The 62593-nt window shown below is 49.0% G+C and overlaps 1 protein-coding gene across 2 annotated transcripts; it reads left to right on the top strand.

Annotated features, from left to right (window-relative positions):
- The first annotated feature begins 37837 nt into the window (after window positions 1-37837).
- LOC119963556 (SPARC-like protein 1) lies at window positions 37838-61987 on the top strand. 2 transcript variants are annotated; one of them, XM_038792862.1, is made up of 11 exons: window positions 37838-37982; window positions 43834-43908; window positions 45165-45200; window positions 47491-48342; window positions 50230-50644; window positions 51595-51716; window positions 55438-55558; window positions 57237-57373; window positions 59402-59550; window positions 60586-60734; window positions 61353-61987. In XM_038792862.1, the coding sequence occupies exons 2-11, from the start codon at window positions 43855-43857 to the stop codon at window positions 61379-61381; spliced, it is 2064 nt and encodes a 687-aa protein (XP_038648790.1). In that variant the 5' UTR covers window positions 37838-37982; window positions 43834-43854; the 3' UTR covers window positions 61382-61987. The 2 variants fall into 2 exon arrangements, with proteins under 2 accessions (XP_038648790.1, XP_038648789.1); XM_038792861.1 differs by having other exon boundaries at window positions 37838-37987.
- Window positions 61988-62593: the final 606 nt, after the last annotated feature.

The raw sequence follows: 62593 nt of genomic DNA, 5'->3' as shown, positions 1-62593 counted from the left end.
CCGACACCCCAACTATGGCCTCCCGGGAGCCCGGGTCCAGTTTACGTGCACCATTTTAGAAATTACCCACAAAACCTCCCTCCAGTAATCCTCCAGCTTTGGACAGGACCAAAACATATGATTATGATTAGCGGGGGCCCCCCTCCCCCCGCAACGTTCACACACATCTTCTACTCCTTCAAAGAATCGGCTCATCCTCACCCTCGTGAGGTATGCTCTGTACACCACCTTCAGCTGTATCAGCCCCAACCTCGCACACGAGGTGGAGGCATTCACTCTCCGGAGCACCTCACACCAGAACCCCTCCTGCATTCCCTCTCCCAACTCTTCCTCCCACTTTGCTTTGATCCCTTCCAGTGGTGCCTTCTCCTCCTCCAAAATAGTCCCGTAAACCGCCGACACTACCCCCCCTTCTCCAGTCCCCCTGTCGTCAGCACCTCCTCCAGCAATGTGGAGGCCGGTTCCTCCGGGAAGCTCTGTGTCTCCTTCCTGACAAAGTCTCAAACCTGCATGTATCTAAACATTTCCCCCTGCTCCAGCCCATACTTCGCTTCCAGCTCCTTCAATCCTGCAAACCGACCCCTAAGAAACAAATATTTTATTGCCTTAATCCCCTTCTCTTCCCATTTCCGAAAGCTTCCATCCCACTTCCCTGGCTCAAATCTGTGGCTCCCCCGAATCGGCATTTCCCTTGACCCTGCCCCAACCCGAAGTGTTGGTGAAACTGCCTCCAAATTTTCAATGAAGCTATTATTACCGGACTCCCTGAGTATTTCCCCAGAGCTATCGGGAGCGGCACTGTTGCTAGTGCTTTCAGTCCCCACCCCCTGCACAAACTCTCCTCCATTCTGACCCACTGGGAATCAACCCCTCTGACCCAGCTCCGCACCTTCTCCACATTCGCCGCCCAGTAATAATACATCAGGTTCGGGAGACCCAAACCCCCTGCCTGCCTTCCCCTCTGTAGCAGCACCTTCCTCACTCTGGCCACCTTCCCTCCCCATATAAAGGAGGTAACCCTTCCCTCAATCTCCCTGAAAAATGCCTTTGGCAGGAAAATCGGCAGGCATTGGAAAATAAATAGAAATTGCGGCAACACATTCATTTTAACCGTCTGTACCCGACCCGCCAGTGACAGAGGGAGACCATCCCACCTTGCCAGGTCGGCTTTCACTCTCCCCACCAAACTAGTGATGTTGTATCTGCGAAGCCCCCCCCCCCCCCCCCCCCCTCACTCCCGGGCAACCTGCACCCCGGGTACCTAAAGTGAGTCCCTGCCCTACGGAATGGCAGCCCCCCCCCCACCCCTGCCCCCACCGAGACACCACAAAATACTCACTCTTGTCCAGATTTAGTTTGTACTCCGAGAAAGACCCAGACACTCGAAGCAGCTCCAAAATTCCCCCTATTGACACACTCGGTTCCGACACGTAAAATAATAAGTCATCTGCATATAATGACACCCTAAGCTCTATACGCCCCCCCCCCCCCCCCCCCCCCCCCGCGCACTATTCCTTTCCATACCCCTGAACCTCTTAATGCGACGGCCAATGGCTCAATCGCGAGTGCAAACAGCAGGGGGGACATGGGACATCCCTGTCTAGTCCCACGGTGGAGAGAAAAGTATCTCGAGCTGATGTTGTTTGTGCGGACACTCACCCTCTGCCTCCTTATATAGTAGCTTTACCCAGTTCACAAATCTTGGTCCAATCCCAAACCGCTCCAGAACTGCCATCAAGTACCCCCTATTCTTCCCGGTTTAAAAGCCAGCTCTTTAGCCCTGTGCTAAACCAGCCCCTATCATCTATTACCCTCTGCCGCTCCAACCTCTCCTCTTTGTCCACCCTGGCCTTAATCGAGATCACCTCACCCCTCACCACCTCCCAGACAACTGCCTTCGACCCCTCACCCGTACAGTTAAAACCTACATATTCCTCAATTACCTTTTCACAGAACCCTTGGTCCCCCAAAACTCCCACATCTAATTTCCACCCCGGCCTCTGCGTTACCCCCTTCTCCAGTACCATATCCACCCATTGAGGAGCATGATCTGACACTGCAATTGCCGAGTATTCCGACCCCTTAACCCCAGCCAGCAGCACCTTCCCCACCATGAACAAGTCGATCCGAGAGTATACCCTATGGACTGCTGAGAAAAACGAGTACTCCCGTTCCCCTGGGTGCAGGAACATCCAAGGGTCCACCCCTCCCATTTCCACCATTAGCCCAGCCAGCGCCTTCGCGCCCCCCCCCCCCCCCCCAATGGGACCAGCGAGCACGGCCGTGACCTGTCCAACCTTGGTTCCTGCACCAAGTCCCAGTCCCCCCCCCCCCCCCCCCCCCCCCACCATCAGTTTGTGAGAGTCCAAGTCGGGGTTGGCTCCAAACACCTTCTTTACGAATCCCACATCGTCCCAGTTGGGACCGTATACACTTACCAGCGCCACTAACCTCCCCTCCAGCGCCCCTGTCACAATCACATATCTGCCCCCCTGATCTGCCACCACCTTCTCCATCTGGAAGCGTACCCTTTTGCTGACCAATACCGCTACCCCTCGAGCCCTTCCATCAAATCCAGAGTGAATCAGCTGACTAACCCAACCCTTTTTAAGTCTCACCTGGCCCTTCACCCTCAGGTGAGTCTCCTGCAGCATTGCCACATCGGCTTTCAAACTTTTAAGATGCGCAAGCACCCTTGACCTCTTGACCGGACCTCCTAACCCCCTCACGTTCCATATGACTATCCTAACTGGGGGTCTCTCACACCCCCCCCACCCTTCTTATCCACCACCACCATACCACCGGGCTCTGCGCAATGAGCCTGATCCACCAGATCCATTATTAACATCGAACCCCTTCCCCCCCCCCCCCTCCCCCCCCTCCCAAGACCCCCCCCCCCCCCCCCCCTACATTTCCTCTTCAAAAAACATCTCCCAGCTACCTGGCTGATTCTAATTGTAGTTATCTAGCTGCCATTTGGAGATGGTTGACAGTTTCAAATTCCTAGGTGTGCACATCACCAACAATCTGTCCTGGTCCACCCACATCAATGCTATGACCAAGAAAGCACAACAGAGCCTATACTTCCTCAGGAAACTAAGGAAATTCGGCATGTCCACATTAACCCTTACCAACATTTACAGATGCACTATAGAGAGCATCCTAATGGGCTGCATCACAGCCTGGTATGGCAACTGCTCGGCCCAGGACCGCAAGAAACTTCAGAGAGTCGTGAATACCGCCCAGTCCATCACACAAACCTGCCTCCCATCCATGGACTCCATCTACACCTCCCGCTGCCGGGGGAAAGCGGGCAGCATAATCAAGACCCCTCCCACCCGGCTTACTCACTCTTCCAACTTCTTCCATCGGGCAGGAGATACAGAAGTCTGAGAACACGCACGAACAGTCTCAAAAACAACTTCTTCCCCACTGTCACCTAAATGACCCTCTTATGGACTGACCTGATTAATACTACACCCTGTATGCTTCACCCGATGCCGGTGTCTATATGGTTACATTGTATACCTTGTGTTGCCCTATTATGTATTTATTTTAATGTACGAAATGATCTGTTGAGCTGCTCGCAGAACAATACTGTTCGCTGTACGTCAGTACACGTGACAATAAACAAATCCAATCCTATTTCATTTTCACCTGAGCTGAGGTGAGCAGTTAAATCTAACACAAACTCAAAACAATAAACAGCTCCCAGTAAACTTGGACAGTTGAATACATTTAAAGAGTTTATTTTACAATTGGAGTAGTTTACACCTCCCAGCAGTCTTGTGTTCTTTTCTAACAGAGGCAAAGCAATCTTTAAAAGGTGTGTTTCAGCTCCTACTCTCAGAAACGACCTGTTACGCTGTCTCCAATCTGTGATCGATAGACATTTGTCAACTGAAGGTCTGGTGGAATGCGGGCAATTTGGGGTTAGGATGCAGGAAGATCATTAAATGATCATAATGCACAACTCTTGCGAATTCCTCATCTGGTGCCACAATTATGGAAATTTTATATTGATAGGAATGGGTCACTGTCTGTGTGGAGTCTGCACGTCCTCCCCGTGTCTGCGTGGGTTTCCTCCGGGTGCTCCGGTTTCCTCCCACAGTCCAAAGATGTGCGGGTTAGGTGGATTGGCCATGCTAAATTGCCCGTAGTGTCCTAAAAAGTAAGGTTAAGGGGGGGTTGTTGGGTTACGGGTATAGGGTGGATACGTGGTTTGAGTAAGGGTGATCATTGCTCGGCACAACATCGAGGGCCGAAGGGCCTGTTCTGTGCTGTACTTGTTCTATGTTCTATGAATGATTTTCCGAATTTACCCCTGTGATCACTGCTTAGTGATCCCACCCCCTGCCAACCTCGTCACCGGATACAATTTTTCCTTATTTATTCCAACATAACTCACCCACATTTTAAACATAGAACATAGAATATACAGTGTGGAAGGAGGCCATTCGGCCCATCGAGTCCGCACCGACCCACTTAAGCCCTCACTTCCACCCTATCCCTGTAACCCAATAACCCCTCTTAACCTTTTTTTTTGGTCACTAAGGGCAATTTAGCATGGCCAATCCACCTAACCTGCACATCTTTGGACTGTGGGAGGAAACCGGAGCACCCGGAGGAAACTCACACAGACACGGGGAGAACATGCAGACTCCCCACAGTGACCCAGCCGGGAATCGAACCTGGGACCTGGCGATGTGAAGCCACAGTGCTAACCACTTGTGCTACCGTGCTGCCCAAACACATCTGTTAAATCTCTGTTTTGTATCCTCTCCCCCCCCCCCCTCCAAGGGGAACAATCCCAGTTTATTCAGTGTCTGGGGGAGACAGTGGCATTGTGGTATAGTCACTGAACCTATAATCCAGGGAGTTACCCTTGGCGATCCTGGTTCAAATCCCAACATGGCACATGATGAAATTGGAGTTCAACAAAAGTCTAAAGGTGACCATGAAACCATTGGCGATTGTCGTAAAAGATCAGCCATGATCTGATTGAATGGCGGAGCAGGCTCGAAGGGCATTGCTGACCCCTGCTCCTAATTCCCAGGTGAATGACGGAAGGAGCAGTTCTCCGAAAGCTAGTGTTTGAAACAAACATGTTGGACTTTAACCAGGTGTCAGATTTCTTACTGTGCTCACCCCAGTCCAACACCGGCATCTCCACATCATGAAATAAATTATGGAACAGTTGAGTTTCTTCTCCTGAGGACCGGGCATTGTCATTGCTAGTCCTTCCCTCAAGGGGGCAGTGTGCAATAGGAAATCATTTGGTGTCAAAACACATTAAAGCAAATCTCTTGATTCTGGATCGATCTTATGTTTCTTTACTTATCTCTTTGTCATCTCCTTTTGCTTTGCACCACAATCCCTTTCACTCTCTCCCGCCTTCCATTTTCTCTATCCCCCTCTTCCCTCCCCCTTTGTAAGCAAAATTTGAGCTTATTGAATACATGGGGAGCAGCAACATGGATAGGGAACTGGCTGAGTGACAGGAATCAGAGATCATGGCTTTCGGGCTGGAGCAAGGTTTGTCGTCCAGATCCCCAGGGGACGGGATTGGGACCTTTGCTTTTCCTGAAACATGTTAGCGCTCCAGCTCTCCGTGTGCAGGGGACAACGTCAAAGTTTGTGGATGTTGCAAAACTTGGAAGTGTTGTGAGGAGGACAGTGTGGAAATTCTAAAAACAGGGACAAGTTGGTGGAGCGGGAGGAGAGGTGGCAGATGACGTTCAATGCGGGGACGTGTGAAATGATGCATTTTGACAGGACAAACACACAGAGAGAGACAATGGGCGGGATTTACTCCCCATCCTGTCACGCGGTTTCCAGCGGCGGAGGGTGCCCGCTAGCAGGAACTACCCGTCCCACCGCCCGGTAACTGCAACCCATGTACCGGCGACGGACCGGAATATTCCGCCGGCGTGAACAGCCGGCAAATCCCGCCCGATATAAAATAACGGGTGAAATTCTTAAAGGGTTCAGGAGCAGAGGAATCTCGGTATATCTGTGCATCGATCATTGATCAATGGCAGGATAGGTGGATAGAGTAGGTACAAAAACAGATAGTGTTCTGGGCTTTATTAATAAGGGCAGAGAGAACACGATTAAGGACATGGTTGAACTTGTACAAAACACTAGTTCTCCGGCCATATCAGCAGCTAGAGCCGGCTGCTCTACACCGCGTGCCTGCTCACCCCCGGTCAAACGGAGAATCGGTGCCCGTTTTGCACCATTTTCTGCAGTCATAGACCTTCCCACGCCGGCTTGGGGCCATAGTTTCCAAATCGGAGAGAGCAGCCCGATAGATGACAGAGAAACCAAACGGGCCCCCACTTGATGACACAAAGAAGCAGTAGCTTGGCCCCAGACACTGGTTCTGTTATTTTGCCCACACCATGTGGGTCTTGCTCTTCCAGCTGGGAATGGACACAAGATTCCTCCTCATCTTCGGAGGCCTAAATGGTGAAGAGCTGGAAGTAGCAGGAGGTTAGTGAGATCCGAGGGGCCCAGACACACAAATCATTCAGGTGCCAAGAAGAGGTAAAGAAAATACTCAAAAGGCTCATGGCATTGCCGATCTTTCCCTCTTAGAATCCGAGGGATAGAAGTCAGGATTGAGCCAAAGCCCTGATTAGACCAGATCTGGAGTTGCTGACAACACATCCAGACATCAAAGCACAGCAACATTGCTTTGGTCTTGTGGCAGCTGTACAAATAGATTTATCACAAAAATACCTGGACACCCAGGATTACATTAGAGATTACAGAAACTAGTTTTGTAGTTTATATAATTCAAAAGGTTCATTGGTGATTTGATCAAACCTTTCAAGATATTGTGGGGAATGCAGAGGATGGACAGAGGGAATCCATTCCTACTGGCGAGACAGGCCAGAGGCTGGAATCCTGCGGTGAGTAACTCATCACCTGACTTCCCAAAGCCTGTCCACCATCTACAAGGCACAAGTCAGGAGTGTAATGGAATACTCTCCACTTGCCTGGATGAGTGCATCTCCAACAACGCTCGAGAAGCTCCACACCATCCAGCACAAAGCAGCCCCGCTTGATTAGCACTTCATCCACCACCTTAAAACATCCACTCCCTCCACCACCGCGCACAGTGGCAGCCGTGTGTACCATCGACAAGATGCACTGCAGCCACTCACTAAGGCTCCTTAGACAACACCTTCCAGGTCCATGATCGCTCCCATTTGCAAGGACAAGGGCAGCAGATACCTGGGAACCCCACCATCTGGAGGTTCCCCTTCAAGTCACTCACCACCCTGACTTGGAAATATATCGGTCGTTCCTTCACTATCGCTGGGTCAAAAGCCAGGAACTTCCTGGGTGTACCTACACCACATGGACTGCAGTGAATTCAAGAAGGCAGCTCACCAGCACCTTCTTGAGGGCAATTGGGGATGGGCAATAAAAACTGGCCTAACTAGAGATGTTCACACTGCGAATTAAACAAAATATTGACTTGAGTGGCTGAATGATCGCATCCTGTTCCATTTTGGACAAAATTAATGTTAGTATCTAAAAGGTCCTGTTGGCGGATGTCAAATAGCTTAAGGAATTAAGGTGAACAGGTATTGGGTATGGATTAGACAATTATACTCAGATGTATATGTAAACAAAAGTGAGTCAGCACTGGGAAGAAGTGTGTTAAAGTTAGGAAGTAAGATTTATGGCAAGCAATAAACCCTGTCTGTACCAAAGCATGGTAATCTCAGTGTCTTCTTCACAATCAGCCTCTAGAGCTTTCCTGGTAATAAAAACAGGGGACTTCCTGTAACCAAATACCTCAATCTGGTTACCACAAAATTATCTTCATATTTCACATTTTGCATTTCTCGTTCAGTAGAAAGTTGTTGTGTTATGTACGAAAATAAAATGTTTGATTGGAAAATAGAATTCTAAATATATTTCCTGCACTATACTTGCTGAAGAGAAATACTTACTGAATAAGCACTGCATTTTTACTTTTCTAATCACTTTATTTCCAAGTTGCTGGTTTTAAGATTGGCCTTGACGACATTCTTCAGTGAACTGCACAGATATCGGAGAACCTTGGGGAAGAGGAACAACTCATGCAAGGTCTTTGTGCCCTTCTGTTGGGCATCTGTATCTACTACATCGAGAACACGCTGGAGAACTACACTAAGTAAGTGATTCCACAGTCCTTGAGTGCAGAACAAGTCCAAGGAATATGACCCAACGTGGAACAGGTTTCTTTTAAAAGAATTGGATCACAAAGTTACCATCAGCTAGTTGGTCATTGTATTACCCTTTGGATCAGGTTGGGGGTGTGAGAGTACAGGCCAAATGCTACGGAAAGCACCGGGAGGGAAATCCAACATCTTCCTGCGCTAAAGTGATATTCCCAGAAGCGGGATTGGCACCGGCATGGCAATCAATTTAATTAAGTAACCACTTAACGGCCAGTTTCCATGCTGCTGCCAGTGGGACTTGCCAGGGAGGTTGAGGCATTCTCCTGGCAGGTTACCAGGGTTGTTGGGATGGTGGTCAGCCTGTGAAACATGGAAAGGCCCCCAACCCCATGGCAATGGTGCCTTCACAGCTGTACTGCAGCCAATTGGGCATTGAGTGGGCGGCACGGTAGCACAGTGGTTAGCCCTGTTGCTTCACAGCGCCAGGGTCCCAGGTTCGATTCCTGGCTTGGGTCACTGACTGTGCGGAGTCTGCACGTTCTCCCCGTGTCTACGTGGGTTTCCTCCGGGTGCTCCGGTTTCCTCCCACAGGCCCTGAAAGATGTGCTTGTTGGGTGAATTGGACATTCTGAATTCTCCCTCAGTGTACCCGAACAGGCGCCAGAATGTAGCGACTAGGGCATTTTCTCAGTAACATCATTGCAGGGTTAATGTAAGCCTACTTGTGACAATAAAGATTATTAAAAGTATAAAGCGCTGTAATTTCTGGGGCCTTCCCCACCTGGGCAGGGCACTGTGTAAAACAATTCTCAGCTGTCATTCACAGGTACGTCAGCCTTGAGCCATCTTCCTCTTTCTGTCGCCTCAGGAGTGGCCACCTTGGAGAGACAGGCCCCTCTTTGATTGGACAGTGGTCCTAAAGCAGCCACTTGATTGGCGGCTGTCGGGAAACCCCTCAGGCACCTTCAGTGCCTCCCCTAGGGGTCCCAGCAGTGGGGTTACCTGACTTTGGGACAATCCCGCCTGTCTTGACTTGGGGGAGGTTACAAATGTAATTCACGTTCAAAAAGTCTTTGTCATTTCTTTTGTTTGTTGCGATTTATTTAATCAGATAAGTGGAGTGAGCTGGATACGTTACCAAGAGGAATGTGACGAAAGCCCTGGATTGTCTAGTTCCATTCTCCAAAGCCACATTCTCTTGTTTTCCAGAACTTACCGCCCCCCTAGCCAAGCTGTCCCAGTACAGCCACAACACTGGCATCTTCCTGGCAATGTGAATACATTGCTCAGCTATGTGCTGCACACAAGAAAGAGGACAAATGCAACCCAGCCAATCAGTCATCAGTCCACTCTCGAACATCAATAAAGTGATGGAAGGGGTCATCAACAGTGCTATCAAGCGGCACTTACTCAGCAATAACCTGCTCACGGACTCTCAGTTTGGGTTCCGCCGGGGTCAGTTCCTGACCCCATTACATCTTGGTACAAACATGGACAAAAGAGCTGAACTCCAGAGGTGAGGTGAGAGTGACTGTCCTTGACATCAAGGTAGCATGTGACCGAGTAAGAGTGACACCACATGGACTGCAGCGGTTCAAGAAGGCAGCTCACCACCACCGCCTCTTTTTTAAAAATATTTTTACTAAGGTATTTGAAAATATTTACAAAAACAACAATAGCAATGACATAAACATGGTATAATAAACATTCCCCCCCCCCCATCCCAATCTTCACACAACCCTGATGGAACCATCAATTCACCAGAAACGTGTTTCCGATATGAATCTAGGCTTGAATCGACTTACTTCAGAGCCAGCCTGTTACCCGTTGATGAACTCGTAGTGAACTCAGGCTGACTCTGGACAAGGGTATTTATGCAGCAGCACTAGGGGGAGGAGTCATGGGCGGAACCAAGGGTGGAGCCCAGTACAAGTTCCTGAGTACTCCCAGAGCTACTCCCCCTAGTGGTTGGATAACGCTACTGCGCTTACAAAGACAGTGTGAATTATCATATCATCTATATTACATTCACCACAACCCCAACCATAAAACAACAATCTGGAACCCCCCCCCCCCCGGAATACTGCATCTGCTGACATTTTAATTTTCCCTGAGAAAGTCGACGAATGGCTGCCACCTCTGGGTGAACCCTAACATTGACCCAAAGGTGAACTTTATTTACACGAGACTGAGAAACCCAGCCATGTCACTAACCCAGGTCTCTACACTCGGGGGCTTTAAGTCCCTCCACATTAACAAGATCCGTCTCCGGGCTGCCAGGGAGGCAAAGGCCAGGACGTCGGCCTCTTTCGCCCCCTGAACTACTGTCTCTTCCGACACTCCAAAGATCGCTACCTCCGGGCTCGGCACCACCCATGTTTTTAGCACCGTGGACATTGCCTTAGCGAAACCCTGCCAAAACCCTCTAAGCTTCGGGCATGCCCAAAACATGTGGACATGATTTGCTGGGCTTCCCGCGCACCTCGCACACCTATCCTCTACCCCGAAAAACTTGCTCATCCTAGCCACCGTCATGTGTGCCCAGTTGACTTTCTTGAATTGTATCAGGCTAAGCCTGGCACATGATGAGGATGTATTAACCCTGCTTAGGGCATCCGCCCATAGACCCGCCTCTATCTCTCCTCCTAGCTCGCCCTCCCACTTACCCGTAACCTCCTCCACCGGGGTTTCCTCTGCCTCCCAAAGCTCCTGGTAAATATCTGAAACCTCACCACCACCTTGTCAAGGGCAATTAGGGATGGGCAATAAATGCTGGCCTAGCCAGCGTCTCACACACATCACATGAATTAATTTATAAAAAGATACATGTTCTCTCCAGCCTCACCTCTGGGTCTGTAGAATATTTTGCAAAATGGCTAACGCTGAGATTTCCATTTCATTAATCTTGCCTCTCCATTAACGGTGAACAGGGGTCTGTAATTCAGTCTTTGATGGTGTGAGATTAGACAATAAGATGTCGGAGCACAAGTTGGCCACTCGGCCCATCAGGTCTGCGCTGCCATAGGGCAGCACGGTGGCCTAGTGGTTAGCACAACCGCCTCACGGCGCTGAGGTCCCAGGTTCGATCCCGGCTCTGGGTCACTGTCCGTGTGGAGTTTGCACATTCTCCCCGTGTCTGCATGGGTTTCGCCCCCACAACCCAAAAATGTGCAGAGTAGGTGGATTGGCCACGCTAAACTGCCCCTTAATTGGAAAAAATAATTGGGTAATCTAAATTTTAAAAAAAAGTCTGCTCTGCCATTCAATGAGATCCTGACTGATCTGATATAATCCTCAACTCAACTTTCCCGCCTTATCCCCATAACCCTCGATTCCCTCACTGATTAAAACTGTCTGTCTCGGCCTTGAACATACTTAATGACCCGGCCTCTACAGCTCTCTGCGGTAAAGAATTCCACAGATTCACTCCCGTCTGAGAGAAGAAATCCCTCCTCATCTCTGCCTGAAATGGCGACCCCTTACTCTGAGATTATACCCTCTGGTCCTAGACTCCCCCACAAGGGGAAACAACCTCTCAGCATCGACCCTGTCAAACCCCCTGACAATCCGACATGTCTCAATAAGGTCACCTCTCATTCTCCTAAACTCCAGGCCCAACTTACTCAACCTCTCCTCATATGGAAATCCCTCCATTCCTGAGATCAACCCAGTGAACCTTCTCTGGACGGCCTCCAACGCCGGTATATCTCTCCTTGGGTAAGGGACCAACACTGCTCACAGTATTCCAGGTGTGGTCTAGCCAGTGCCTTGTCTCATTTTGCACTTGAAGACAAAATAGCAGACCTGTTGATTGAAGTTGAGCTTGTGTAATATGTAGCACACCTAGGAACAGGAGTGGGCCATTCAGCCCCTCGCGTATGTCCCGCCATTTAATATGATCGTGGCTGATCTGTGACCTAACTCCATATGTAGGATGTGACTAGGTTGGCAAAGGCATCCAGGAGGTAGGGTTACAGGAGCCTCAGCCCTTGGCCTTGTCCAACAGGTTCAAGATTCTTGCTCCCTGTGTGGGTGGGAATGGGGACTGCAGGGAGGATGAGCAAACTGACCACAGCACCGTGGCACAGGGTTCAACTGGAAGGAGAGAAAAGAAATGTACTTGTAATCGGGGATAGTATATTTCAGGACATTGACACTGTTCTCTGTGACCAGGATCGAGAATCCCTAAGGTTGTGTTGCCCACCTGGTGGTCGGATTCAGGATAACTCATCTGGGCTTCAGAGGAACGTGGAGTGGGAGGTTAAAGATCCAGTTGCCGTGGTCCACGTCGGGAGTGATGTGTTGGGTAAGCTGGGTCTGCGAGGATTGCGTTTACTGCAGCAGTGAGAGAGACAGGCTTCCAACACTTGGAGAAATGCAACTCGATTTTATTGAACTCTTAACTATTAAACATACTTTAACTGTGGGTTGACACTATGCTGACTTGACTGGAGACCTGAGGCTAACCTGGCCAGACTATCTTACTACCACATGGTGGGTGTTCTGGTTGCTGCTCACGGGCTCTGGCTGTCTCAGAGGCTGCATCCCGAGAGAGCGGGAAAACTAGTGCCCTCTGGCTTTATAGTGGTTGTGTCCTGTCTGGTGATTGGCTGTTGTGTTCTGTGTGTTCATTGGTCATCCTGAGTGTCAATCAATGTCCGTCTGTGCACCATCATATACTTGTGTGTATATTATGACAGGTACCAATGACATAGGTGGAACAAGGATTGAGGTTCTGCTGAAGGAATATGAGCTAAATGCTAAATTAAAAAGCAGAATCAAAAAGGGAATAATCTCCGGATTACTACCAGGTTCATGTGGAGGGCTAGAATACAAGAGCAGGGAAGTACTTCTGAGGCTGTATAAGGCTCTGGTCGGACCCCATTTGGAGTATTGTGAGCAGTTTTGGGCCCCGTATCTAAGGAAGGATGTGCTGGGCTTGGAAAGGGTGCAGAGGAGGTTCACAAGAATTACCTTTTTAATGAACAGCTTGTCGTATGAGGAACGGTTGGGGACTCTGGGTCTGTACTTATTGGAGTTTAAATGGATGAGGGGTGATCTTATTGAAACTTACAGGATACTGCGAGGCCTGGATAGAGTGGACGTGGAGAGGATGTTTCCACTTGTAGGATAAACTAGAACCAGAGGATTCACCATCCCAGACTAAAGGGACGATCGTTTAAAACAGAGATGAGGAGGAATTTCTTCAGCCAGAGGGTGGTGAGTCTGTGGAACTCTTTGCCGCAGAAGGCTGTGGAGGCCAAATCACTGGGTGTCTTTAAGACAGAGATAGATAGGTTCTTGATTAATAAGGGGATCAGGGTTTATGGGGAGAAGGCAGGAGAATGGGGATGAGAAAAATATCAGCCATGATTGAATGGCGGAGCAGACTCGATGGGCCGAGTGGCCTCATTCTGTTCCTGTATCTTATGGTCTTATTAAGTATTCCATGGGGACCTGAAACTAGAATATTTTTCTGGCCAACTATGCTAAACTTAAATAAGGGTAATTATTAAGGAACGAGGGCAGAGGTGGCTGGAGGGGATTGGGAACAGAGTTCAGCAGGAAAGACGGTTGGTCAGAATGGCGTTTTCAAAGGCTCACAACAAAGAAATATCCCAGTGAGGAAGAAGGATTCTAGGGAGGGGATAAATCGACCGTGGTTAACCAAGAAAGTGAAATCAATTAAACTGAAAGAAAAATCTACAATGTGGCAAAAATTAGTGGAAATCCAGAGGATTGGGGAACTTTTAAAAATCAACAAAAGATGACCAAAAATAATAATAAAGTGGGAGACAATAGACTGAGGGTAAACTAGCAAGTAATATAAAAATGGACAGTAAGAGGTTCTTTAAATATATGAAAAGGACGAAAGAGGTCAAAGTGAACAAAGGTCCCTTGGAGAATAAGACTGGGGTAATAATCATTGGGGAACCAGGAAATGGAGGAGGAGTTAAATAAATACTTTGCTTCGGTCTTGATGGTGGTAAAAAATTTTCAGAAATACTAAATAATCAAGGGACAGAAGGGGTGAGGAAATAAATCCATTAACTATCACCAGAGAAAAAGTACCAGGGTCCTGGACCTGATGGGTTACATAGAACATACAGTGCAGAAGGAGGCCATTCGGCCCATTGAGTCTGCACCGACCCTGCAGAGTCAGCATGGCTTCATGAAGGGGAAACCATGCCCAACAAATTTATTTGACTTCTTTAAAGTGGCAATGGGAAGGATAGATGAAGGGGAACCAATAGATGTAATGTATTTGGATTTCCAAAAAAGCATTTGAAAAGATACCGGGGGTGTAGGCAGGTAAAAAGGGAGGTTGGGGGGGTTTGAAGGGTGGGGGTCCTGGAACTGGGGGGCCTGTAAAGAGGTGTTGAGGGTCCTGAAGAGAGGGGACCCCAGATCGGGGTGTTATCACTTGGGGGGGGGAGGTGTGGGGTAATGCATGTGGGGGGGGGGGTGACATTGCCCATGAATGGAGGTGTGGGGGACCCACAAGCTCACTAAGAGATTGGGACACCCTCTGAGGAGCCAGTCTAGCCAGCGGTTCAGCTCCCCAGTGATGAAAGACTAAACCAGTGAGAAAAGCCCCAGGGCCCAAAAATGTCACTAAGATCGCAATTCTCCGGATAGATTTCTCAGTGTGGTAGCGAGCGGGAACTGCCGCGAGCTTGCCGGCGCTCTGCCCAGCGAGGCCGGCAACGCTATTCAACATGAATTGGTCCACTGAACGAGGTCCCAGAGGCTTCATGCCACAAATGGAGGCTCACCAGCTGATTCGCCGGCACAGTGCTCACCAGCCCCCTGCTAACAAGGTCGAGTAGCAGTTAAGTAGCACTTGGTCAGCCAACCCCAGCCAGCTGGCAACAATGGCGCTGAGGAGACCGGCTCCAAGATTCGGGGATGCTGACCTGGGGAGGCTCCTAGACACGGTGTGTGGTGATACCATGGTTGTGTTGTAATTCACCGACTGACCACTAGGGGTCTCATTGGTATATAAGTGAATGTTAGAGTCAGGTGACTTCAGACTGACTGGAGAGCAGGAAGAGAGAGGTTGCTTGTGCATGTTTATACTGTTATTCCTCTGTAGTTTTGTGTCTAGTTGACCCACAGTTAATGTTAATAAATCATTTATAGCTTTAGCTACGTGTGTTCTTGCAACATAAACCAAGCCATCCGATGAGAACTTTACACAGTGGAGGCCAGGAGGGATGTCCTGTTCCTCCGAGGGTATTGGAGGGTCAGCCACAGGGCTGCCTGGGATGAGGTGGTGGCAGCAGCCAACTCGGGGAGTGTGACCAGGGAGACTGGCCTTCAATGCCGGAAGACGTTCAACGACCTACACCGGGCAGCGTGAGTGCGTGTACACCAGCGCCCCCCACCCCCCCACTCCGACCTTTCCACCCCCACGAGAGCATCCACTCCCCTCAACTCTCCATGCGATCCCCAACCCTCCCTTCACCACCCCCCCTCCAGCCCTTCCTTCACACACACACCCTCCCACCGCAGTGAACCACGTGTGTGGCTGACAATGTCCTCACCCTCTCGACTCAGGAAAAGCTCTCCCACAATTGCTGGGGGAGGACCCAGACTGGCGTTGGGGTGCCAGACTTCAGAATCCTCACCTCCTTCGAGGTGCGGGCCCTGGAGGTGACCGGTGTGGCCGAGGTCAGGGCAGTCACCCACACGGAGGGTGGCGGATGTCGGAACCACCGGGCTCCACCTGAGTTGTTATTGCCTTACTGACCCACCCATCCCTCCCACTGACCACATGGCCTATCTCCTGTGGGTCCTCCAGCCGACAGCGCCGGCCCATCCCGGGCGGCCCCCTCCCCTGACTCCCAGGAGACCACCTCGGAGGAGAGCTCCGAGGAAGACACGATCGAGGTGTCACAGCCGTCCCCACCCTCCACCAGCGCTGAGACACACACCTCGGTGGGACATGTTCGTGGTCAGGTTTCTGGAGCACATTCCGGTGAGCACCACACGGCTGCTGATGTCCATCAGGTGGAGGCAGGAACCCCCGGGCGAGACAGCAGTCCGGAGAGCTGCTGGATCCGAGGACCCAGCTGGGTCCCAGCCTGAGGCTGAGCCTCTGGACCAGGGTTACCCGGAGCTGATGGAGACGATAGGGAGAAGCCGGGACATTCAGAGGGAGATGTCAGCGACACTCCGGCAGATCCACAGCCGATTGGAGGAGTCCCAGAGGCTAAGAGCAGAGGAGATGGCGCTGGCAATGAGTGGCACTGAGGCCAACACAGCCAGGGTGGCGACCGCAGTGGAGAGCCTGGTGCACGACGTCAGCGCCATGAGTGGAGGTGTCCAACGCGTTGCGCAGTCAGCGACGGCCATGGCTGAGGGTCTCGGCAGGATGTCCGACTCACTGGGGGATGTGACCCAGTACCAGGCCGACCTTGATGATGTTTCTGTGGGACATGGCTGAGGCGCATGTCCCAGTCACTGAGGAGCATCGCCGAGGGCGTCGACACCATGGTGCGGACCATGGGCAGAGCTGGCAGAGCTGGCAGAGCTGGCAGAGCTGGCAGAGCCAGGTGATGCAGGGGAGCCGGGGCTCCAACCAGCTGCCCCTCCGTCCCAGACCCGGAATCGTGGCCACCCAGCTCCCCTGAGTTCCACACCCGCAGAAGACGCCCACCAGGGGCATCGAAGGCCATGGGACGAGGTAAGCTGCCTTCACCTCAGATGTGCATCCTGGGCCCACACCTAGACGTAGCCGTAGAGTTAGGAAGGCAAAACACATCGAAGATCATTGAGGACACCGGGGAAGAGGGGAGGGAGGTAGGTAAGGGGTGGGGGAGGAGGGGCAAGACTATCGGGACAGTGGGGAATTGTAAAAAACAATAAACACCCTTGACCACATTCAGTTTGACGCTTCTGTCACTTTTTTCCGCAATGCGGCCCGACCTCCGAACTCTTGGCCCATCTCTCCAGGCATCCCCCCCCCCCACAGCCACGTGGGGCTCACTCACCCTCCGGCCGTGTCCGTGTCCCCGAGGCTGTGTCCCATCCCCACCACCCAGCTGGGTGTTGGGATGTTGGTTGCTGTGTGTGTGGTGTTGCCTCCCGCAGTGTCCAGGCTGAAACTATACAAGGCAGTAGTTAGACCACACTTAGCTGTCACAGCGACGAGAAACACAACGCTAGAAAACAACATTCACGTTAGATACGGGGTTTCAGTGGGGAATGTACGGCCGAGGGCCCACACTGCCCCGCTTTGTGCATTGAGGAGATCCGCTCGCCTGAACTCCGCAGTGTAGCGAGAGATCATTTAAAAATGGCATCCTGATCTGGAGCCCTGAAGCGATACACGATCCCTCCTCGCACCCCCCCCCCCCACCCCACCCGCAAGACCCAACACTCTAAGGAAAGGTCACCCCCCCCCCCCCCCCCGCCCCCACCCCCCAACACCCACACAGGGTAGTAGAGCGAGACCACTTGTCTCACTTTATTATGCAGATTTACCAAAAAGTGAACCCGACTCCAATAGGCGGGATTTACATCGCAACATCTCACGATATCGAGTTAGCTCTCCGTGGCTTTGTGAGCCGGGAAGATGCTGGAAATGGGATCTCCCAGCTACTATTGGCCACGCTGTGCTGTGCTGCGGTGAGATGGTCTTCGGGCACAGCGTGACCATACAATAGCCCCCTATATATCAGTCAATAATTCATTGGTTTGTGTTGGGGGGAGGGGGGAGTGTGGGTACAGGTGTGTGTGGGGGGTACAGGTGCGTGTGTGGTGCAGGCATGTGTGGGAGGTACAAGTGTGTGTGTGGGGTACAGGTGTGTGGGAGATACAAGTGTGTGGGGGGGGGGGTACAGGTTTGTGTGTGGGAGGTACAGGTGTGTGTGGGTGGTGCAGGTGTGTGTGGGAGGTACAGGTGTGTGTGGGGGTATAGGTGTGTGTGTGGGGTACAGATGTGTGTGGGAGGTACAGGTCTGTGTGGGTGGTGCAGGTGTGTGTGGGTGGTGCAGGTGTGTGTGGGAGGTACAGGTGTGTGTGGGTACAGGTGTGTGGGAGGTACAGGTGTGTGAGGGGATACAGGTGTGTGTGGGAGGTACAGGTGTGTGTGGGGGTACAGGTGTGTGTGGGAGGTACAGGTGTGTGTGGGGGTAGGTGTGTGTGGGGTATAGATGTGTGTGGGAGGTACAGGTCTGTGTGGGTGGTGCAGGTGTGTGTGGGTGGTGCAGGTGTGTGTGGGAGGTACAGGTGTGTGTGGGTACAGGTGTGTGGGAGGTACAGGTGTGTGAGGGGATACAGGTGTGTGTGGGAGGTACAGGTGTGTGGGAGGTACAGGTGTGTGAGGGGGTACAGGTGAGTGGGGGTACAGGTGAGTGGGGGTATAGGTGTGTGGGATGTAGGTGTGTGGTGGGGGTATAGGTGTGTGGGGTGTACAGGTGTAGATGTGTGCGGAGTACAGGAGTGGGGTGTACAGGTGTGAGGGGTACCGGTGTGTGAGGGATAGGTGTGTGGGGGTGTAGGTGTGTGGGGTGTACAGGTGTGTGGGGGTGTAGGTGTGGGGTGTACAGGTGTGGGGGGGTATAGGCATGTGGGGGTGTAGGTGTGTGGGGGGTATAGGTGTGGGGGGGTATAGGTGTGGGGGTGTAGGTGTGTGGGGTATAGGTGTGTGGGGGTGTAGGTGTGTGGGGGGTACAGGTGTGGGGGTATAGGTGTGTGGGGTGGAGGTGTGTGGGGTGTACAGGGTGGGGGGTTTAGGTGGGGGGTATAGGTGTGTGGGGTGTAGGTGTGGGGGGTATAGGTGTGGGGGTGTAGTGTGTGTGGGTGTACAGGTGTGGGGGGTATAGGTGTGTGGGGTGTACAGGTGTGGGGGGTATAGGTGTGGGGGGTGTAGGTGTGTGGGGTGTACAGGTGTGGGGGGGGTATAGGTGTGTGGGGGTGTAGGTCTGTGAGGGGTATAGGTGTGTGGGGGGTGTAGGTCTGTGGGGGGTATAGGTGTGTGGGGGTATAGGTGTGTGGGGGTGTAGGTGTGTGGGGGTGTACAGGTGTGGGGGGTATAGGTGTGTGGGGGTGTAGGTGTGGGGGGTATAGGTGTGTGGGTGTAGGTGTGTGGGGTGTACAGGTGTGGGGGTATAGGTGTGTGGGGGTGTAGGTGTGGGGGGTATAGGTGTGTGGGGTGTAGGTGTGTGGGGTATAGGTGTGTGGGGTGTAGGGTGTGTGGGGTGTACAGGTGTGGGGGTGTATAGGTGTGTGGGGTGTACAAGTGTCTGTAGGGGTACAGGTCTGTGAGTGGGTGGGTGTCTGGTTGTGTGTAGGGGTTTGGTATGTCTGGTTGTGTGTGTGTGTGGGGGGGGGGTGTTGTATAGGGATTTGTGTGTCTGTGTGTGTGTGGGAGTGGTGGTGTATAGGGGTGTGTTTGTCTGGTTATATGTGTGGGGGGGGGGGGTCTGTGTCAGGACATGTACTTGAGGATTCACTGTGCTGGGTTATGGGGGAAAGCTGGAGGAGTGAATGGATAAACTGGCAGTGTGTTTGAAGAGCTGGCAGTGATGTGAGGGGCTGAACGGCCTCGTGATGGGCTGTATTCTGTGGTCCGTGTGTTGTAGTGATGGGCAGTACCTCATCCGCAGGCACTGCCTGCTGCGGCTGGCATCCAGTGCCACCCTGATCCTTACACCAGGCCTGGTGATTCTCACTCAGTATCAGCACCGTGTCTGCCACTTCCTGTTTCTCACAGTTTGCTAACCCATGTATCCGGGTTGGATCAGTCAATCCTAAATATCAGGGTTTAGATCCTGATCAACTCCAGACGCTTCACACTGGAGGCAGAAAACATCAAAAAGACATGTCTGAGATCCACCCCCTCCTCCCCTACAGACCCCACCCCCCACCCCTCCTCCCCTACAGACCCCACCAACCCCCCCCCACCCCCTCCTCCCCTACAGACCCCACCAACCCCCACCCACCCCCTCCTCCCCTACAGACCCCACCAACCCCCACCCCCCCACCCCACCCCCTCCTCCCCTACAGACCCCACCAACCCCCCCCCACCACCCCTTCTCCTCTACAGACCCCACCAACCCCCCCCCACCCCCTTCTCCCCTACAGACCCCACCAACCCCCCCCCACCCCCTCCTCCCCTACAGACCCCACCAACCCCCACCCCCCCCCACCCCACCCCCTCCTCCCCTACAGACCCCACCAACCCCCACCACCCCCTCCTCCTCCCTACAGACCGCACCAACCCCCACCCACCCCCTCCTCCCCTACAGACCCCACCAACCCCCTCCCACCCCCCCCCCTCCTCCCCTACAGACCCCACCAACCCCCACCCACCCCCTCCTCTCCTACAGACCCCACCAACCCCCCCACCCCCCCTCCTCCCTACAGACCCCACCAACCCCCACCCACCCCCTCCTCCCCTACAGGCCCTACCAACCCCCACCCACCCACCCCACCCCCTCCTCCCCTACAGACCCCGCCAACCCCCCCACCCCCTCCTCCCCTACAGACCCTACCGACCACCCCACCCCCTCCTCCCCTACAGACCCCACCAACCCCCACCCCCTCACAAAGGGGAATAGCCACTGGCCGTTACAGACCCCCCCCCCCCCCCCCCCCCAGGCAGACACCACATCCGGCCGAATGGCCTCCTTCTACACTGCAGGGATTCGGTGGTTCTGTTATCCTAAAACTATCACCGATTGTTGTAAAAACTCGTGTCCTTATGGCAAGGAGATCTGACGCCCTTACCCAGTCTGGCCTATATGTGACTCCAGACCCACAGTAATGTGGCTGGCTCTGAATTGCCTCTCAGGAAAGACCGAGCAGGGGCCGCACGGTGACACAGTGGTTAGCCCTGCTGCCTCACAGCGCCGAGGTCCCAGGTTCGATCCCGGCTCTGGGTCACTGTCCGTGTGGAGTTTGCACATTCTCCCCGTGTCTGCGTGGGTTTCACCCCCACAACCCAAAGATGTGCCGGGTAGGTGGATTGGCCAGGATAAATTGCCCCTTCATTGGAATAAATGAATAGGGTATTCTAAATTTATAAAAAATAAGGAACGGCCGAGCGAGACACTCAGTTCAGGGGCAATTCAGGATGAGCAATAAATGGCCGACCCAGCCCAGCGACGCCCAGAGACGCCCAGAGATGGTGGGTACAGAATGCAGCATAAACAAGGTGATAATTAACCTGGGAAACCTGTCAACACTTCCACACTCTGCCCCAGGGGGATAAAGGTTTGCATGAAGATAAATAACAAACAAACAGTCTGAGATGTGCAGCTGACTGTCTCCAGCTCCAAACTGGACAAGGCTACAAAGAACAACAACACTGTTCCCGGACTGCAGCAGTGCTCAACCTGGGGGAGGGGGTCTGTCCCGGGGGAGGGGGGAGGCCCCGGGGGAGGGGGGTCTGTCCCGGGGGAGGGGGTCTGTCCCGGGGGATGGGGGAGGCCCCGGGGGAGGGGGTCTGTCCCGGGGGGGGGGGGAGGCCCCGGGGGAGGCCCCGGGGGGGGGGGGGAGGCCCCGAGGGAGGGGGGAGGCCCCGGGGGAGGGGGTCTGTCCCGGGGAGGGGGTCTGTCCCGGGGAGGGGGAGGCCCCGGGGGAGGGGGTCTGTCCCGGGGGGGGGGGGCCCGGGGGGGGGGGTCTGTCCCGGGGGAGGGGGAGGCCCCGGGGGAGGGGGTCGTCCCGGGGGGGGGGGGAGGCCCCGGGGGAGGGGGGAGGCCCCGGGGGAGGGGGTCTATCCCGAGGGATGCCCCGGGGGAGGGGTTCTGTCCCGGTGGAAGGGGTCTGCCTGGGGGGTTTCTGCCGAGCGGTGTCTGCCTGCAAGAGGAGACTCTGCATTGGGGAGGGGTTTGCCTGGGGGTGGGAGCGGGGTCTACCTGGGGGGGGGGGGGGAGCTGGCTACCTTGGGGATGGTTGTCTGGCTGGGGGTGCCAGCTGTCTGGGATGGGAGGGGGGTGGCTGTTTGAGGTGGGGGGGCTGTCTGGGGTGGGGGGGTGGCTGTTTGAGGTGGAGGGCCTGTCTGGGTGGGGTGGTCTGGGGAGGGGGGCTGTCTGGGGTGAGGCGGGGGTCTGCGGTGGGGGGGTGTCTGGGTTGGGGGGCGGCTGTCTGGGGTGGGGGGGGTTGTCTGGGTGGGGGGGTTGGCTGTCTGGGGTAGGGGGGTTGTCTGGGGAGGGGGAGCTGTCTTGGGTGGAGGGGTTGGCTGTCTGGGGTGGGGGGGTAGTCTGGGGTGGGGGTGCCGGCTGTTTGGGGTGGGGGTGCCGGCTGTTTGGGGTGGGGGGGGCGGCTGTCTGGGGTGGGGGGGGTCTGGGGAGGGGGGGATGTTAGTATCACTAGTTCTGCATTGCAGGAAGTAACAAACTGTATTTCTATAATCCATGCCGTTTCTGTGATGTGCTGGTTCTGAGGTCCTTTAGCCTCTGTCTCTGCTGCTTGGCTCACAGGTAGGCTGCAATGAAGTTACTGTGAAAAGCCCCTAGTCACCACATTCCGGCACCTGTTCAGGGAGGCTGGTACGGGAATTGAACCCGCGCTGCTCGGCCTGCTTCGTCTGCTTTAAAAGCCAACTATTTAGCCCTGTGCTAAACCATGACGTACATGAATTGTTGTTTCCTACAATATGACAGTGTTACACTTTTATAAAAGTGAATTATGTAAAATCATCATTTTGAATGAGCTGAAAATCATGAAAGGCACTATAGAAATGTAATGTTTTCTTATTTTTCTTCATGTGGCGTCACTCACACAACCGACCCCCATCCCGAATTGTCCCAAACTGAACTTTCCGGGAGACAGCTCAGAGTCAAACACATTGCTGTGGGTCTGGAGTCACATGGAGGCCTGGCCGGGTCAGAACGGCAGATTAGTGAATCAGACCTCCTTTTACAACAATCGGTGTTATGGTCACTATTTCGGAGACAAGCTTAATATTCCAGATTTATTAATTGAATTTAAATTCCACCAACTACCCCTGGTGGAATTTGAACTCATTTCACCAGAGGATTAGTCTGGGCCTGGATTACAATACCAGTGACATTACCATGCAGAGACAGCCTGGTCCGCGAGGGACACCCTGTACAGCAGAGACAGCCTGGTCCGCGAGGGACACCCTGTACTGTGGGGACAGCCTGGTCCGCGAGGGACACCCTGTACAGCGGGGACAGCCTGGTCCGCGAGGGACACCCTGTACAGCAGAGACAGCCTGGTCCGCGAGGGACACCCTGTACTGCGGGGACAGCCTGGTCCGCGAGGGACACCCTGTACTGCGGGGACAGCCTGGTCCGCGAGGGACACCCTGTACTGCGGGGACAGCCTGGTCCGCAAGGGACACCCTGTACTGCGGGGACAGCCTGGTCCGCGAGGGACACCCTGTACTGCAGAGACAGCCTGGTCCGCGAGGGAGACCCTGTACTGCAGAGACAGCCTGGTCCGCGAGGGACACCCTGTACAGCAGAGACAGCCTGGTCCGCGAGGGACACCCTGTACTGTGGGGACAGCCTGGTCCGCGAGGGACACCCTGTACAGCGGGGACAGCCTGGTCCGCGAGGGACACCCTGTACTGCAGAGACAGCCTGGTCCGCGAGGGACACCCTGTACTGCGGGGACAGCCTGGTCCGCGAGGGACACCCTGTACTGCGGGGACAGCCTGGTCCGCGAGGGACACCCTGTACAGCAGAGACAGCCTGGTCCGCAAGGGACACCCTGTACTGCGGGGACAGCCTGGTCCGCGAGGGACACCCTGTACTGCAGAGACAGACTGGTCCGCGAGGGACACCCTGTACTGCGGGGACAGCCTGGTCCGCGAGGGACACCCTGTACTGCGGGGACAGCCTGGTCCGCGAGGGACACCCTGTACTGCGGGGACAGCCTGGTCCGCGAGGGACACCCTGTACTGCAGAGACAGCCTGGTCCGCGAGGGACACCCTGTACTGCGGGGACAGCCTGGTCCGCGAGGAACACCCTGTACTGCGGGGACAGCCTGGTCCGCGAGGGACACCCTGTACTGCAGAGACAGCCTGGTCCGCAAGGGACACCCTGTACAGCAGAGACAGCCTGGTCCGCGAGGGACACCCTGTACTGCGGGGACAGCCTGGTCCGCAAGGGACACCCTGTACTGCGGGGACAGCCTGGTCCGCGAGGGACACCCTGTACAGCAGAGACAGCCTGGTCCGCAAGGGACACCCTGTACTGCGGGGACAGCCTGGTCCGCAAGGGACACCCTGTACTGCAGAGACAGCCTGGTCCGCGAGGGAGACCCTGTACTGCGGGGACAGCCTGGTCCGCGAGGGACACCCTGTACTGCAGAGACAGCCTGGTCCGCGAGGGACACCCTGTACTGCGGGGACAGCCTGGTCCGCGAGGGACACCCTGTACTGCAGAGACAGCCTGGTCCGCGAGGGACACCCTGTACTGCGGGGACAGCCTGGTCCGCGAGGGACACCCTGTACTGCGGAGACAGCCTGGTCCGCGAGGGACACCCTGTACTGCGGAGACAGCCTGGTCCGCGAGGGACACCCTGTACTGCAGAGACAGCCTGGTCCGCGAGGGACACCCTGTACTGCGGGGACAGCCTGGTCCGCGAGGGACACCCTGTACTGCGGAGACAGCCTGGTCCGCGAGGGACACCCTGTACTGTGGGGACAGCCTGGTCCGCGAGGGAAACCCTGTACTGTGGGGACAGCCTGGTCCGCGAGGGACACCCCTGTACTGCAGAGACAGCCTGGTCCGCGAGGGACACCTGTACTGCGGGGACAGCCTGGTCCGCGAGGGACACCCTGTACTGCAGAGACAGCCTGGTCCGCGAGGGACACCCTAGTACTGCAGAGACAGCTGGTCCGCGAGGGACACCCTGTACTGCGGGGACAGCCTGGTCCGCGAGGGACACCCTGTACTGCGGGGACAGCCTGGTCCGCGAGGGGACAACCTGTACTGCGGGGACAGCCTGGTCCGCGAGGGACACCCTGTACTGCAGAGACAACGCCTGGTCCGCGAGGGACACCCTGTACTTGCGGGGACAGCCTGGTCCGCGAGGAACACCCTGTACTGCGGGGACAGCCTGGTCCGCGAGGGACACCCTGTACTGCAGAGACACCTGGTCCGCAAGGGAACCTGTACAGCAGAGACAGCCTGGTCCGCGAGGGACACCCTGTACTGCGGGGACAGCCTGGTCCGCAAGGGACACCCTGTACTGCGGGGACAGCCTGGTCCGCGAGGGACACCCTGTACAGCAGGAGACAGCCTGGTCCGCAAGGGACACCCTGTACTGCGGGGACAGCCTGGTCCGCGAGGGACACCCTGTACTGCAGAGACAGCCTGGTCCGCGAGGGAGACCCTGTACTGCGGGGACAGCCTGGTCCGCGAGGGACACCCTGTACTGCAGAGACAGCTGGTCCGCGAGGGACACCCTGTACGGGGACAGCCTGGTCCGCGAGGGACACCCTGTACTGCAGAGACAGCCTGGTCCGCGAGGGACACCCTGTACTGCGGGGACAGCCTGGTCCGCGAGGGACACCCTGTACTGCGGAGACAGCCTGGTCCGCGAGGGACACCCTGTACTGTGGGGACAGCCTGGTCCGCGAGGGACACCCTGTACTGTGGGGACAGCCTGGTCCGCGAGGGACACCCTGTACTGCAGAGACAGCCTGGTCCGCGAGGGACACCCTGTACTGCGGGGACAGCCTGGTCCGCGAGGGACACCCTGTACTGCGGGACAAGCCTGGTCCGCGAGGACACCCCTGTACATGCGGGGACAGCCTGGTCCGCGAGGGACACCCTGTACCTGCGGGGACAGCCTGGTCCGCGAGGGACACCCTGTACTGCGGGGACAGCCTGGTCCGCGAGGGGACACCCTGTACTGCAGGGGACAGCCTGGTCCGCGAGGGACACCCTGTACTGCGGGGACAGCCTGGTCCGCGAGGGACACCCTGTACTGCGGGGGACAGCCTGGTCGCGAGGGACACCCTGTACTGCGGGGACAGCCTGGTCCGCGGAGGGACACCCTGTACTGGGGGGACAGCCTGGTCCGCGAGGGACACCCTGTACTGCGGGGACAGCCTGGTCCGCGAGGGACACCCTGTACTGCGGGGACAGCCTGGTCCGCGAGGGACACCCTGTACTGCGGGGACAGCCTGGTCCGCGAGGGACACCCTGTACTGCGGGGACAGCCTGGTCCGCGAGGGACACCCTGTACTGCGGAGACAGCCTGGTCCGCGAGGGACACCCTGTACAGGGGACAGCCTGATCCGCGAGGGACACCCTGTACAGCGAAGACAGCCTGGTCCGCGAGGGACACCCTGTACTGTGGGGACAGTCGGACTGTGTGGAACACCCTGTACTGCGGAGACAGTCGGACTGCGAGGAACACCCTGTACTGCGGAGACAGTCGGACTGCGAGGGACACCCTGTACTGTGGGACAGTCGGACTGTGAGGAACACCCTGTACTGTGGGGACAGTCGGACTGCGAGGAACACCCTGTACTGCGGAGACAGTCGGACTGCGAGGGACACCCTGTACTGCGGAGACAGTCGGATCTGTGAGGAACACCCTGTACTGTGGGTACAGTCTGACTGTGAGGAACACCCTGTACTGCGGGGACAGCCGGACTGTGAGGAACACCCTGTACTGCGGGAGACAGTCGGACTGTGAGGAACACCCTGTACTGCAGAGACAGTCGGACTGCGAGGAACACCGTGTACTGTGGGGACATCCGGATCTGCGAGGAACACCCTGTACTGTGGGTACAGTCTGACTGTGAGGAACACCCTGTACTGCGGGGACAGCCGGACTGTGAGGAACACCCTGTACTGCGGAGACAGTCGGACTGTGAGGAACACCCTGTACTGCAGAGACAGTCGGACTGCGAGGGACACCCTGTACTGTGGGGACAGCCTGACTGTGAGGAACACCCTGTACTGTGGGGACATCCGGATCTGCGAGGAACACCCTGTACTGTGGGGACAGCCTGACTGTGAGGAACACCCTGTACTGTAGGGACAGTCTGACTGTGAGGAACACCCTGTACTGTGGGGACAGCCTGACTGTGAGGAACACCCTGTACTGTGGGGACAGTCGGACTGCGAGGAACACCCTGTACTGTGGGGACAGCCGGACTGCGAGGAACACCCTGTACTGCGGGGACAGCCGGACTGTGAGGAACACCCTGTACTGTGGGGACAGCCGGACTGTGAGGGACACCCTGTACTGTGGGGACAGCCGGATCTGCGAGGGACACCCTGTACTGTGGGGACAGCCGGACGGACACCCTGTACTGTGGGGACAGCCGGATCAGTGAGGAACACCCTGTACTGTGGGGACAGTCGGACTGCGAGGAACACCCTGTACTGTGACATCGGGCTGAATTTGAAAAATAAATCCAGGCGTCACATCACAGGAAAACGGTAAATTCATTGGTTGGTGAGAAGTAGCTTCTTGAAATTCATGGAACACTAGCAATAGGGAAGAAAAGTTGAATCAAATTGAGGTGAAATAAGATAAAGTTAGAGAACGGAACCGGGAGGATAAAGGAGCGAGAGAAAGAGAGAGACTGAGAACGGAACATGGAGGATAAAGGAGCGAGAGAACGAGAGAGACTGAGAGCAGAATGCTACTTTGGATATCCTGAAGTGACATCAGGATTCAAAAGTGATGTGGGCCAAGTGGAAGCAGCTGATTGGGTGAGTGTGGATGGGTAAGTATTTACTAATTTATCAATTATAATTTTAAACATCTTATTTTGTGGTATATTGTTTGTAAGGGCTATATTCTATCATCATGAGGAATAGGGAAGAGGGCCTGAGAGTAATTGATATTATTTGATATTAAGTATCTTCCAAAAGGTTCATTTTAATTAAAAAGCTCAAAGCGTGGTGTGCACTTCCTGCGTTATGTGGGAAGCCGGGACCATTTCCAGTGCCCGGGGCCAACCTGTGCGCAGGGAGCATCTGCAGCTGCAGCTCCTGGAAGCCCAGGTTTTGGAGCAGGAGCAGCTGGTGTGGACACTGTCAAGCCTCTGCGAGGTGGAGAGTACCATGGATAACGCATATAAAGAGCTGAAATGAAATGAAATGAAATGAAAATCGCTTATTGTCACAAGTAAGCTTCAATGAAGTTACTGTGAAAAGCCCCTAGTCGCCACATTCCGGCGCCTGTTCGGGGAGGCTGGTATGGGAATTGAACTGTGCTGCTGGCCTGCTTGGTCTGCTTTAAAAGCCAGCAATTTAGCCCAGTGAGCTAAACCAGCCCCAACACCACAGACTAAAAGTCCACAGGCAGGAAGGGGATGGGTGTCCACCAGGCAGAGCAAGAGGATTAGGCAGGCAGTGCATGAATCTCCTGGGGCCATTACCCTGCAAAACAGGTATAGCGTTTGACCTCTCAGGGGAAAGCAGCAGCAGCCAAATTCATTGCACCACAGTTGGTTCTACTACAGCGGGGAGGAGCAAAAAGTGCAGGAATGCAATAGTTATCGGGGATTCAATTGTAAGAGGAACATACAGGTGTTTCTGTGGCTGTAAACAAGACTCCAGGATGGTATGTTGCCTCCCTGGTGCTAGGGTCAAGGATGTCTCGGAGCGGGGTACAGGACATTCTGGAGGGGGAGGGTGAACAGTCAGAAACCGTGGTGCACATTGGTACAAACGACATAGGTTAAAAAGCGATGAGGTCCTAAAAGCAGAACATAGGGAGTCAGGAAGAAAATTGAGAACTCAGACCTCTAAAGTAGTGATCTCAGGATTTTTACCAGTGCCACCTGCCAGTCAGAGCAGAAATAGCAGGATACATCGGATAAATACGTAGCTGAGGAGATGGTGTGAGGGGGAGGGTTTCAGATTCCTGGGGCATTGGGACCGGTTCTGGGGGAGGTGGGACCTGTACAAACTGGACGGGTTATAGCTGGGCAGGACTGGAACTGATATCCTAGGGGGAGTATTTGTGAGTGTGGACGGTATAGTTTAAACTTAAAATGGCAGGGGGATGGGAACTGATGCAAGAAGTCGAAGAAGGGGGAATCAAGGACAAGAACAAAAGACGGTAAGGGGAATTAAAAAAATGATAGGCAGAGAATTCAAGGACCAGAATTAAAAGGGCCTCGGGGAACAATAGTGAGAACGGGACACGCAATGTTAAAAAGACAAACCTTAAGGCTTTGTGACTTAACACATGGGTCATTCGCAATAAGCTGGATGAATTAATTAAATAGATATAAACGGATATGATATGGTTGTAATTACGGAGACATGGCTGCAGGGTGACCAAGGATAGGAATTAAACATCCAGGGGTATTCAGTATTTAGGAAGGACAGGCAAACAGGAAAAGGTGGTGGGGTTGCATTGCTGGTAAAAGAGGAAATTAACTCAGTAGTATAGAAGCATATTAACTCCGACGATGTTGAATCTGTATAGGTAGAGCTGAGAAACACCAAGGGGGAGAAAAGCATTAATGGGGATTGTTTATAGGCTCCCACACTGTAGTGGTGATGTTGGGGATGGCATTAAACAGCAAACAGGAAATTAGAAACCGAAAAGAAAATGCTGGACAATCTCAGCAGGTCTCAAAGCTGACAAAGAGTCATCGGACTCGAAACGTTAGCTCCTTTCTCTCCCTACAGATGCTGCCAGACCTGCTGAGATTTTCCAGCATTTTCTCTTTGGTTTCAGATTCCAGCATCTACTTTTAATTTGCTTTTAATAGGAAATTAGAGACATATTCAACAACGGAACATCTTTTAACATGGGTGACGTTAATCTGCACATAGATTAGGCAAATCAAATTAGCCACAATACCGTAGAGGAGGAATTCCTGGAGTGTATACGGGATGGTTTTCTGGGCCAAAACATTGAGGAATCAACCAGAGAACAGGCCATCCCTAGACTGGGTATTGCGTAATGAGAAAGCAATAATTGGAACTCTGGTCATGCGAGATCCCTTGGGGATGAGTGACCATAATATGAAAGAATTCTTCATCAAGATGGAGAGTGACTTTGTTGATTCGGAGACTAGGGTCCTGAATCTTAATAAAGGAGACCAAGGGCAGCACGGTGGCCTAGTGGTTAGCACAATCGCCTCACGGCGCTGAGGTCCCAGGTTCGATCCCGGCTCAGGGTCACTGTCCGTGTGGAGTTTGCACATTCTCCCCGTGTCTGCGTGGGTTTCGCCCCCACAACCCAAAAATGTGCAGAGTAGGTGGATTGGCCACGCTAAATTGCCCCTTAATTGGAAAAAATAATTGGATAATCTAAATTTTAAAAAAAAATAAAAAAATAAAGGAGACCATGATGACAAAGATCTTTGGATCCTCACTGTCTTCAGGTGATGTCCCGAAGGACTGGAGAATAGCCAATGTTGTTCCTTTGTTTAAGAAGGGTAGCAAGGATAATCCAGGGAACTACAGGCCAGTGAGCCTTACGTCAGTGGTAGGGAAATTACTGGAGAGAATTCTTTGAGACAGGATCTACTCCCATTTGGAAGCAAATGGATGTCTTAGTGAGAGGCAGCATGGTTTTGTGACGGGGGAGGTCGTGTCTCACTAACTTGATAGAGATTTGCAAAGAGGTCACAAAGATGATTGATGCAGGTAGGGCAGTGGATGTTGTCTATATGGACTTCAGTAATGCCTTTGACAAGGTGCCTCACGGTAGACTGGTACAAAAGGTGAAGTCACATGGGATCAGGGATGAGCTGGCAAGATGGATACAGAACTGGTCATAGAAGGCAGAGAGTAGCAATGGAAGGGTGATTTTCTAATTGGAGGGCTGTGACTAGTGGTGTTCCGCAGGGATCAGTGCAGGGAGCTTTGCTCTGCGTAGTATATATAAATGATTTGGAGGAAAATGTAACTGGTCTGATTAGTAAGTTTGCAGACGACAAAAGGTTGGTGGAATTGCGGATAGCGATGAGGACTGTCAGAGGATACAGCAGGATTTAGTCCATTTGGAAACTTGGGCGGAGAGATGGCAGATGGAGTTTAATCCGGACAAATGTGAGGTAATGCATTTTGGAAGGTCTAATGCAGGTAGTGAATATACAGTGAATGGTAGAACCCTCAGGAGTATTGAAAGTCAGGGAGATCTAGGTGTACAGGTCCACAGGTCACTGAAAGGGGCAACACAGGTGGAGAAGGTAGTCAAGAAGGCATCAGGCATGCTTGCCTTCATTGGCCGGGGCATTGAGTATAAGAATTGGCAAGTCATATTGCAGCTGTATAGAACCTGAGTTAGGCCACACTTGGAGTATAGTGTTCAATTCTGGTCGCCACTCTACCAGGAGGATGTGGAGGCTTTAGCGAGGGTGCAGAAGAGATTTACCAGGATGTTGTCTGGTATGGAGGGCATTAGCTATGAGGAGCAGTTGAATAAACTCGGTTTGTTCTCACTGGAATGACGGAGGCTGAGGGGCGGCCTGATAGAGATCTACAAAATTATGAGGGGCATAGACAGAGTGGATAGTCAGAGGCTTTTCCCCAGGGTAGAGGAGTCAATTACCAGGGGGCATAGGTTTAGGGTGTGAGGGGCAAGATTTAGAGGAGATGTACGAGGCAAGTTTTTTACACAGAGGGTAGTGGTTCGCTGCCGGAGGAGGTGGTGGAAGCAGGGACGATGGTGGCATTTAAGGGGCATCTTGACAAATACATGAATAGGATGGGAATAGAGGGATACTGACCCCGGAAGTGTAGAAGATTTTAGTTTAGATGGGCAGCATGGTCAGCACGGGCTTGGAGGGCCGAAGGGCCTGTTCCTGTGCTGTACTTTTCTTTATTCTTTGTTCTTTGTTCTATGATATGAGGCATGAGTTGGCTATGATCAATTGGAAAACGTTACTTAAAGAGATGACAGTGGATAGGCAATGGCAAACATTCAAGGAGCGAATGGAGGAACTGCAACAATTGTTTATTCTTGTCTGGTGCAAAACTAAAATGGGAAAGGTGATCAATCCATGACTCACGAGGAAACTTAAATATACTATTAGATCCAAGGAAGAAGCATATAAATAGGGCAGCACGGTAGCACAGTGTTTCACACTGTTGTTTCAGAGCGCCAGGGTCCCAGGTTCGATTCCCGGCTTGGGTCACTGTCTATGCGGAGTCTGCACGTTCTCCCCGTGTCTGCGTGGGTTTCCTCCGGGTGCTCCGGTTTCCTCCCATAAGTCCCGAAAGACGGGCTGTTAGGTAATTTGGACATTCTGAATTCTCCCTCTGTGTACCCGAACAGGCGCTGGAGTGTTGCGACTAGGGACTTTTCACAGTCACTTCATTGCTGTGTTAATGTCAGCCTACTTGTGACAATAAAGGCAATATTAATACTATAAATTGGCCAGAAAAACAACTGACTTGAGGATTGGGAGCAGTTACAAATTCAGCAAAGGAGGAACAAGGGATTGATTAATAATGAGAAAATAGAGTACGAGAGTAAGCTTGCAGGGAATATAAAAACTGACTGTACAGGTTTCTGTAGGTATGTGAAGAAAAAAAAGTCAGGTGAAGACAAATGTAGGTCCCTTACAGTCAGAAACAGAGGGTATGTATTATTGGGGAGAAAAAGATGGCTGAGCAACTAAACACATACTTTGGTTTGTCTTCACAAATGAGGACACAAATAAGATTTCAGAAATATGGGGAATGCAGGGTTTAGTGAGAGGGAGGAACTGAAGGAAATCAGTATTTGTAGGGGCATGGTGTTGGGACAGTTGATGGATTTAAAAGCTGATCAATCCCCAGGGGCTGATCATCTACATCCCAGAGTATTTAAGGTAGTGGCTCAAGAAATAATGGATGGATTGGTGGTCATCTTCCAGGATGCTGTGGTTAGCCTTCTGCCTCATAGCGCCAGGGACCCCGGTTCAATTCCAGCCATGGGTGACTATGTGGAGTTTACAGGTTCTTCGCGTGTCTGCGGGAGTTTCCTTTGGGTGCTCCGACTTCATCCCACACTCCAATGATGTGTAGATTTGGTTATGGGGTTACGGGGACAGGGCAAGGGAGCTAGCCGACGTTGGGTGTTCGTTGGGAGGGCCAATGCAGAATTGATGGGCCGACTGGCCTCCTTCTACACTATAGGGATTCTATGGTTCTTATCTATAGACACAGTTCCTGCAGATTGGAGGGTGGCTAATATAACCTCCCTATTTAGAAAAGGAGGCAGAGAAAAAACAGGGAATTATAGAGCAGTCAGCCTGACGTCAGTAGTGGGGAATGTTCGAGAGTTCGTTTTCAAAGATTTAATAACAAAACACTTAGAAAACAGTAGCAGGATCAGACAGAGTCAGCATGGATTTACAAAATGGGAATCATGCTTGACAAATCTACTGCAATTCTTCGAGGATGTAACTAATAGAGTTGATAATGGGAAGCCAGTGAATGTGGTATATTTAGACTTTCAGAAGGCTCTCAACAAAGTCCCACAAAAAAGATTAGTGTGTAAAATTGGAATGGGATTGGGGTAATGTATTGAGATGGATAGAAAACTGTTTGGCAGAAACAAAGAGTAGGAATTAATCGGTATTTTTACAAATTGACAGGCAGTGACTAGTGGGGTGCCACAGGAATCGGTGCTGGACCCCAGCTATCCACAATATATATCAATGATTTAGATGAGGGAACAAATTGTAATATCTGCACATTTGCAGCTGACACAAAGTTGGGTGGGAGGGTGAGCTGTGAGGAGGATGCAGAGATGCTTCAGTGTGATTTGGACAAGTTGAGTGAGTGGACAAATGAATGGCAGATGCAGTATAATTTCCATAAATGTGAGGTTATCCATTTTGGTGGCAAAAACGGGAAAGCAGATTATTATCTGGATGGCCATAAATTAGGAAAGGGGAAAGTGCAATGAGACCTGGGTGTCCGTGTACACCAGTCACTGAAGGTAAGCGTGCAGGTACAGCAGACGGTAAAGAAGGCAAATGGTTTGCTGGCCTTCATTGCAAGAGGATTTGAGTACAAAAAAAGTACAGCACAGGAACAGGCCCTTCGGCCCTCCAAACCTGTGCCGACTATGCTACCTGTCTAACATCAAACCTTCTATACTTCCGGGGCCCATATCCCTCTAATCCCACCCTATTCATGTATCTGCCACTTCCTCCGGCAGCGAGTTCCAGGCACCCACTACCCTTTGTGTAAAAAACTTTCCTCGCCCACTTTGTCTAAACTTTCCCCCTCGCACCTTAAACCTATGCCGCCTAGTAATTGACTTTTCCACCCTGGGAAAAAGCTTCCGACTATCCACTCTGTCCATGCCACTCATAATTTTGTAAACCTCGATCAGGCCGCCTCTCAACCTCTGAGTTCCAATGAAAATAATCCAAGTTTCTCCAACCTCTCCTCATTGCTAATAGCTTACAGACCAGGCAACATCCTGGTAAACCTCTTTTGCACCCTTTACAAAGCATTCACATCCTTCTGGTAGTGTGGCTACCAGAATTATACACAGTATTCGAAATGTGGCCTAACCAAGGTCATGTACAGCTGCAGCATGACTTGCCAATTTTTATACTCAATGCCCCGGCCAATGAAGGCAAGCATACCATATGCTTTCTTGACTATCTTCTCCACCTGTGTTGCCCCTTTCAGTGATCTGTGGACCTGTACGTCCAGATCTCTCTGACTGACAATACTCCGAAGGGTCTGCCATTTACTATATAATTCCCACCTATATTGGACCTTCCAAAATGCATTACCTCACATTGTCCGGTTAAAATTCTGCCCAAGTCTCTCAACTGATCTACACCCTGCTGTATCCTCTGACAATCCTCCATACTATCCGCAACTCCACCAATCATCGTATCGTTCGCAAACTTACTAATCAGACCAGCTACATCAGACCAGCTACATTTTCTTCCAAATCATATACTACAAAAAGCAAAGGTCCCAGCACTGATCCCTACGGAACACCACTAGTCACAGCCCTCCAATCAGAAAAGCACCCTTCCATTGCTACTCTCTGCCTTCTATGACCTAGCCAGTTCTGTATCCATCTTGCCAGCTCACCCCTGATCCTGTGTGACTTCACCTTTTGTACCAGTCTGCCATGAGGGACCTTGTCAAAGGTCTTACTGAAGTCCATATAAACAACATCCACTGCCCTTCCTTCATCCATCATCTTAGTCACTTCCTCAAAAATCTCGATCAAGTTAGTGAGAAACGACCTCCCCTTCACATAACCATGCTGCCTATCGCTAATAAATCCATTAGTTTCCAAATGTGAGTAAATCCTGACCCTAAGTATCTTCTCCAATAATTTCCCTACCACTGACGTAAGGCTCACCGGCCTATCATTTCATGGATTATCTCTGCTGCACTACTTAAGCAATGATATAATATTGGCTACTCTCCAGTCCTCTGGAAATTCACCCATACTCAACGAGGATCCGAAGATGTCTGTCAAGGCCCCAGAAATTTCCTCCCTCGCCTACCTCAGTATTCTGGGGTAGATTCCATTAGGCCCTATGGACTTATCTGCCTTAATGCTGTTTAAAGCATCCAACACCTCCTCCTTTTTAATATCGACATGACCCAGACTATCTACACACCCGTCCCCAGACTCATCATCCACAAAGTCCTTCTCTTTGGTGAATACTGACGCAAAGTATTCATTTAGTACCTCGCCCATTTCCTCCGGCTCCACACATAGATTCCCTCCTCCGTCCTTCAGTGGGCCAACCCTTTCCCTGGCTACCCTCTTGCTCTTTATATACGTATAAAATGCCTTGGGATTCTCCTGAATTCTGTTTGCAAAAGACTTTTCATGACCCCATTTAACCCTCCTAACTCCTTGCTTAAGTTCCTTCCTATTTTCTTTATAATCTTCAAGGGCTTTGTCTGTTCTCAGGGTTCCAGACCTTACAAATGCTTCCTTTTTCTTTTTGACTAGGCTCACAATATCCCTACGTATCCAAGGTTTCTGAAACTTGCCATACTTATCCTTCATCCTCATAGGAACATGCCGATCCTGAATTCTAATAAACCGACGTTTGAAAGACTCCCACATGCCAAATGCACAGGAGCGGCGATGTCTTGCTGCCCGGAGTCGGTGTTTGATATGTTCTAAATCTATCCCATTTAGCACAAATCCAACAGTCCCACTTTCAGTCTGTTCCTGCCTATTCTTCTGAGCTAGACGGTAAATTAATTCAACCAAATCAAACAAACTGGGGGACAAATTTAAAGAGCAGCCACTCATAGAGATATTCCATTAACCGAAAACAAATCACAAAGGAAACCTAAAACGTTAAATTAAAATATGATTAAGGTGTTGACAAAGCAGCCCAATGCCCACAGTGCCCACTGGGATTGCAGTCTGTTCCTATATACAGGAACAATAAGTGAACACCCGGCATTTACTGTGCACCAGCTCAATACAATTAATTTATCAATAACATAATATTTCTGAATAATAGAGATTTATTATTCAATTATCAACACACAGGAGAAAATTTCCCCCATTTAGTTTCATTAATGCCTAAATATTTAAATCACATTGTCGAGTTAATCTTCATTGAATGTTCTCCGCTTGGCATGGGCAGCACGGTAGCATAGTGGTTAGCACTGCTGCTTCACGGCGCCAGGGGCCCGGGTTTGATTCCCGGCTTGGGTCACTGTCTGTGCAGAGTCTGTACATTCTCCCCGTGTCTGCGTGGGTTTCCTCCGGGTGCTCCGGTTTCCTCCCACAAGTCCCGAAAGACAAGCTCGTTAGGTGAATTGAGCATTCTGAATTCTCCCTCAGTGTACCTGAACAGGCGCCGGAATGTGGCGACTAGGGGCTTTTCACAGTAACTTCATTGCAGTGTTAATGTAAGCCGACTTGTGACAATAATAAAGATTATTATAAAATGGCAAACAATTCCCTCTCCCACCCAGAAATCACCAACATGCATCAACACATTGAGAAACCTTTCAAAAGGTTGCTTTATGTCGATGAGTTTGTTACATTATTGATAGATCACGTGATTAATTCATTGAACCAGCCAATGGGGATGAACTCTGATCAGTGTCAGTTTCCCAGGTTTTGAAAACCAGGATGAGAAAGAGGAGCGGGTGAAGAGGATCTCGTCAAAGACACAGCACAAAGTAAGAACTTCTCATTCATAACAAGGATGAGTACGTTGACATTGGCAGGAATATTCCTATATAACATCATATGAGACAGATTGCCCTGCGAGAGTGTGTTACACTCCATGTATCAGAAACAACGGTGAACCCACATTCAGCAACATCTAGAAAGAAAAACAAAAAAATCTAATCAACATTTATAGAGCTCTGAAAAAGCCTCAAACTGGACTCGAAACGTTCCTCCCTCTACAGACACTGCCAGTCCGGCAGTGTTTCCCCAGCATTTTCTGTTTTTATTTTTGGACCTCAAATGGTCAAATAAATAATACTCACAAATCAACAATATTGTCAGATTTGACAAAGCTAGCAACAATAAATGCTGACTGACCTATCTAAATATTGTTCGGACCAACCCTTTTCTAAGTTGGAGGTTTCATGGATCTGGTGAAGCAAGTGGTTAAGAATTTGAATGAAGCTGTGCACAGTCAGCAAAGATGAATTGAGGGTAAATGTTGTGATTTCTCAGCCCTCCCTCCCCTCCAGTGACTAATGTCTGGAGAGTTAATAATGATTGTATCAGCTCATTTCATCAGATTCCTGAAGCAATGATTGGCTGTGATATGGGCAGAGCCTGAGAAGCAGGATGATAAGTTTGCAGAGCGAGCTGCCTCACACAGTCAGACTGATCCACTCCAGCTGACTCCAGCCCAGTCACAGCTGAGAAAGTCACTTTTTACTCGTCTCCAGTGATCTCCGCGTCCTCTAGAAGTGGTGAGGTAATGTCAGAAATGTTTTAAGCAATTTCATGTTCTGCTTATTCAAGTACAAACTGAGAGTCAAATGGCTGAAGGTCTATTTAACAGTTTGCAGAATGTACAGTGCTGTGTTATATATCTGTAATAAAAACACTGAGAGGATGATTAATCTTTGGTAACAAGTGAAGAGGATTTATTTGAAATGGGAGACCTGTATAGGGGCTGATCTAAAGTATATTTTTAAAAGTTTCCCTATTGGAAGTGACTGCCTGTGTCTGAGAGATTGCCCCAGGAAAGGGATTTTGCTAATTGTCATGGAATTTTATTTGTGTTCAAACTCTCACATTCAATATATTCCAATTTATTTGATGACATTCAGCAGATTAATTTTTAAACCTTTTAAACCTTATTTTTCAACCTTCAGGGTTTGTTCAATTTGTGCATCTTCGGGATGAGTTTCAGACGGTGATAGGAAGTTTTGGGGAGTTTGAAATCAGCCTGGAACATTGGTAGAAAACACAGGTAGAAATTGCCAACGTCCTCCTGCCTCACGGGCATCTGAACAGATTGTGTTGTCTGATTCAGCCCTGATGGGTGACAGCTCTACGCCTCTCACCTACCCCAATCGAAGGCAGTTTCTCAATGCCATCTCGACAGTGGCTGTCCGTTACCTGCCCCCTGATTGATGTGTTGGGTCTAAATAAGAAAATGTTTGTTGAAAGCGTAAGGTTTAAAGCAGTGTTTTAAACGAGGAGAGAGAGAGAGAGACAGAGATCCAGAGAGGTTTTGAGAGGTAATTCAAAAGCTTGGGGCTCAGGCAGCTGAGGACATGGTTGCTGATGATGGGGAGATTAGAACGAAGGATCTTTAAGAGGCTTGAATTGGAGGAATGGAGAGATCCTGGAGGATCTTAGAAATAAGGAAGGGAGAGGTTACGGATGGATTTCTGAAACAAAACGCGAGGTGTTGCTTAACCCGGAGTCAAGGTAGGTTAATGATCAAAGAGCTGAAGAGTGAATGCGACTTTTGTGACTGAGAACAGGGGCAGCTAAGTCTTGTATGACCCGACATTTATGGAGAGTAGACTGTGGAAAGATCAGCCAGGAGTGGGTTGAATGGGTCAACATGCAGAGGTTAACACAAGCATGGATGAGGTATTCAGCAGCAGGTGATCTGTGACAGGGAAGGAATTCAGCGATATTAGAGGTGGAAATGGACAGTCAAATGGTGTAGATATGTGGTCAGAAGGTCATCTTGGGATCACGTATGACACCAAGTTTGTGAACTGTGTGGTTCATCCTCAGACAGTTGCCAGAGTGTGTGGATGTGGTAACTGATAGTTTTTGGATGAGAGGTATTGTTAAGTGTAAATATATGAGACCAGGTTCCACAGACTAGGTCCGTATTACCCTCGGGTACAGACTTAGGAGAGTCTCAACAAAGTTTTTAAGATGATTGAAGATAGAGGGAACTATTTCCTCTGATGGGTGGAGTCCAGTGCAAGGGAGCAGAACCTTAGACTACGGCATGGTGGCACAGTGGTTAACACTGCTGCCTCACAACCCCAGGGACCCGGGTTCAATTCCGGCCTCGGGTGACTGTCTGTGTGGAGTCTGCACGTTCTCCCCTGTGTCTGTGTGGGTTTCCCCCGGGTGCTCCAGTTTCCTCACACCGTCCAAAGATGTGCAGGTTAGGTGGATTGGCCATGCTAAATTAGGCATGGGTTACAGTACAGAGTGTTGGGCCTAGGTAGGGTGGTCTTTCAAAGTGTTGGTGCAGACTCGATGGGCCAAATGGCCTCCTTCTGCACTGTAGTGATTTTACGATTCTATGGTTAGAGCCAACCCATTCAGGGGGGATGTCGGGAAATATTTCTTAACACCAAAGGGGAGTGGAGATCTACAAATCCAGATTCCTTCAGTGAATTCTCATTGACAAAAATCAAATTCTTCAAATTTCCTTTTGGGAAAGGGATTGGATAAATGATGAAAGCAAAGTTAGGATTGAAAAACAAAAGCTCGTACCAGGAGACAATCTTCTTCAGTTTGAGATTGTCACCAATATCCTTGGGTTTGAAAGTAGAGCGATGGTGAAGTTGGGACGATGGCAAAAAGACTAACTCTGTAATCCCAGGGCACAGCTCACTTTCACCTCCACTTTTTACATCTCGGAAGTTGGGACAGTAATAATAATCTTTATTAGTGTCTCATGCAGGCTTACATTAACACTGCAGTGAAGTTACTGTGAAAATCCTCTAGTCGCCACATTCCGGCACTTGTTCAGGTACACAGAGGGAGAATTCAGCATGTCCAATTCACCTAACAAGCACGTCTTTCGGGACTTGTGGGAGGAAACCGGAGCACCCGGAGGAAACCCACACAGACACGGGGAGAATGTGCAGACTCCGCACAGTCACCCAGGTGGGAATCGAACCTGGGACCCTGCTGCCGTGAAGCAACAGTGTTAACCACTGTGCTACCGTGCCGCCAGTAGTATGATGGTGTCAAAATTACAGAGTCCCTGATGCCATCCCTGTCTCAGCCCATCCCTGAAATTGTCCTCTGTGCTTTTGCCACCTCCAGACCTGCCTAACACAATGTACACCCGGTCCGTCTCCCATCCTGCACCCTACCTAAGTCTGAGTTGATCTAAAACTCTGCTGCCCATAGCCTCTATCCCGTCAAATACTGATCATACTTTACCTATCCCTCTGCTCGCTGACCTACACTGGCTCCCAGTCCTGCCCATCACAAGTTTAAGATTCCCACATTCAAAACTGTCCATATCTGCATTGGTCCCAATCTCTGGAACCTCCCCCAGACCCATGTAATCTCGGCACTCCTCAATTCTGTCCCCTTCTCCAATTTCCTTCATCCCACCATTGGTGACAGGCTGGACGTTAAGCTAATTTCCTCACTAGCCCACTCCAATGTTCCTCTTTTGTCTGCTTAGAAATCTCCCTCTCTGGCAAGTTTTTGGTCACCTGTCTGTATATCACTTTACATGCTTCAGAGTAAAATTTTGTTTGCTATCTCTGTGAAGCATCTTGGGAATTGAAAGGTGCTTTTTAAACGCAAGTTGTTGTTGTTGAGCGGCCCTGCCCCATCCCAAAGCCCGGTCATCACTGGAGTGTGGAGCGAAGGGACGGATTGTGGTGGTGGAACAGTGCCTGAAATGAACTTGCTGTTCACAAGCTGATCCGAGGCTGGAAGTTGAGGGTGTGGAGATGCTCATCCGCATGTGGAGATGCAGAAATAGGCAGCAGATGTTGCAATCTCTCCATGGACAAGACCTGATGGTGTAAAGGCAAGCAGCAAAACAAATTGCTCCATCTTCCATTTATCACCCTCACATGAAAATGGAAAGTTGGAATTATTGAAACACAAAGAACTGAAGGAGGCCATTCAGCCTTGCGTTCCTGTGCCTCCCCTTTGAAAGAGCAGTCGGATTTAATCTCAGGCAGCTGCTTTCAGTCCGATTTAAATTCCGCATCCTCAAATACATCTTCAACTTCCTCTCACATTTATTTCTGGAAATAGTTCCCATCACCTTTTCAGATTGCGTGTTCCAGATTCCGATACTTCTCGGGAGGGTATTTTTTTCTTGTGGGGGAATATTTGAAGGCTTTTATATTTAAATTCAGGTTGAGTGTAATTACCTCAGAATGTTGTGATTCCACTTTTCTGGGGAAGTCAAACTGATTATTCAAATATCCTGTTTGCTGGTCTCCATCCTCACTGAACACATCCCAAACTTCTGTCTGCCCATTTCTCCATTACCCCGCCTTTTGCTGACTTAAATTGACTCCCATTCTGCAATAAACATCATGGTTAAAATTCTTCCCCCCCCCCCCCCCCCCCCCCAATTTAAACTCTCAACCTGCTCCATCCCTAAAGCTCATCCATTCCTCATTCTCATATCCCCCCCTCAACCCCCTCTAGCCTCTTCATTATCCTCTCTTCCTTTAAGACCCTCAGTCTTTGACCAATATTTTGGTCAGCACCCTTTCTCCATTCCCTCACTTCTGCCCACCCTCCCTGGCCATTTCACCCCCTCCCCAACTTCCACCATCTCACCATTACTCCCTCCTTGCTCCCATTTTCCTCCTCTCTCCCCATATTTCAGTCTCCCTATATCCCCCTTCCCATTTCCCCCATACCCAGCCCTCTTACAATAGCTCCTTCTTTAGTTCATTTCTTTTGTTGATGGTGCCCCTGTTGTGCGTCTGTTGACATTTTTCTGCTCATCGAAGGTGAGTAGTATGACTCATGGTTCACCAGGGTGTGTACAAACATGCTGACACTCTAATCAGAGGGGAGGTTTTTTATTTATGAGTTTGTGGGATGTGGGTTTTGCTGGCAAGGCCAGCATTTATTGCCCATCCCTAATTGTCCTTGAAAAAGTGGTGAGCCGCTGCAGTCCTCATGGTGTAGGTACACCCACAGTGCTGTTAGGGAGTGAGTTCCAAGGGTTTTTACCCAGTAACAGTGAAGGAACGGCCGATATATTTCAAATTCAGGATGATGAGTGGCTTGGAGGGGAATTCTCAGGTGGTGGTGTTTTCATATCCCAGTGTCGGTATCCTAGCAGTCATGGGTTTGGAAGGTGCTGCCTAAGGAACCTTGGTGAGTTGCTGCAGTGCATCTTGTAGATGGTACACACGGCTGCCCCTGTGTGCCAGTGATGAAGGGGGTAGATGTTGAAGGCCATGGATGGAGTCCCAGTCAAGTGGGCTGCTTTGTCCTGGCTGCTTTGTCATAAGTGTTTTTGAAGCTGCACTCATCCAGGCAAGTAGATAATATTCCATCACACTCCTAACTTGTGCCTTGTCGAGATGGTGGGCAGGCTTTGGGTAGGACGTGAGTTTTTCACTGCAGAATTCCCATCCTCTGAGATGCTCTTGCAGCCACAGTATTTATTTGGCTAGCCTAGTTCAGTTTCTGGTCAATAATAACCCCCCCAGGATTTGATAGTTGGGAATTCAATGAAGGTAATACCATTGAATATCAGGGGTGATGGTTTGATTCTCTCTTCTCGGAGATGATCATTTCCTGGCACTTGTGTGATGTGAATGTAACTTGCCACTTGTCTTCCCCAAGCCTGGATATTGTTCAGGACTTGCTTCATTTGGACATGGACTGCTTCATTATCTGAGGAGTCGCGAATGGTGCTGAACATTGTGCAGTCATCCGCAAACATCCCCACTTCTGACCTTATGATGGAAGGGAGGTCATTGATCAAACAGCTGAAGATGGCTGGGTCTAGGACACTATCCTGAGGAACTCCTGTAGTGATGTCCTGGAGCTGAGATGCTTGACCTCCAACCACCACAACCATCTTCCTTTATGCCGGGTATGACTCCAACCAGCGGAGAGCTATCCCCCCAGATTCCCATTGACTCCAGTTAAGCTAGGGCTCCTGGATGTCATACTCGGCCAAATGCTGCCTTGATATCAAGGACAGTCACTTCAGCTTATCTCTTGAGTTCATCTCGTTTGTCCATGTTTTGACCAAGGTTGTAGTGAGGTCAGGAGCTGAATTACCCTGGCAGAATTCCAATGGGGCATCAGTGAGCAGGTTATTGCTAAATAAGTGGCCCTTGGTAGCACTGTTGATGATTCCTTCCATCACTTAACTAAGAATGGAGAGTGGACTAATGGGGCGGTAATTGGCTGGGTTGGATATGTCCTGCTTTTTGTGGACAGGATACACCTGGGCAATTTTCCACATTGCCGGGTAGATGCCAGTGTTTTAGCAGGACTGGAACAGTATTTTTCCAGCTGCACTGGAAAAGTGACCATTATAAGCCTTTGTCCCATGGCGTTTTAACCCTGTGCTCTCTAATGAAGGAAGGTCTTGTATTGCAGATCAACAAACTGCACAAAAAGATGAAAGCTGTCATTCTCTTCCCGTGCCTGATGGCCACAGTGTTTGCCAGCCCGGTAAGTGTTACCTTTTCCAAATAAGAAGCTACTTGCTAATTAAAATAAAACACAAATAATGCGTTAACTTTTTAAAATGTCTAATAGTCCTGGTTAATTACAGCCCAGGTATTAATCTTAAAGGGCATTGTGTGAAGCTGGTGAAATTGTTTTTCAAATTATTTTTCCAATTAAGGGGCAATTTAGCACGGCCAATCCACCCACCCTGCACATCTTTGGGTTGTGGGGGTGCAACCCACGTAGACACGGGGAGAATGTGCAAACTCCACACGGGCAGTGACCCAGAGCCGGGATCGAACCCGGGACCTCGGCGCCATGAGGCAGCAGTGCTAACCACTGCACCGTCATGCTGCCTTCTGGTGAAATTGTTTGCCAAGACCCGCAGCACACAAGGATGAAGATTTTGTTGCATTGTAAGGGGTATTGTTCTAAAGCAGTGGTGGGAATCCTGCAGTCCATCGGGGCTCTGAGTGTGGCCCACTAAACATTTTGTTGACCGTTACCACATTCCGCTGATATCCGTCCACGTGGTTTTGTACCTATCGGTTTGATGAAGTGATTCGCACGTAAAGCGAGGGCAAGTGAGATGGGGTGCGCACTGATCACTCACAACATTGACTATGAGAGCCATGTGCACGCTCTCTGTCCAATCAAACGTAAATATTTATTTTGTTTTTACCAGATGAAGATGATGACAAATCTATTAATATATTAGTGATGAAGCATTTTCTATAATTTATGAAATATTTGATGTGTATTACATGTATTTAATCTTATTCACGGGGTCATAGTTGGTGAACAAGGCCGATTTCAATCTTCCAGCCCAGCCACTAGCCTAGGTTGCCGATCACTGTTTTAAACACAGACATTTCAGGGCTGTGCCTGGGAACAGGGAGGATTGGGATATCCGTCTAGAGGGAGGAATGGTCTCAGAAAACAATCTCAGAGCAATAGCCAATTTAAAGCAGAGCAGAGAGAGCCCTGTGGGAACTCATGGATGAGGAGGATGTGAAGAGAAAGATGAGCAAAGATCATCTCCGATCACGCTCACCAACCCTCAGGAGGACAGAGGATATTTTCAGCCAATTAAGCCCCAAAACATTGACCGTTTCTCTCGCGAATCCCTGAGAGATTTTCCTCCAAAACACTGAGGCAGCAATGTCTGCAAACCTGAAAATGGGAGAGGGTTACTCAGTTCCAGTGACCATCCTGATAATCCCTTTGTATCATTCACAATCTTCCATCTCATGTTTCAGATCCGTAAAGTCAGAGATGCATCCACCAGTCAGGAGGTAATTTGCCATTTACATCATGTTTAAAATATTGTTCCTTTAATCTGCTTTTTTGAATATAGTATTTTTTCGGTGAATCGATAATGTAGTGTAAACATGTTGAGGAGCTTCATGGAGATGCTGGGATGGACACCGAGCCAAACAATGGACTATTCAGGGGACTGACCAAAAGATTGGTTAAAGAGCCGGGTAAAGAACGGACTAAAAGATGAGAAAAAATGTTGGAGGGCAAGACGTTTAGGGAGGGATTGGCGAGCGTGGAGCTGAGGCAGCTGAAGACACTGCTGCCAATAGCAGAGCAAGGCAAGGGGGAGGACGTACATGTGTTCAGTGCAGGAACCCAACCCTGTATTACCGATCCAAAAATGCTTTCCTGCAACAATCTCCCGACAAATCGGGCAAAAAAGGCCTAAAAAATGCAGATCGTGGTCGAAGCTACCTATTGAGCGACCTCCCCTCTCCTGCCACCACCAGAAGTCTCCCTACTTCCCTGGTTATCTGGACTGTAGTTTGTACTTTAGCAAGTCTGCCTCTTTGCTGTCCCCGTCCTGACTAGACTTTTTTTCTGGCCAAGTTGAGAGATGCTCACTCCCTGAGCCTCCAGCTGCAATCAAATCAGTTTAACTAAAATTAAAAGCTTCTCTGCCTTATAAGGCCCCAGTTGCTAAGCAACACCCACATGCTTATACCTTTTATTTATTCTTCACACCGGAGCTCTCTCCAAGCACAATAGAATCACAGTTGAACTTAATCAACCCCCACACATACAAACAGCTTTGTCCAGCATGAATCTATCTCTAGGTTTCACCCTTCCAGGCACAGAAACATTAAATTAAACACACTTAAAACTAAAACTTATTTCTAATGTTTATAACTACAAATATAAATCCCTTAAAACTCCCCTTGTTTTCCTGACACTTACTACGGCTCCTAAGTTCCATATCCTTATGTTAAGTGGTTGTATCGGAGTTACAGGAGCTTGAAAGAGAAGTGAATTCTCAGCCATTTGAGTATTCTTCTGGATCTCCATATCTACTCACCCAAGCGACTATGAACTTTCTGATCATGTGGATGGCATCATTGCTGGGGTTCTGGTTAAGCTGGTCTCAGTTGTCTATCTGCTTCCTTTCATGGTCGGTCAGTCACCCCCTGTCATTAATGCTCCCAATGGTGACTGAGCACTCTAACCCTTCTGCAGGAATAGCATGTCCAAAAAAACTCCATTTGTCTTCTTTTGATATGCAAGTGTTCTTCCAGCTTCATTCAGTATTTCTTCATTAGATCTTTTCTCCATTTAGCTCACCCTCAGAATACTTAAACATTTAATCTGGGGTTTGTAGAATTAAACCTAGTAATACATGTTCGCCCTACTGTGTCCCAGGGCTAGTTCGAAGAATGATAATGTAGAAATTATTCTGATGACAGGCATGAGGCCTAGTAATATAATGGATCTTGCTGGAACAGTTGACGATGTGGTAACGATACAGGTTACTATTAATCTTCCAATAGCTGAGAGTTCTGGGTTTGAAGAGGTGTACTGCGATCTGTTCGCTGATTTCGACCACTTTGTGTCACACAGATCTCCTTGCTGCTTTAAAGAACTTGTTGGATTTGCATATTAATTGCTCATTACACGCATGTCAGAATGTTTCCTCTGGTTTTAATCATGGAAATACATTTTTAACAATGCAGTAATTGTTAATGCAATGCCAATCAACTCCTCTAGACCAATAGGGGGAGCAATTTAAATTGCTCTGTCTCATCGCTACATCTAGTGAAGCGTTCTTGTAGACTTAAAAATTTAAAACATTTTCTTTCAACATTTCTTTCCTGTCTTTTTTTTTCACTCAGTATAATATTTTCTTCATTTCTCTTTCTAGGCCTGATTTAATTTTAATTCCTTCTTTGCTATTTCTCAGTTTCTTAATACTTAAATATCACTGGTTAAGGAGATAGACTGTTAGTCCCTGTTACCTCCATTATCCTCACCTCGCTCAGAAGCTATGGTGCCAGAAACGTACAAGCTGAACATTACAGGAGAATATTGAACTAATGGGACACCCTGAGAGACAGACTACCCCAGCAAGATGGGGTTGATGGCCAGTCCAAAGTTGATTAGGTCTGTGAATACCTTTGAGCTTTTCCCAATGTAAAACAATTATAGAAATGGAGGGAGTTGTTCCCCATACATTGTGCATGTTTTTTGCCTAATTATAGAATAAGCTTTGAGAATGTTTTATGATGTTATGTCATTGCTCTGTAATTACAATTGCTTCATTTCAATCAACAGAACCTAGCTGGAAATGCTTTCCAGTTCATGAACCACCGCTTTTACCAAACTGGTCAAACATATCCTGGGTTTAACTTAAACAGGTTTCCAGGCCGATTTGGCTACACTCCAAACTACCAATATCCTACCAGCCATGGCTATGGACCATACCCAGGATATACTAACTACAATGGTCAGGATCCATTCCAGCAAAATCCTAACAACAATGATTACATACCTGGCAAGCAATATCCTAACTACAACCCTTTCCTGCAAAATCCGAATAATCCAACACTTTTTAATTCCTATCCCTGGACAATGAGCAGAATTAATGTTTTGGGAGCAAATGGTGCTCAAGTGGGTGTTCTCAGTACAAGTGCTGAGGTATCAACTGAGGACACAAACAATATGGAAGGTACACTGGTCACGATGCCCTTTATGAATATGCCATTTGGTGTACCAGATTATGGGCTGGTACTAAATAACGGAGTACCTGCGGTACCAGGTGGCTGGGTACCCTTTCGACCAGATAATGAAAGGCCATTCACACCAGGGTTAGACACCAATTCTGCGGGCGTTGGGTTCGATCAACAAAACTCTCAGGATCCGGCAACTGAAGTTTTTGATACAGAGGAACCTACTAGTGTTCTCCCATACTCTGACTATGAGCAAGGAATGGACTCATTAGGATTAAATGGTGTAGATGATTCTATGATCGGAGGCAGTAATGAGGGTCTCGGCCAACAAAACACAATCTTTAATCCGTTTGGATTGGACGTGATATTTGATCAATCCTGGAATAATGAAGAATTTTCCGATCAACAAACTCCAAATGAAAACTTGGATGAAGATGATTTAACGCAAGAGGATGAGGTATTTGTCTATTTCTTCTACTTATTGCTAGACATACTAATTAGCTGATAAAATACAAGGGGCTGAATCTCCTCAGATATTTCAGCATTGATAACACGGTATTCTGGCCAAGTGAGGATTCATTAGTTTCTCTACTTTGTGTCTTTGCTCACAAAGGATGTCTCAGCATTTCTGGTACTCATCACATTGAATTACTACCACTGAAACAGGCCACTCAGCCCAAATGGCCAATGCTGGTGTTTCTATTGCTCACTAGCCTCTTCCCACCCTAATGGCCACTTCCCACCCTGCCCCTGTCCTGTGTTTGTCTCTCTCACTCATGTTGGCATTGAATCTTCCCTTAAATGCTTCAGATTTCTAGCCCCACTGTTCTGTCAAATCCCAACCCAGTGTTTCAGTGCTGAGAGGCAGCTAGCCTGCTCGGAGAGTCGGGGACTAGGAGACATACAGACAAACGAGGAGCAGGAGCAGGCCATTCAGCCCTTCAAACCTGCTCTGCCATTCCATAAGATGTTGGCTGGTCTTATTGAATCATAATTTAGTGTAAAGGGGCATCCATTTAGGACTGAGGGGAGGTGAAACCTCTTCATTCAGGGGGGCGGGCGGTGTGAATCTTTGGAATTCTCTACTCGAGAGCTGTGGATACGGAGTCATTGAATAAATTCAAGACTGAGATTGATAAGAGTTTTTGGACACTAAGGGAATCAAGGGATGTGAGGGAATCCAGTGGAAAGAGGTTGAAAATTGGCCATGATCTTATTGAACAGCAGAGCAGGTTCAAGGGGCTAAATAGTAAACTGCTGTTCCTATTTCTTATACTCCCATATCACCACAAAAAGCAGGAATATGTCAGTGTTGCTGCAGTCTGTGGTTCCCTTGTCCAAATCTGGCACCTCTCTGTACAATGACTTTTAAAATAGAAAGATAAAAAAGACACAAAATAAAGGACGTATGTAAAAGAACATAGACTATTGATTAAAGCTACCAATCCATGGTGTTTATTGAGAAAATGAGATCAGTACCTTGACTGTAATAATTGAAAGTTTATAGCAAATGCTTCAATGGTTTTGAAAAAGCAGATCACAGGGTCCCCACAATAGCCCATATCTGGTATAATACATAAGGGGCTGGTTTAGCACAGGGCTAAAGAGCTGGCTTTTAAAGCAGACCAAGGCAGGCCAGCAGCACGGTTCAATTCCCATACCAGCCTCCCCGAATAGGTGCCGGCTGGAATGTGGCGACTAGGGGCTTTTCACAATAACTTCATTTGAAGCCTACTTGTGAGGATAAGCAATTTTAATTTCTTACATTGATTCCCAGCTCTGGACGTCCTCAATACTTCCACTAGGTGCACAAAGGTTTTTGTTTTCGATTGTTCATTTAAATATTTTATATTTTTGCACAATTCAAAATCTCAAGCATGGCAGCACGGTAGCACAAGTGGCTAGCACTGTGGCTTCACAGCGCAAGGGTCCCAGGTTCGATTCCCCGCTAGATAACAGTCTGTGTGGAGTCTGCACGTTCTCCCCGTGCCTGCGTGGGTTTCCTCCGGGGGCTCCGGTTTCCTCCCACAGTCCAAAGACGTGCAGGTTAGGTGGATTGGCCACACTAAATTGCCCTTAGTGTCCAAAAAGGTTAGGAGGGGTTATTGGGTTACGGGGATAGGGTGGAAGTGAGGGCTTAAGTGGGTCGGTGCAGACTCGATGGGCCGAATGGCCTCCTTCTGCACTGTATGTCCTATGTTCTAAACCAGTAGGTGTAAACTTTTAATTGAAATGTATCTGATTTTAAAAATATCTAATATTATCAACATGACTTGCACAGAAGTTGTATCCACAGGTGCATATACTTTCAATAATCTGATGGAAGTTTCCCTTCTGTTTGCAGACCCAGAATATTGGTGCCAACACGATGGATATGAATTCAATGGCCTTTTCTCAGGAGGAAGGTAACAATGATGATGGAACAGAATCCAATCTCAATGTAGCAGTGTTGAATAACAATGGACCATATACTCAGGAGCAGGATAATGCCCAATCCATTGAAGATGACCTTAATCAGATGAATGTGGCGGGTACCAATCAGCAGATTGATACTCAATCCACTGAAGATAACCTCAATCAGATGAATGTAGCGGGTACCAATCAACAGATTGATACTCAATCCACTGAAGGTGACCTCAATCAGATCAATGTAGCAGGTTCCAATGTCAACAATGGATCTCATTTCAATCAGGATGAAAATGGTGCTGGAGTCAATGTGTATGATAGCAGTAAGACTGACAACATACAAACTGAACTCAGTAAGTATTTCCTCAGTTTGGATTTATCAGTAATAATGCAAACAACTTGCTTACTTGAGTCATAATTCTTACGGTCCTTTTCCCGTATTTCAAAATTAAGCTCGAACTAACTTTTCATCTTTACAGTCTCATCAACAATAATAGAACTGTAATAGGGTGGTGAGCATCTGGAACGGACTGCCAGAGGCAGTGGTAGAGGCGGGTACAATTATTTCCTTTAGAAAAGTTAGACCATTACATGGGCAGGGTGGGTAGAGAGGGATATGGGCCAAATGCGGGTAAGTGGGACTAGCTTAGTGATAGAAACTGGGCGGCATGGACAAGCTGGGCCGAAGGGCCTGTTTCCATGCTGTAAACATCTATGACATGAGTGTTGAGAGGTGACTGTGTGTTTGGCCTCATTGACCTTTTATTTCTTGTCCTATTACACTTTGCTGCTGGTGATGTGGACCTTCCAGTTACAAGATGGGTGAGGTGGAATGAACTTAGGAACATTACCATTTACTTGTTCTAACTGCTTAGAATTCTTTAAACATTGTAGTCTCAATTCACCAGCTCGCACTCTCTCTCTCTGTCTGAGTGTAGGTCCTGGTTCTCATTGGGAATGGGTGTGAGACTGAACGCTGACACTCACCATCTCAGAGGCCCTGAAGGACAGCTCTCTGCTCACGGGAGCAGCAGCATCAGAAGAGAAAGGAGAATGTCAGAGAGCAAAGATTATAAATATTCACGGCAGTTACCACCAATCAATTGAGGCTTTAAATTATGACTGCATTAAGATCATTGAAAGACAATTATGCACAATAAGGGCTGTTCATCGTAACTCTTCCCCCCCCCCCCTTCCCCACTCCCCTCCTTCCCCACTCTCCCCCCCCCCCCCCCCCCCCCCCAAAACAACACGAATGAAGAGAACTTTACAGAGGATACATTTTATTTTATTCCTATTTTAGACTCTTGCAAGATGGTCCACTGCAGACATGGAAGGGTCTGCAAGCTCAATGAAATTGGTTACCCCACTTGTATTTGCCAGGAACCAACATCCTGCCCTGTAAGCTCCCCTGAACTCCAACAGGTAAGACCAGTTAACCATTCTCAACTTTACGGCTGGGTAAAAATGAAGGAGCTCATACTGTCACAATCTTCCCATTTTTTTCCACTGCCACAATTTGCCCCCATGTTATGAATGACAATTGAGGTTTGAAGGAGGGAAATCCCACTTCCAGCAGGTACAGTAGAGAAAAACAGGATATATCTAAATAAATGAAGCAATCTGAAATAGAATCTTACAGCCCAAAAGGAGGCCATTCGTCCCATTGAGTCTGTGCTGGCCTTATGAAAGAGTTTTCCAGTTAATCCCACTCCCACTGCTTTTTTTCCTTAGCCCTATGAATTTTTCATTTTCAAATTCCCCTTATTGAATCTGCTCTGACTGCTCTTTCAGGTAGCGCGTTCTCACTACATAGTGAGGAATCTCAGCTCCCCTCTGCCACTTTTGTCAATTATTTGAAGTTTGGGTCCTCTGGTAACCAGCCCTCCTATTGGTGGAGAGGGAATTTCCCCATCTTCATGATTTTGAACACTTCCATTATATCTCTTATAACCTTCTCTGCTTTGAGAACATCCCCAATCCTTCCACATTGACTGAAGTCCCTCATCCCTGGAATCGCCCTACCTCCTCTGCACCCTCTCCAGGGCCTTGATGTTTTTCCTCATGTGTTGTGACCAGGATTGAACACCATCCTCCTGTTGAGGCCTAACCAGTGATTTGTCAAGGGTTAGCATAACTTACTTACCTTTGTACCCTCTCTTTTTTTTAAAAATAGGACAACCTGACTATAAAATGCCTTGGTCAACTTGTTTTGTCCCCTTCAGAGATTTGCGTCTATAAACCCCTCCATTTTCCGTTCCATTTGAAATTGTCTCGTTCACTTCACATTGTTGAATTCTTCAATCTTCTTTCCAGCATGCATGAAGCTTATTTTCTCCCTGCATGTCATCCTACATCCACCATTAATACCTTGAGAGATGGTAATCGTTTAGCCAGATTCCAAAACATTTTTCCCCTTTAATCAGCTACCAGGGTGCAATAAGATCCAAGTTTGACATGAGCATCCTTCAGGTGGAGACATGTCTCAGCTTGGCACCCCTGACTCAATACAAGAGCTCCTGACTCTGAACCTCATTGGAAGTTACGTTAAACCTGTGTAAAACATTGGGTTAGTCTCAACTGGAATATTGCATTCAGTTCTGGGCACCTCGCATTGGATTCACACGTCGAGGAAGCAAGAGTAGCATTTTGAGAGTGCCTTCCACGTGATTTTTAAAAATAAATTTAGAGTACCCAATTCATTTTTTTCCAATTAAGGACAATTTAACGAGGCCAATCCACCTACCCGCACATCTTTGGGTTGTGGGGGTGACACCCACGCAGACACGGGGAGAATGTGCAAACTCCACACGGGCAGTGACCCGGGGCTGGGATTGAACCTGGGACCTCGGCGCCGCAGTCCCAGTGCTAACCACTGTGCCACGGGCATTTTTTCCTCAACAGAAAATAATCCAGCTCCCTCTTGAAGGCCTCTATTGAATTTGTTTCCACCGTATTCTCAGACCGTGTTCCAGGCCCTAACCACTCACTGCACAACCTCAGGTTGCCATTGCTGCTTTTGCCAACACCTTAAATCTCTGCTCGCCTGGTTCCCGATCCTCCCTCCAATGGGAACAGTCTCTCCCTATCCTCTCTGTCCAGACCTCCATGATTTTGAACCCCTCTATCAAATCTCCTCTCAATCTTCTCCTCTCCAAAGAAAAGAGCCCCAACTTCTCCAATGTGTCACCATATCAGATATTCCCTGGAGCCATTCTTGTGAATCTTTTCTGCACCCTCTCTAATGCCTTCAATCCTTAATAAGTGTGGTGCCCAGAACTGAATGCAATATTCCAGTTGAGATTAAACCAATGTTTTACACAGGTTTAACGTAACTTCCTTGCTTTTGTAAACTATACCGCGATTGATAAAAGTAGGATGCTGTAACCTCTATCAAACATTCTCAACTTGACCTGCCATCCTTCACTGATTTTCTTTGGACCTATATCAAAGTCCCTCTGTTCCTTCACCCCCGCCCCCCCCTTTTAGAATTCTGCATTTTTGTTTTATATTTTCTCTCCACGTTCTTCCGACCAAAATGAACCACTTCTGCATTTATTTCATCTGCCACTTACCTGCAAGTTCCACCAACCTGTATTTGTCATTTTGTAGTTAGTTCTATACTATCCTTATTGTTTACACAATACTTCCCAGTTTTGTATCAATCACAAGTTTTGAAATTGTGCTCCGTACACCAAGGTCTAGGTTATTAATATACATGAAGAAGAGCAGAGGTCCTAACACCAACCCTTCCTGAGGGGAACTCCACTCGACACCTTCCTCCAGTCTAAAATAACATTGACTAACCACTACTTTGCTTCTTGTCACTGGGCCAATTTTGTATCTATGTTGCTGGTGTCCTTCATATCCCACAAGCTCTAAATTTGCTCACAAATCTGCTACTCGGTTCTTTATTTTTTGGAAGTCCTTTACACCACGTCAGCATACCCCCCTCAACCCTCTCTTGTTACCACATCAAAAATCTTCAGCCAGTTACTTACTAGCTTTCTTTAATTAACCCCAAAGATGTGCAGGTTGGGTGGATTGGCTATGGTATATTGCCCTTAGTGTCCAAAATTCTATGATTAACCTAGGACAAAAGTTCGGCACAACATCGTGGGCCGAAGGGCCTGTTCTGTGCTGTATTTCTCTATCTATCTATCTAACCCACATTTGCCCAAATGACTGAATTTTGTCATTTGTTTTAAGTTTCCCTACCATTGAGGTTAAATTGACGGACCTGTGGTTGCTGGACTTATTGCCGCACTCTTTTCTGATCAGGGGAGTAACATTTGCAATTCTCCAGTGGTCTGGTACCACCCATCCCACCAAGTCTAACGACTGAAAAATGATGGCAGTTTCCACTCTCCCTCCCCTCAATGTTCTTGGACACTCATCTGGTTCTGAAGCTTTTTCAACTTGAAGTATCATAGAATCCCGACAGTACAGAAAGAGGCCATTCGGCCCATCGAGTCTGCGCCGACCCTTTGAAAGACCACACTACCCAGGCCCTATTCCCCCTCCCTGTAACTTCACCCTAAGGCGCAATTCAGCATGTCCAATCCAGCTAACCTGCACATCTTTGGACTGTGGGAGGAAACCGGAACACCCGGAGGAAACCCACGCACACACGGGGAGAACGTGCAAACTTCACCCAGTCAGTCACCCAAGGTGGGAATTGAACCCGCGTCCCTGGCGCTGTGATGCAGCAGTGCTAACCACTGTGCTACCATGCCGCCTCAGACAGCATTTTCAATACCTCCCTCCTTATCAATTTTCAAGTATCTGAAGTACCTAATCTTTCCCCATGACCTGGGCAGCATTCTCTTTCTTGGTAAAGACAAATGCAAAGTATTAATTTAATAACTCCAGCCATGTCATCTGCCACCTCACTACTACCCCAGTCTATATTCACATGATTAAAGTCCCCCTTTATAATTACTCTAGAACTCTCGCAATTAATGAGAACAGAGAATGCTGGAAAATCTAACAGGTCAGGCAACATCTGCGAAGAGGGAAAGAATTAACATTTTAGATCAATGACCCGATTAGTTTTCTTTCAGTGTATTGGCTTGAAGTACAGGAGAAGAAAATTGTCCTTGGTTGCTTGCTTCCTTCAACACTTTTGTCTGATTTGATCTAACAGGTATGTGGCACTAACAACCGGACATACGGAAACTCTTGCCAGTTTTTCGCTTCCAAGTGTCTTCTCGATGGAACCAAGAGGGGGCACAACATTCACCTGGACTACATAGGGCCCTGCAAATGTAGGTTTTAATTATTCGCAAAAATATATGTACGGCCCATGACGAATGACCATAGGATCTGCTGCTATTATGTAGTGACCCATGGCTTACTCCATTTTGATATTTCCACTTCATTCTTAGAACATTAGTTTGCTATATTATTAGTACCCAGTGTTACATTGCACATGTTCTTGTAGTGCATTAGTGCTTCCCTGCCTCTGAGTGAGAAGCTGAGTTTGAGGTCCACCCCAGGACTTGATGACCAAGGATGTTGTGTTCAGAACTCGGCTGAACGGGTTGAAATCCTTCCCACACACTCACTCTAATGGCGGGTGGTAAGATTGGGAGAGATTCCTGCTCAGCTGTGTGATGGAAAGAAATTGGAGCCTCCATCATCATTACCCATAATTCCTGACTATAACGTGTGATGTACCATCAATTGAACGCGAGACGAGTTGCTGAACAAAAGTATGGCTTTAATCTACTAGATGTTAGCCCTGCGGTCGATTGCAGTAGAAGGACGGCCGCCGGGAGTACTGGGTATTTATACCCCTCCCTGGAGGCGGGGTTAACTCAGCCTCTCGACCAATCGGGGAGCGTCACATGACTGGTCTCAACCAACCGGTCGAGAGGCCCATGACCGACCAGGGCCAATGGTAAGCCGGTGTTCTGCACCAATGGCAGGCAGCTATGCTAATCATACCACCACAACATGTATGTAAACGTCCATGTTCACTTGGACTCTGAGTGAACTGTGACACAATACCACCAAAGTTACATCATGTGTACAGCATGGCACTCGGTCCCATTGATCTAGGTTGATAATATCTCACATGATCCTCTTCCCACCCACCTTCACCTCGACCCATCACAAATATCCTCCTACTTCCTTGTCCCTCATCCAGCTTCCCCTGTAATGCATCTATACTACTCACCCCAACTTCTCCCTGTGATATTGTGTTCCACATCCTCTGGGTAAAGGAGTTTCCCCTAAATCCCTGGTGGATTTGTCGGTGACGATGTGTCAGCAGTGCCTCACTTGGGAATCACAAAGTTTAAGTTCCCTTCCAGGGTATTATTCTCCAAACACAAATTCTGCCATCAACACATTCTGATCTCTTAATGTGCCTCCTTCAGCATCCTTCTTAGTCATTATCACCTCCATTTACATTAACTTTGTCTTTCTGTCCTCAACATCTTTGTTGATCTCCACCTATTGCTGGCCCCCTATCCAGCCCACTGCTCCACTCCCCTCCATAACAGTATAAATCTCGATCTGGAGATGCCGGCATTGGACTGGGGTGAGCACAGTAAGAAGCCTTACAACACCAGGTTAAAGTCCAACAGGTTTGTTTCAAATCACTAGCTTTCGAAGCGCAGCTCCTTCCTCAGCTGAAACAAGAAAAGGGCATCGGCCTGATAAAGGCCACATCTTTCGTACCTAGCTGAAACATCAACCCATAAGATATACAGGTGCTCTCTTTATAACACTCGCGCAAACAGATATATTGACTTCTGTTTCTTTGAAGAGCAAGCTGAGAATCCATTTGCCTATCTCGACAGATATTGAACCAATTTTATTTGTACAAAACAATTTCAATTGTAATAAAACAACCCAGGATTAGCCAGTTTTTCTGGAAGATTGTTCTGTATTGAGAGAGAGAAAACCTTTAACTTGATTTATTTTTGTTCTGTTCAGACATTGCACCGTGCTTGGAAAGCGAGCTGAATGAGTTCCCCCTTCGTTTACGTGGCTGGCTGAAAAACATTCTGGTAGAGATGTATGAGCGAGATTTGTATTCTCCTGGTTTACTGTCCCCGAAAGAGAGAACAACAGTAAGCAATAATTCTATACACTTTAAAAAGGATGAAGTGTTTCCCTGCAGGCACAGAGTGTGATGTATGGAAAATCGTTGTCCTTTACTGTTATAATCTGGAATGCACCTCCATAAGCAAATGTATTGGTAACTTTCAATAAGGGATTGGATAAATACTTGATGGGAAAAATTGGGAGGGTCATGGTGAAGAGTAGGGGAATGGGACAAACTGGGATAGCTCTTTCAAAGGGACAGCACAGGCCCGGTGGGGCTGAATGGCCTCCTTCGCCACTGTATGATTCAGTACATCAGCAGCAATCAGGCAAAGATTTGGTGAAACGCATTCCCTGTGAGAAAAGTTAAAATATTTTTCTCCAAGTTTTGGCTTCATGGCTGTCCTTTCAAATTTAGCCACAAGTTGGCAGCACCTCGGTTTTTAACTGCGAGGGGTTGAGAATGGGGATGGATTGGAACTGCGATCCGCTGCTGTGGAAATGAGGCTACTTTTAACTCCCAGGAATCAAATAAATCCTTCCAGCTATGTCCTGGCTGGAACACGCCATGTGACACACAATGGGGCTGCTGTTTTAGGAAAGCATTCTGTTTGGTTAAGGCAATGATGCAGCTCCCCCCGCTACAAGGAGACAATGTGTGAACCTATAATCATTCTTGTAGGATGGCAAGGAGTTCCCTTCCTCGATTAGACACCTGGCATCTTTCTCCTCTCCCCCCCCCCCCCCCCCTCCCCACCACATACACACACACACAGACTGACAATCTTCTGACAGATGATCCCTTCTCCCAAATACTGCACTGCATCAGCAATTTGATCTCCCTCGCTGTTTAAAATGGTACTCCAGATGAGACAGGAATTCCGCCAGGACTATCGAATAGCTTCTCACACGGTTATGCTGATTGGTCATAAAAACCCACTTCACAGTCTGTTATATTAAGTTGCGTCCTGTAAATAGTTAACAGCACCAGATAGTTTGGGGACGGTACGGCCGCACAGTGGTTAGATATAGATTTATTGTCACGTGTACCGGGGTACGGTGAAAGGTATTCTTCTGCATACAGCCCAGGCAGATAGTTCCATACATGGTTAGCACTGGTGCCTCGCAGCGCCAGGGTCCCGGGTTCGAATCCGGCCTTGGGTGACTGTGTGTCGAGTTTGCATGTTCTCCCCGTGTCTGTGTGGCTTTTCTCTGAGATTCCTCCCACAGTCCAAAGATGTGCAGGTTAGGTGGATTGGCCATGCTAAAACTGCTCCTTAGTGTCCAAAGATGTGCAGGTTAGGTGGATTGGCCATGCTAAAACTGCTCCTTAGCGTCCAAAGATGTGCAGGTTAGGTGGATTGGCCATGCTAAAACTGCTCCTTAGTGTCCAAAGGTGTGCAGGTTAGGTGGATTGGCCATGCTAAAACTGCTCCTTAGTGTCCAAAGATGTGCAGGTTAGGTGGATTGGCCATGCTAAAACTGCTCCTTAGCATCCAAAGATGTGCAGGTTAGGTGGATTGGCCATGCTAAAACTGCTCCTTAGCGTCCAAAGATGTGCAGGTTAGGTGGATTGGCCATGCTAAAACTGCTCCTTAGCATCCAAAGATGTGCAGGTTAGGTGGATTGGCCATGCTAAAACTGCTCCTTAGCATCCAAAGATGTGCAGGTTAGGTGGATTGGCCATGCTAAAACTGCTCCTTAGCATCCAAAGATGTGCAGGTTAGGTGGGGCTCCTGGGCTAAGGGTGGGGGGTTGGGATAGGTAGGGTGCTCTTACAGAGGGTTGGTGGAAATACAATGGGCCGAATAGCCTCCTTTGCACTGTGGATTTGATTGCTTTTATTGCAAAGGAAGAGATATGTTGATTCCTAGTTCGGGTTTACAGATCATGTTAAAGTTATTTATCTTCCTGTTCATGTTTTATAAAACAGGTCTGCTTAATCATTTCAACTTGAAATGAGCATTACAATCCCAAAATATCTGCTCGGGGTTCTGTTGAGTTCTGACTGGCAACAACAAGCAACACAATTGTATTAATGCTTTCTTTCCTAGGTGAAGAAAATCTATGACCATGAGCACCATCTTCACCCTCGCGATTACTCCCTCGACCAGCTCTTCAATGACTTCAGTCAGAATTACCAAATGTACATCTACCCAGTTCACTGGCAGTTCTCTCAATTGGATCGTCATCCAATGGATGGGTAAGGATTAATATTCCCTTTTTGTTGGTTTTTGTTTACAAATGAACTAATCTAGAACATAGAACATACAGTGCAGGAGGAGGCCATTCGGCCCATCGAGTCTGCTCCGATCCACTTAAGCCCTCACTTCCACCCTATCCCCGTAACCCAATAACCCCTCCTAACTTTTTTGGACACCAAGGGCAATTTATCATGGCCAATCCACCTAACCTGCAAGTCTTTGGACTGTGGGAGGAAACCGGAGCACCCGGAGGAAACCCACACAGACACGGGGAGAACGTGCAGACTCCGCACAGACAGTGACCCAGCCGGGAATCGAACCTGGGACCCTGGCACTGTGAAGCCACAGTGCTATCCAATTGTGCTACCGTGCTGCCACGGCACGACAATACTCTCATTTTAATTAACCAAGAAAGGGCAAGAGGTCAACAGCAGTAGTTGGAACTGCGCCAAGCTCACTAAGATGTGGGGTTGCCGGCGTTGGACTGGGGTGAGCACAGTAAGAAGTCTTACAACACCAGGTTAAAGTCCAACAGGTTTGTTTCAAACACGAGCTTTCGGAGCACAGCTCCTTCCTCAGGTGAAGGAGCTGTACTCCGAAAGCTAGTGATTCGAAACAAACCTGTTGGACTTTAACCTGGTGTTGCAAGACTGGTGTTACAGGGCTCACTAAAGGAGATCTGCTCGTATTTTACAATTGCATTTTTATTTAACAAGATGCTAGCCTTCCTTTGCAGCTAGCTTTATACCTAGTCTGTTTTGCAAATTTGGTTCATTCAAATATTTCCCTTTCTTAAAAGTTTAAATCGTTACAGGCATCGGAGTGTGGTGACTAGGGGCTTTTCACAGTAACTTCATTGCAGTGTTAACGTAAGCCTACTTGTGACAATAAACAATCGTTTCAATTGTTAGAGGAGTGACCGAATGTCATAGTGTGGTGCAATTCACCATCCACGTAGGGTTCACTGGTGAAATTGGTCCAGACTGATTAAAGGGAAAGTTACAAATCTTTTGATGCTTTCATTGTGTTTTCAGTTATCTCAGCCACACTGAGCTGGCACCTCTCCGCACCCCCTTAATTCCCCTGGAGCACTGCACATCTCAGTTTTTCGGAGGGTGTGACCTTGATGGCGACAAAGATATCTCCTTGAGAGAATGGAGCAGGTGTTTCGGCCTCAAAGAAGGTGAGGACATTGAACAGAAGTTTCCTGAGAGGTCAGGGAAGAGGCAGAGGGCTTTAGGGAAATGACTTGCAGTCTCAGGTGTAGGTACAGCTAGCAGGTTTGGGATTGGGGCAAGGAGGGGATGTAGTGAATTAATGCACAAGAAATGGGAGAGCTAGGGGTGGGGGAACAAATTGTATAGCTGGAAAAGTTTAGATCGAGAGCAGCAAGTCTGTCAAGGGATTTAACCGTGATGGTGAGAGTTCTGTATGAGGCACAGGGAACCCAATAATGTAGGTCAGCGGGGTCAGGCTCAGGAATGATGTTGAGTTTGACCTTGCAGGATAGAACATAGACAGTGGAGTTTAGGATGAACAAGTTTCTAGAGGGTGCAGAATGGAAGGCCAGTTGGGGGGAAGCATTGGAATAGTTGAGTTTGTTGGTGATAAAACCCCAGCGCTGAAGGTTTTAGCAGTAGATGGGCCAAGTCATATTTGGAAGCGCTCACTGTTAAATGTGAAATTAGGTAGACTTTATGATAGAGAGTACACAAAGTTGGAAGATTGACTCGGGGCTCCGAATAATAATAAGAAAATATCCCAATTATACTCTTAAAATTGACTCTTATTTCTGTTACAGAAGATATAAATCCCAACTTGGTCTTCTAATGTGCTGACTAACCATGTTGAAGATTATATTGGACCGAAACTTTGATTCTTATACATCTGACAGTCTTTGATCTATCAAGATGCTACTGCTGGGCAATTGATATCACCTCCATCACTGGAAATATTCAGATATAAATGTCTTTTTCATGCTGTTTAATTATTTTATTTGGGGCATAAGGTTTTCTGGTTTTTTATAGAATAGGAATACTAAATGCTGAGGACTTTCTCATGAAAAATCATCAGCTTCCCAAGCTGGTTACACATAGAATGGAATCATACAGCACAGAAAAGGCCCTTTGGCCCATTCCATCTGCGCCGGTCAGGAAGAATTTCAGCAGTCATTGATTATTAGCCATTAAATATCAGGTCCTATAAATTTTGTTTAGCGTCAGTACAAGTCATCAAAGACATGGGCATTCCTATTGGAGATATTAGTGCCCTAGTATCTATTCATGTTCATATTTTTATGTGTGTGTGTATGTGAGAAAGATTAGAGGGCTTTTAAAAAGTTACTTCTGTAATGAATGACTTGATTTTGATGTTGTGTTTTTTCTTGTTAAATCTATTTGATAATTCTACTTCTAATAAAACGTTTTGAAAACACCTTTCCTGGGGACTGATTTAATTATTTGGGTGTGGCTTCAAATTTTTGGATGTTGCAAAGATCCCATGCTTTAAAAGTGATTAAAAGATAGAAATGTACAAAAACTCTTGAGTACCCCCATCCTCGAACGGTATGTGCCTGGAGCTCCCTCAATGGTCCAGAGGGTAAATGGTACATGGCCTTGGTCGGTTATCCATAATCACACTCTGTTTGTTCTGATTTTGGTGTTCTCAAATGAGGAAACAATGGAGATAGTTGGATCTGGCTGCACAATTATGTCCAGCAATGATATAAAATATAAACAGTCAACACACATTTTAAAATGGAAGGTCTTGCATTACTAACTTCATTGAAAAGGCAAGAGGGAGCGGGTAGGTAAAGGTAATGTAGTAGATGTAATATATCCAGATTTCCAAAAAGGTTTCAGTAGGATAGCATTAATGAATTCACGGCATGCAAAATCAGGGACACATCACAGGATAGATGGCTACCTGGGTGCAAGATGGTTTCGGTAAGATAGCACAAAATAGAACCATGACCAAAATCAGAGCTTACAAAGTCAGGGACAGGTCGCAGAATGGATAGCTATCTGGGTGCAAAATAAGAGC

Source organism: Scyliorhinus canicula, chromosome 3, assembly GCF_902713615.1.
Source record: "Scyliorhinus canicula chromosome 3, sScyCan1.1, whole genome shotgun sequence".
In the NCBI taxonomy this organism is placed as follows: domain Eukaryota; kingdom Metazoa; phylum Chordata; class Chondrichthyes; order Carcharhiniformes; family Scyliorhinidae; genus Scyliorhinus; species Scyliorhinus canicula.
This window is presented reverse-complemented; position numbering and strand designations above follow the sequence as displayed.

What these genes read in the sequence shown, in the direction of transcription:
- LOC119963556 (XM_038792862.1), top strand. Translation starts at nt 43,855, where the DNA reads ATGAAAGCTGTCATTCTCTTCCCGTGCCTGATGGCCACAGTGTTTGCC. An exon ending in CAACATACAAACTGAACTCA is followed by an intron (nt 50,645 to 51,594) that starts GTAAGTATTTCC and finishes TTCCTATTTTAG; the next exon opens with ACTCTTGCAAGATGGTCCAC. An exon ending in GATCGTCATCCAATGGATGG is followed by an intron (nt 59,551 to 60,585) that starts GTAAGGATTAAT and finishes TTGTGTTTTCAG; the next exon opens with TTATCTCAGCCACACTGAGC.